Source organism: Adiantum capillus-veneris, chromosome 23 (assembly GCF_014529385.1).
Source record: "Adiantum capillus-veneris isolate H3 chromosome 23, ASM1452938v2, whole genome shotgun sequence".
Classification (NCBI taxonomy): Eukaryota; Viridiplantae; Streptophyta; class Polypodiopsida; order Polypodiales; family Pteridaceae; genus Adiantum; species Adiantum capillus-veneris.
Genome location: NC_140953.1, coordinates 56205968 through 56278056, shown reverse-complemented (window position 1 = coordinate 56278056; position 72089 = coordinate 56205968). Strand labels below are relative to the sequence as shown.

The 72089-nt window shown below is 41.0% G+C and overlaps 1 protein-coding gene and 1 pseudogene across 1 annotated transcript; both read left to right on the top strand.

The window, feature by feature from the left end:
* The first annotated feature begins 32090 nt into the window (after positions 1-32090).
* LOC147427813 (uncharacterized) lies at positions 32091-32492 on the top strand (annotated as a pseudogene).
* An 8276-nt stretch (positions 32493-40768) lies between these two features.
* LOC147427812 (uncharacterized) lies at positions 40769-41928 on the top strand. Its single transcript, XM_086497017.1, has one exon. The coding sequence runs from the start codon at positions 40871-40873 to the stop codon at positions 41423-41425; it is 555 nt and encodes a 184-aa protein (XP_086353143.1). The 5' UTR covers positions 40769-40870; the 3' UTR covers positions 41426-41928.
* Positions 41929-72089: the final 30161 nt, after the last annotated feature.

Sequence of the window (72089 nt, the reverse complement as noted above, 5' to 3'; positions counted from 1 at the left end):
TAGCCAGGTGGCACAAACGAGAGCCTTAGGGTGATAGAAAGGCTTGAGCTCTACTATCTATTTGTATGCTTGGGGATGTGGGCAAGCTATTGAGAGTCAGTATCTTGCTCTACTCTTTTTACCTGTCAGCATCTAAGCCATACACACTCAACCGTAGCTATGAAGACTGTATGTACTCAGCCTCACAACCGGAAGTGGCCAGAGTAGGTTGCTTCTTGCTCAACCATAATATGCATGAGCTGCCAGACCCGTGATTTTTTCTTTGACACAATCATGTGCATCTATCTGCATAAAAAACCGTGTGCTATAGAAATTGATGGCATAGGTCTAGATTTCAAGTTTTTGGTGTCTCTTTTTCTTCTGGATCATTTTTGCTTCCTAGGTTTTTGATTGGAAAGTCAAAAAACTTCTCCTCTCCTCCTTTTATGAGTAATTTGGCTCTCACATGTTCTTTTTCTGGCCCCAAATCATCAAATGTACCTGAATGTTCTTCAAACTCGTATGTGGCATCATAATAGAGGTCTGAAAGGACTTATTGAGCTTTCAGTAAGTCCTTGGGTTCCTTAACTTCATCTTCAATGTGAATGGTCTAAATCATTTGTATGGGAATTATGTCATAGCCATCCTCATTGCAAGATTGAGTAGGCATCGACATATTCACAAACACATCCATTGTTGCCAAAATTTTGAGTCCATTCAAATGGCTGAAACAAATGCTCCGGAAAGGGTTCTTGTATATATGCTCCATTTCTTATTGTTGTTGTTGTTGCTACTACTTTCTCTAGTACCATTGCATCCATTAGAGTAGGATCACAAAGGAGAATGCCCCTTCTTACCACATGTACTACAAGGTTGGTTTGTGTATCAATATTTTGCTACATGTTCCATTCTTCCACAATCATTTTCTTCCATTTGATGATGTCGATGGTGAATATATTCCACTTGAGGATGTCATGACAAAGACCCCTCCTGATGATGTTAACTAGCCTTTTTACTTTATTTCTTCTTCTTGAATTGAGTTGATGACATCTTGGAAAGGTGGAGCTAGCTCTTTTCCTTAAAGAATGGTGACTAAGTGGTCATAAGAAGGTGTAAGTGCACTCAATAGTACGGCCACTTTGTCATCTTTTGTTACTTTGCATTGGATGTAAGTGAGTTGCGTGTCAATGCTCTTAAGCCTATTTACAAGGCTAGCAATGTCCTCCCCTTTAGTCATAGTGATCTTGTAAAGTTGTCTTTTGAGACTTACTTCTTTTGGCCCTAGGTTCGAAATTGCTCTCTAGAACATGCCAGCCTTCATGTGCATGCTTGCATTCTTCTATGAAATGCACATAGTTGTCATGCAAGGAAGTGGTGATCATTCCTAATGCTTGTTCATCCTCGATCAAATTTTGTACACTTGCTATGGGTGTCGTTGCCCTAAGGTGCACTCCATCGATTTTGGTTTGCTGATCTAGGGCTATGCTCATAACAGACCATAAACATTTTTTCATTAGATAACCCCTTAACTTTGTTTGCCAGGTGTGAAACCCCTCCCCGTTGTACTTTTCCATTCCCTTTTCCCCCATTGTGCTAATAGAGGGGTGTTCGCTTATGAGACTCTCCTAGCTAGTGTCTACCTCTTTACACAAGAACAAAAAATTTGAAATTTATTTGAAGTTGTTGTGCTTGGCTGGATTCATTTCATTGCAAGTTGAGAGAGAGAGAGAGAGAGAGAGAGAGAGAGAGAGAGAAATTTCTTCCTTTGTGAATCTCCTCTTCACTAGGGTGAAGCCCCTCTTCACAAAGAGGTAATGCTCCTCTTCTTCACTTTGATGTTTAGCCAAGCCAACGTGGAGTCCAAAGCTTTGGATAGGTTGATGATCGGTTTTTGAATGCTTATTGTGCTCCCTTTTTGAAGCCTTGCTAGCTTTGAAGGTGATCTCTCTTCTTAAAGCTTATTTGAATGTCTTTGAGTGCTTTGGTTTGATAGCTTTAATGTGATTTTCTCTCTTCTTGAATGCTTGAAAAGCTGAATGTTGAATCTTCCTTTGAAAATTTTGAAGTTCATTTTTAGAGGGGAGTGTGAGGCCCTTGGGGCATGCAATAGCATGGGAATTCCCTCTCTGCTTGTCTAAGCTCTACACAGCCATGGCCGTGGGATTAGTTCCTTAGAGGGTCATGCATGGGGGTCTTGGTGGGGTAGCAGCAGGCGGTGGGAATGGGGGCCCTATTGGGGCAACACAGAAAAGGCTCTAAAATGCAATTAAGCGCACTGGGGTCAGTCGGGTGGGGGGGTGACCATTTTGCGAGCATAATCCCACGAGGAAGAGGAGCGATGGAAAAAAAGTAACATAATTAAAAAGAACCCCAAAAACACAAACATTATGCTTGATGTATTTCACTAAGAAACACTCGATAAAAATCAAACATAGCTTGCATCTTATCACAAAGAATCAGTCGCGTTGCAGCGCAAAGAGCTACCGGTTGACGACAATCTGAAGGCAGGGCGGTCGTTCCGACCCAGCGAGCTTCTTCAATCTGGCTTGACGCCTTGATGAAATCCATCAGTGGGCGTCCGAGCGGTGGGGAATGACTTGGGATGGGCCCTCCTTAGAAAACAAAGGTCAATACCCTATAGATAGGGTTCTTTCCCACGGCTTAAGCAAAAACGTTTGAGCATTTAATGCATGAAATTATACACACACACACACACACGTAAACACACTTCTCTACTGCAAAACATAGAGAAATAATAGCCACAAACTCTCGAAAAATATCAAAATTAATTAAGCAATTATCGTCACATGAGATGCCGAATTGGAGTATGGGAGGATGCATCGTGAAACTCATGACACTATCTACGGATGCACATAAGTGAGGAAGTAGCAAGATAGTGTCGTACTTGGGAGTAATGGAACACAGAAAATGGTTCAAAAAGAGAAAACACTTGAGGGAAACACACCTAATAATGAAGCCTAATTCTCATTGCTCATATTAGCTAGTAGAGTAGTCGCCCAAGGGAATCAAACCCAGGAACATGCTCACACTAACTAATTGATGCTAATTAGTTACAAGATATGCAACGGTAAGAGACGAAGAGAAATACCACGGAGTTTAATGATGATTAGGAGATGCCAATCGAACTAACACACAAATGCACACTAAAAACAATTAGCATCTAGCATACCATAAAGCTCTGATACCACTTGATGGGAATGGGATTGTGCTAGCTAGGGTGGATGAAAGAGAAACATAGTGCAAGTGTGTGTAAGTAAGATTATCAGTCAAGTGAACTAGGCTCCAAGATAGACTAGCTTGGACTCATAAATACAATCTTGAGTATTGACTTAGCTTAGCACAGGCTCAACATAGACAAGCATGTCCAGTATTGCCATGGTTTGTACATCATTATATTGCATCCGAAGGGTTATGTTTCCTTCTTCCCCTTCATAATATTCTCTAACTTTGTTCATTGGGACGGATCTAATCTCTTTGTTATCCAATTTGTTTCAATTTTCCCAAATTTTTTGCGATTAAGCCTGTTATCCCCACTTTCTCTATAGTTTTCTATAAGTCATTCCATAAATATGGTTTGATTTTTAATAGTTCTCCCAAGGTAAGAGTACATTGGATGGGTGTAGACATGATTGAATGGATGTTGTCTACCTCTAGGTTCTGTTCCGCTCTCTTTATCTAAGTGTTTCTACACACGATGGATTCGTCTTCGTTGTCTCCTAAGTAAGAGGGTATTGTTCTTAGCGTCATTGGTTTAGACATTACTGATGCTTCAGATCCGCATTCCCCATACAAAGATTGGATATCATTGTTCATATCAGGAGGTAAGCGGTCTAGCCAAACTTCCTCTATAGGAGCCGACTTCAAGGTTATGGTCCCATCATTAATCTCCCTTACTTCTTCCCATAAATGTCCTCGCAGTCTTCCTCCACAGACGGAATTCCACCTAAAGCGTTTTCACTATCAGGGGCTATGAGTCTTGGCTCTTTAGTTTCAAGGTGGGGTTCTACCACCACTTCATATTTCTCTTTACTAGTTTCTACCACCACAGGCTCCCTAGGTTTTTCTAGATTCTCAAGCTTGGGTTTTTGTTTTTCCAGCATTCCTTGAGTAATTCTTACCAAGTTTTGATAAGCTTCAAGCGTAGCTGCTTCCATATTTGGAGAAGGATAGTGTTTCCATTTTTTCTCCATGTTTTGGCCTGCTTTTAGTCCTGCTTGGTAAGCTTCCAAGGCTGCATTAATTGGCCTGCTTTTAGTCCTGCTTGGTAAGCTTCTAAGGCTGCATTAATTGGCACAAAAATTTTGTCTACCAAAATTGATCCTCTAGATTTCATTGTGGTTTCTTTGATTTCACTTCCAGTTTCTTTAGTTTTTTCTTGGAATAGTTTCTTGTCTTTTTCCTCGATTTCAACCCTTTGTTTCTGTTTTCTAATTTCATACCTTTGACTTCTTCTTTTCTTGGTCTTTTGAGAGGAAATTTTAGTGTTCTCTTATTCATCAAAGGAGTTATGTTTCTTTTTCTTAGCCTGGGCTTTAGTGATCACCTTGATTGGAACAATAGGTTCACTCTTTGATGAGCTACTAGGTATCACTTGGACTACATTCACTACTATTTTTCCCTTGTTTAAAGGATTTTTTGGACAGTCTTCAGGGAAGTGTCCCCCTTAACTGCAACATTGTGTACAAAAATCTTCAATTGGCTTAATGTTCTTGTTAGGTTCTGGGAATTCATTTTTCCAATGATCATTTGCACCACAATTATGGTAGCTTCTAGTCCTTGGCTTAATCATGGGTCTTACCATAAGAGGTATAACACCTTGATTAGCTACATAGTACATCGGTGTAAGCTCTAGTGTCGTATACGTCATAGGTTCTTCCATTCGAGGTGGATGTGAATTATACCACTCCCCTTCTACCATTAGTGTAGCTGGACTAGGCTCCATATAAGGTGTAATTTTTGGAATTAGGGTTGCAGAGAAACGACACAGCTTGGAGAAGACGAAGGAAGCTCAAGGCACACAATAGAGAGTGTATTAATTAGTGTGCAATGGAAAGATAGATAGCCCTAGAGTGATGGGTGTATACACAATGCACAGGGGGAAAAACCTCCTAAAGAGGGAAAAAATTCCCTGGTGGTCCAAGTGTGTTCACACACATCACTACCACATGTATATGGTAACAAATCCCCCCTGGAGTGATGCGGTGAACAAGAGCTAGCACATGAGTAAAGGGAAGTGCCATGCCCTAAAGACATGATCACTCCACAAAGGGGAGTAAGCCCAAATCTTTGCAGAAAGCTTCGAGCTTCTCACGAGACAATGCCTTTGTGAAAAGATCTGCAAGGTTGTCCTGTGTTGTCACATAAGCCAAGCTGATCTCAGATTGCTTCAACCCATACAAATACTTCTTACATCTGCACACTTTGTCCTCTTGTCCTTTTATGACAAAACCGTGAGGCTGCATTACATGAACTTCCTCAAATATGTCACCATTTAAGAAAGCAGTAACAATGTCTGATTGATGTACATCCCAACCAAAATGAGCTACCAATGCACATAGAAAATGCACAGTAGTCATACGACAAGTGGGAGCAAAAATCTCTTCATAATCTATGCCTTTTTCCTGTGCATAACCCATTGCAACAAGTCGAGCCTTATGGAAATCGATCTCACCATCCGGTTTGCATTTCAACTTGTAAACCCACTTTGTACCAATGGCCTTTTTTCCAGGATGCAAATCACATAATGTCCATGTGTCATTTTCTATAAGTGCATCATATTCTAATTGCATGGCAGCCATCCAATTTTCTGAATTTTTTACTTCATCAAAAGACAGAGGCTCCTCAACATCATGTAAGCTAGACACAGCCAAAGCATAACAATCTGATGCATAAGATGCATGGCGAGAGCCTGAGCGAGTACGACTAGACAAAGGCGCATCCAATTTACTATCACGCAAAGTGTGCACTAGCCATTTGGCATACCTCTAGCCTGCTCATTTTTAGCCCTTTTCTCATCAAGTACATCATGTACATCTGCATCAGTAATATGGTGATCTGTAACATTTTTAGAAACCCCCACGACTAGACAAAGGTGCATCCAATTTACTATCATGCAAAGTGTGCACTAGCCATTTGGCATACCTGCTCATTTTTAGCCCTTTTCTCATCAAGTACATCATGTACATCTGCATCAGTAATATGGTGATCTATAACATATTTAGAAACCCCCATAGGCTATACATTTTCCTCATTGGAACTTACATTCGTATTTCCACCACTCAAAAGAGGCAACAAAGTGTCATAAATGTCCTGTGAGCTTACATTACTGTCTCTAGTACATGACAGCAAGGGCTGAATAGAATCTTTGACAAACACTACATCCCGTGAAACCAGAATACATTTTGTTTGCGGATGATACAACCTATAACCTCTACTTTCACCACTATAACCGACAAAAATACATTTGATAGCCTTATCATCTAATTTTCTGCGTTGTGTTTGTGGCACCAAAGCACGCATGTGCTCAATAGAAGGCTTTCTATCATGCCATGCTTCATATGGAGTAATAGACTGCAAAGATTTTTTAGGACACCTGTTTAGTACATAAGTGGCACACATGATGGCCTCAAGCCAAAAAGAATGCGGAAAAGCTTGACTATTGACCATACATCGTGCCATTTCCGTAATTGACCTGTTTTTCCTCTTAGCAACACCATTTTACTGAGGTGTATAAGGCACTGTACATTGTTGTTTTATCCCATGACTAGCCAGAAATGCATTAAATTTATGAGAGATATACTCCCCCCCTCGATTGGAATGGAGGGTGGCCATAGTACATTTTGATATCTTTTCAGTCATAGCCAGAAATTGTTTGAAGCACACAAAAACTTCGGACTTCTCTTTAAGCAGAAATACCCATGCATGCCTGGAGTAATCATCAATGAAAGTCACGAAGTACAGGTAATTGCCCAAGGATAAATTTTGCATGGGCCCACAAACATCACTATGCACAAGCTGCAACCTGCATGTGGCCCTAACTGAACCATCCTTTGGAAACTTAGAACGCTCCATTTTACCCAGAATACACCCTTTACAAACATGTTTGACAGGTGCTTCAAGAGGCGGCAAAGAAGCAACCATATCATATTACAGCAAACTGGAAAAATTCAGATGACCAAAACGTGCATGCCAATGTTTTGCATCTAAAATAGCCCTCGAATCTACAACAACATTTGCAGATTTTTATCCACACTTGTCATACAAAGTGAGCTTATACAGCCCATGACACAAAAGGCCAGATGCAACAATTTCATCACCAAAACTGAGATCATGAACTTTACATCTGTCATCTATAAATTTTACTACAATTCTATGTCTAGCAAGTGCGGATACAGACAAGGGATTCTTCTTGATCCCAGGTACATAAAGTGAATCAACAAGTGTGAAAGAACTGCCATTTGCAGCAGTAAGCACAATTTTTCCAACTCCCTGAACCGGATAAGAGGCATTGTTGGCACAAGTGACTGAATTCCCATGAGGGACAGACTCGAGAGAGGTGAACAATTCACAATGTGAGGTAATGTGCTTTGTAGCACCACTGTGGAAATACCACACATGTGAATCTGCATCAACTGACAAGCATGCATTATGGACAACAGGCTTGTAAGTGCACTCTGCGCTAAAAGCCCATTCTGCATCAACATCAGCATTACAGTCTCCTTTTACAGAAGACTCAACAATGCCTGCATTTATAGTGGAACCAGCATTTGAAGTGGAACCACCCTCTTTCTTCTTAGCCTCTTTTGCCTTCAACTTAGGACACTGCTTGATCAAGTGATCATTAGCTTTACAATAATGGAAACGCATCTTCTTTTTGCCCTTATCATCAGAATTACCAGACAAAGTGCTGCCAACAAAAGCATTGGGAAGAGAAGTTTTTCCACTCGCAGTAGAACCATAAGAAGTGGCTGCATTGTTGTTACCACTCTTTCTTTGAGAAGCAATAAAAGCCTGTTCAACTGCATGCTGCCTAGTCCTGTTTTTTCTGGAAAGTGACTCTTGCAACAGCAATGTGCATAATGCATCAAACTTGACAACTTCTGGATTTCCTTGGGTCATAAGTCTCCAAGTACTAGCAAAAGTCTAGTAAGAATCTGGTAAGGCATCAAGAACAATCTGCACAAGGGAACTGTCTGAAATGAATCCACCTGCAGAAATAAGTTGCTCATTGATATTCTTGAGAGTAGCAAGGAAAGTGTCCATATCATCCTCCTCATGCATAATCTTCGACTTCAACTCTTTACGCAGCAAAGAAATTTTAGCCTCATTGCGACTTGCATAAAGACCAGCCAAAATATCCCAAGCCTGTTTTGCAGATTTTGCTGAACTGATGTGAGGAACAATGGTGTGCTTCACAGACAACGCAATCAATGCATGAGCTTGCGCATACTTTACATCCCAACGAGCTTGTTCTGTTGTAGGCAAAACAACTCCAATAGCAGTAATCCTTGCAGCAAGACCTGCAGCATCCTCAACATCGCCTACATCCTCAAAACCAGGACGTATATCAATGCCCTGCACAATATTCTAGACGCCCTTTGACACAAGAACGTGTTGTATCATATAAGCCCACATAGGGTAATTATCCCTATCCAACCTGTCCTCAGCAGCAAACATCTTGAAGACATTTGTGTTGTTGTCAGCCACGGTAAATGCTGCACCTGATGTAAAAACTGCCAGAAAATAGAAGAAATGGAGAGGGAATAACACGTTCTATATAGCACAAACCATAGAAGACTGTAAGGCACGTATTATGTAGAAATCGGAACTGAAATAAATTCTGCACAAAATGACGAATTTGCCTGTGCAGACCTGTCTGTAGTGGTAACGGAGGCTGAAATGAGCCCGAATCCAAAATATTTGTCGACCTGCGAACGCTTGCCAAACCTCACTGTGATCGGAGAAAGTGAGTAGACGTGTGTTGAAGCAGCTAGGGACTAAGCCCGGGAGAACGTAACCTGCTCTGATACCAATTGTTGGAATTAGGGTTGTAGAGAAACTCACACAGCTTGGAGAAGATGACGGAAGCTCAAGGCACACAATAGAGAGTGTATTACTTAGTGTGCAATGGAAAGATAGATATCCCTAGAGTGATGGGCGTTGTGAGCGGGATGGAAACACACAGAACGCCTCTATAATGACCCGACACACACTCTTGGAATGATACACACACACACTATGGGGCACCACTCGGCTTATACAACCCACCTGGCCGAGACAGGGAACACACCTATGGAGTGAGAGGAGAGAGACTACCCTTTTACCCACTCCACAGAGAGAGAGAGAGACACACACACACCCAAAACTCAGCTCAAAAGAGGAGAATTTCTGATTTTTAGATACAAATGATCTTGGGCCACCACCAATGGGGAAAATAGCTCACACAATATGGGTAAAAATAAGACAGATACAATCACAAACTGGAGCAGAAGCTTCACTCACCGGAGAAACTTACACAGAAAAAACAGCAAAAAAAGAGTGAGGAATTTGGAAAAATGGACAGCGCCATCCCGTCCAGAACGGCCCAAAACCCCAATCTACAATGTCAAAGTGCTCAAATCCGACCTCCGATGAGCAGTTTACGGTCAAAACAGGCTCCAAAAACCCCAAAACCACACCTGCGGGTGTTTCTCCTCTTCTCTCCATGTTTTTTCTGGTCTTCTCTCAGTTTTTTCAGTTCCCACACTTAGCTTTATTAGTTGGGCACCCTAATTGGCCTCTTAGATGACCTCAAACGGACCCCGAACAGGCCAAAAACTGACCTCGCAGTGCATAGTTGTCACCTTTTTGCATCATCCGCACACCTGGCACTCATTTCTTTTCAATAATGCGTCTCGCAACCACGTGAAGTGGCCCCAAAAAGTGTTCCTAATGATGACCTTTCTGCATAACTCTCACAAGAAAACACCCACGTTATGTCCGTCCTCATCCGCGTGCAAATATTGACCCCGTTCGCCCTCCTGACGCAACTAGATGCCATCTGACGCACCTGCTTACCTCATGTCGTTGGACCACAGATAGCTTCCTCGAGAATTTTTACGCGCTATAAACTCCTCATTATTTTAGAAAAAACATACTGGTACTGGTGATAGTGAAAATCGATGCACTATGTACATGCTGTCCTACGTGTACACATGTGGACCCCACGTAACCACTTGGGTCTGGAAAATGGGCAATTCTTTATTTGATGCACCATGCATGTGTATGTACATATGCGCAATCCCTTGCTCCAAAAAACTCCTGACATAATTTTCCCCTCCCCTAGCCTGCTAGATCATTCATGATCAGCAGCAGCAAAGAGAGATATGAGACTCGCCGCATCACAGGTCTCCTCATCCCTCACCAACACTGCTTTATCCACAGACAGCTCATCTTGCTCCACCATCATCAATCTAGCATGATACAATTTAAGACGCAATCCATTTACTCTTGACTTATGTAGAACACCATCCAGGTTAGCCAGCTGATATGTGCCATTTGGAAAACATTCCACTACCTTGAAAGGGCCTTCCCACTTAATTTGAAACTTCTTTTGGAAGGTGTTGTCCAGCTTACTGTTGTAGCGCAAAACCAAGTCATGTTTCTTGATACCCTTACTTTTGACCTTTTCATTTATCTTTGCCAAAGCCTTATCCTGCATCTGCCCATAATGCTCCAATGCGCTCATCCTATCCAACTAGACCTCTTGTAACTGCAAGAGCCTCTCTTTGAATGCATCACTAGGCGGCCCAAGCAACTTCTCTAACATCTTGACCGCAGGCAACTCTACCTCCACAGGCATAGTGCTTCCTTTCCATACACCAAATGAAATGGAGTAAACCCTATACCTGTCTTCACCGAAGTACGGTAAGCCCATAATGCACTAGGCAATTCCAAATCCCAATTCTTTCCTTGGTGCTCTGTCACTTTAGAAAGAATTTGTACCAACTCACCATTGAATCTTTCATTTAAGCCATTACACTGCGGGTTAATAAGGAGTGGTATGCTGGTGCCTAATCTTCATCTTTGTGCATAAGAAGTCTAGCAGTTTAGCTCTAAATCCTGGCCCCTTATCTGAAAGTAGCTCTAATGGCACCCCAAACTTGCAACATATTTCATCATACACAAATTTTTCCACATCCTTTGCAGTGATCTGTTTTACTGCTATAGCCTCTTCCCATCTAGAGAGATAGTCCACTGCCGTCAAGATATAGCTTTTGCCCCTGCTTGTGATAGGTAACGGGCCTATTGCATCAATCCCCCACTTTTCAAACACATCAAACGCCATAATGGTTTTTCATAGCTCTGGCTTCAACACTCTCTTCCCAAATGCTTGACACCTATTGCAAGACCTACACCAATGGTGAACATCCTTGTGCAAACTAGGCCATACATACCCCTCTTGCAAAATCTTATGCAAGGTGATCTTTAGAGCAAAATGGCCACCACATGTGCCTTCATGATTCTCTTCCAACACTCTGTAAAGCTCCTCCCGCCAAGGTACACGTCTCAACACAAGATCAACCCCTTTCATGTATAAGACATCACCAATCAATTTGTACCTGTATGCTCTACGCACAAAGCCATACTTCTTAGACTTCTGAATCTCCTTTGGAATGATTCCTGTTAGCAAAAACTCCTCTTCTTGAGCCAAACTTTCCCGGCCATGATAAAGAGGTAAAGTGGTCCTCAACACAAATAGCTCCCCAATCATGCCTTGAGCTGCTTCATGTGCCTCTCCATTTAGAGCACGTTCAATGTGTCTGATGCTCCATGCTTCGAACTTTTTTAACAGGCCTTTAATTCTGAAGCACATTTCCTTCAATGAGGTGTTCTTGCTCTTCCACACACCCAGCACTTGCTTCACCACTAACAAGGCATCACCTTTTATGCTCAACCTTCGAACCCCATGCTTCAAACAAATGTGTAATCCGGCTTCCAGAGTAGCATATTCAGCCTCATTGTTACTATGAGCATCCAATTTGAACCCTCTCTTGCATACTAGCTTCCCCTCTGGATCATAAAGTGCTATACCCCCTAAAGCTCCATCATGGCTCTTTCTGTATGAACCATCAAAGAACAACACATGTGCATTGCTGATCTGTAGCACTTCTTCAACTACCTTTCTCACCACCTCTTCCTTAACAATAAGGGGATTCTCCTTGTAGGTGAACAAATAAGCTAGGGTAGTCCTTGTACTATCTTCCACTAGAAAAGAGAACTCAAACTCTTGCAGCTCAATTACCCATTTCTTCACCACATTTGACATGTTAGTACCATTAATTAATTGTGGCAAAAAGGCATAATTCGTCAAGAAAACAAAAGGACGTGGTAGCAAGTAATGACGAAATCGTCGACAAGCAAATATTACACTGGCCATCACTAGCTCTACTTCCGAGAACTTTCTCTCTGCTACCAAATTCACTCGGTTTGCACAATACACTGGCCTCATATAATGGCTTCCCTTCCCCTTTTGCAATAGCATGGCTCCAATGGCATCATCCCCCACTGAGGGATATACATAAAAAACTTTCTCCCAATCAGGAGCCTGCATGGCTGACAAACCCCCTAGCACCTCTTTCACCTCTTGAAACACTTCTTCACACTTGTCATCCCATTGCAATGGATCATGCTTTGACACTTGTTGTAATGGATAAAGAATCTGAGACGACAATGGAATAAACCTTGCCATGTACTTCACTTTGTGTATAAAGGTTGCCAATTGCTTCGTACTCGTAGGTGATGGAAGAAGAATAATAGACTTAACCTTATCTGGATCAGCCTCAATGCCATTTTCTGACACCATATGGCCCAATAACTTCACCCTTGGCTGTGCTAGATGACATTTCTTTGGATTTAGTTGTCCTCCTCCACATTCATCATATCGAGCCAATACCATCTGCAGCTTCTCATGGTGTTCAGCCCTACTTCTATAAACACAGAAGTCACCCATAAAAGCTTTAACACAACTACCAATGAATGGTTCTAACACCCAATTTGCTCTCTCTTGATAGAAGGAAGGTCCATTTGACAACCCAAATGGCAATATTGTGTAGCAATAGCAGCCCCATGGCGTAATAAAAGTGGTCTTTGTGCGCTCTTTAAGAGCAATCTTCAATGAAAATAGCCTGAAAAACCATCACACACACTGTACCTCTCATAACCTGCCACTGAATCCAAGATCAGATCGATGAATGGAAGAGGATATGGGTTCTTCTTAGTGGCTGCGTTCAAGGGCTTAAAATCTACACAAATCCTCCACTTCCAATCCTTCTTTGGACTGACTACTACTGGACTCACCCATTCTGTGGTCTCCACAGGGACTATGAACCCTGCCTTCAACAACTTGTCCACCTCTTCTCGCAAGCTTCCATTTGCTCTTGACCCATCCTTCTTAGCCTTTGCCGCACTGGCTTAGCACCTTCTTTCAGCTCTATATGCATCTCTTCACCCTTGAACCCTCTGATCTCTTCATATGAAGTAATGAACAAATCAGGAAAACTAGCCAGCATATGCAAATATATATCCTTCTCCATAGCTAAGAGGTCTCCACTGATCATTTGTGTCATCAATTCCTGCTTCTTTGACAACTCAACCTTGGTTTGCATCAGCCCTTCAATCACTTCATAAGGCCCTTCACTTTCATCTTCAACCTCATTCGCAAATGCAACTAAACCAAACTCCTGTATTTCTTTGTCCATCAAAAGAAATGCAACATCAGCATCCTCATCACTGCTGGTAGTGCTATCACTGTCCTCATCTGTGACCATGGAAGAGTCTTCATCACTAGACTCATCCTCATCTTCATAAAGCTCCTCTAATCGTTTCCTTGTGTCCATATTATAAAGCTTCTTGGTACCTATCTTTCCATAGAGGCTAACCGTACGATGTCGCCAATCTTGAACAGCTCCCACTGCACGTAACCATGGTCTGCCTAGTATAATAGGATATGCTCCCAACCCTGCTGGCATCACATGAAAATCAACCACTGCCTTTGCATCATATGCCTCCACTTCTAAGCTCTTTACAACACCCAAGCATTTTACTTTTTCATGGTTTGCCAATCTGATCCGAAAACCTGACACCCCAGCCACTGTGAGACCCATCTTCTCAACGTATGAGTGTGTTATGACGCATATTTGGGCTCCGCCATCCACATAACCTTGTCCCAAATTTTTCCTTTTATGCCACACATCTACTATTGGACAAATGTCTGGTAGCTCATCCATTGCCAACACCTTTACTGAACCTCTCTCTGGCTCTTTCTCCATTGGGTTAACCATCCTCTTCCACTGTCGCTTTAGCTTAGGAACCGTCTCTATAAGCTGCCCAAAAGTAACATCTGCCTTCCTGCTCGTCAAATGCTCCTTCAAGTCATAGCTTAATTGCCCATCCCCTAGTGGAAAATCTGAAACATGAAACTTTTGACGAGCTCTCCTTTTCCTCTTGGCCTTGACATCCTCGCCTTCATGGCTCTTTCCTTTCTTCTTACTAGGACCTGGGGCACTTCTTCCTTCCTTATCCTCTGTGGTCCTCTTCCCAATAGGCATCACTAATGTATCCTCTAGCTTTGATGCCTTCTCCAAGGTGACTACACTTAGCACTTTTGTCTTTCCCTTTTCCTCCTGGGTCAGTCCACTCGTTCCTTCGTCTCCCTTAATTTCGATGCCATAATCATTTGACCTAGTTAGTACCTGTCTTGGCAATGGATACATGTCTCCCCTCATCCTTGGTGGCTTATCACATTGCGGGCTGATGTGACCCAACTCTCCACGATTATAACATGTGGGCGTCTGCCTCCGAAACCTACCATTGCTTTGTCCAACACCATTCCTAGGCCTTTCTTCACCTCCTGGCTGATTTGCAAACCTCCCTTGACCTCGATTATTTCCCACTTGACCTAGCATGTTTAGGCTCAGATTCTTCATCAAATCTACCACTTGCCTCATGTCTTGCCTTAGCCCATCATCTTGCACTGCTATAGTGACCACTGCTGGCATAACTTGAGGAGTAACAGAAACTACTGGTTCATGATGAACCCCTGACATGCGACCTTGTAAAGACTCTATAGGCTGAAATTCAGACCTCATGGACAAAGACTCTACTCCTAGCTGACTCATTTTCCTCAGCTTCCACTCTTTGTTCCTTGCTACCTCCAGTGCATCTTCATATGTCCTAGGCTTCTTTAGCTCCACTCTCCAACGTATATTCTCCCAAAGACCAGCCAAGAACCTGTCCTTCTTCATCATGTCAGGCGGGTGTACCTGTGGTGCTAAGGCCTTGCACATTCGCTCCCATGCCAATGAAAGCTTACGTATGTACGCATCTACTGGCTCACCTTCCTTTTGCACCAAAGCCTGTACTTCTTGCCACACTTTGTCAGGATCTTCTATCTTCACAAACTCCACTTCCAACCCATGTCGTAGATTGTCCCAACTCAACCTTACAGGTGGATCAACCACACACAACTCCTCTTCAAATGCTTTAGACCAAACTCGTGCATCACTCTTCAAACAAATTTGGAGAAGACATAACATCTGCGCAGGTTCATGAATCTAGTTGCTAATGCAGGCAACCTCCATCTTTTCCAAATAATCTTCCATATCTTCATCACTTCTTCCATGAAACTCCGGACAAGAGAAATCCATGGCTACCCAAGTTACAATGCTTTGAGAACCCCTTTGAACACACGTGCAACAACCCAAAACTTTTGACTACCCAATCCCCAGAAACTTCAATGGAGCTCAACTTTAGATAAGGACAAACACATGCACATCAAATGAGTTTTCAGAGTTGATCATCGGAATTACAACAGGCAAAGGACATTCCAAGATCTCTCTCAATCTTCTTGGCCCCAACATAAAGACTATGCGCTGCTGGAAAAAGATCTTCCTGGACACATGAACATTAATCTGGATTTTTTGAGTTAAATGAAATGGAGTGAATTGAGGGCCATTTTGATCATCCATTTAAGCCAACCATGAAGCTCCCAAGAAGGCACACCTGACTTAACCTTTGATTTTGCCAAAATTTCAACAGCATAACAGCATAAATGACTCAAAAGACCAAAAAACCAGCCATCATAACTTGGAAAAATTTTGGCAGAGTTTCCCCAGAAATAGAGCAGTAGGAACCCAAAATATAGACTGTATATGTATGCATAAACTGTCAACAATAGAACCCGAGCATCATGTAGGACTCACTAGTACATAGCCTATGGCGAGGTCACAAAAAGGGTGCTCCAGCTACCTGTATCACCGAAAGGATCTCTACATTTGAGAATCCCCCAGCTCAATAAAAACCTCACGCTATCAACCCTCACACGAAGGCTAATGCAAATCGCGTATAGTCAAGTCTCAAAAATGACTATCTTCCAGACCAAGTCTCAGAAATGGCTGGGACTGCCAAATACAACCAAGTATGGCTCCACAAATGCGTACAATGGTAGTTTCCACAAGTAACGTACAATCCAGCAGATAATGCGCTCAAATAGGCGCCAAGTGATGCATACCCACAACAAATGCAAGTGACATCACTGCTAGTATATCATTGTACTCCAGCTACCTGTACCTATGTGAATCACTTGTACCTGTACTTGTCCCTGTAACCTATAACCTGTAGCCCCGAATCTCGAAGCTTGAAGCTCGAAGCAGAAGGTACTCGAAGAAGATCCTCCGTGGGGGCACCAAAAGAATGTGAGCGGGATGGAAACACACAGCACGCCTCTATAATGACCCGACACACACTCTTGGAATGATACACATACACACTATGGGGCGCCACTCGGCTTATATAACCCACCTGGCCGAGACAGGGAACACACCTATGGAGTGAGAGGAGAGAGACTACCCTTTTACCCACTCCACAGAGAGAGAGAGAGACACACACACACACACACCCAAAACTCAGCTCAAAAGAGGAGAATTTCTGATGTTTAGATACAAATGATCTTGGGCCAACACCAATGGGGCAAATAGCTCACACAATATGGGTAAAAATAAGCCAGATACAATCACAAACTAGAGCAGAAGCTTCACTCACCGGAGAAACTTACACAGCAAAAACAGCAGAAAAAGAGTGAGGAATTTGGAAAAATGGACAACGCCATCGCGTCCGGAACGGCCCAAAACCCCAGTCTGCAATGTCAAAGTGCTCAAATCCGACCTCGGATGAGCAGTTTACGGCCAAAACAGGCTCCAAAAACCCCAAAAACACACCCGCGGCTGTTCTCCTCTTCTCTCCACGTTTTTTCTGGTCTTCTCTCAGTTTTTTCAGTTCCCACACTTAGCTTTATTATTTGGGCACCCTTGGCCTTTTAGATGACCTCAAACGGACCCCGAATAGGCCAAAAACTGACCTCGCAGTGCATAGTTGTCACCTTTTTGCATCATCCGCACACCTAGCACTCATTTCTTTTCAATAATGCGTCTCGCAACCACATGAAGTGGCCCCAAAAAGTGGTCCTAATGATGAACTTTCTGCATAACTCTCACAAGAAAACACCCACATTGTGTCCGTCCTCATCCGCGTGCAAATATTGACCCCGTTCGCCCTCCTGACGCCACTAGATGCCATCTGACGCACCTGCTTACCTCATGTCGTCGGCCCACGGATAGCTTCCTCGAGAATTTTTACGCGCTATAAACTCCTCATTATTGTAGAAAAAACATACTTGTGCTGGTGATAGTGAAAATCGATGCACTATGTACATGCTATCCTACCTGTACACATGTGGGCCCCACGTAACCACCTGGCTCTGGAAAATGGGCAATTCTTTATTTGATGCACCATGCATGTGTATGTACATATGCGCAATCCCTTGCTCCAAAAAACTCCTGACAGCGTATATACAATGCACGGGGGGTGAAAACTCCTGAAGAGGGAAAAAATGCCCCGGCCGTCCTAGTGTATTCACACACATCACTATCACATGTATATGGTAATAGTAACAGGCACTAGTGCTTGTTCATCTATGACTCCTTTTGAATGCATGTACTTTCTATGCACTACATTATGTCCAAGATATAGAGGTTGTTGACCCAACACTGGTTGTGGTCTTTCCATACCCATTGGTGGTCTTTGTACTGGGGCCATATTAGGCTAATATATGTACATGGGTTGTCCTTGTGGCCTTATGGGCACATATTGAACATTTCCATTGTACTTTGGTCGGTAATAGCACTCATTGGTCTCATGGTTGGTCCATTTACCCTCGATTGCACAACATTTTTGTGGCTTAATCGGTTATCCCTCTTGAGGTATCTGTTGCCTTGGTCCTCTCATAAGTGCTTTTTGCATGTTATTCATCATTTTGTTCATCCTTTTGAGCATATCTTCTATGGTAGTTAGTGGTTCTGTAGCAAGCTGTTCCCACTTCTGCTGGTTTTGAGGATGCCGTTTTCTTACTCTGAGTATTCTTAGGGATATCTTCTTCATTGAAAATATCACAATTGTCTCCCAAGTCAATAGCATCTAATACACACTCCTATAGGGTCATATGTTTCTTGCTATACAGTGAAGTTCTTTGTTCAACAATCCTTCTAGAAACAATGACATTAGTCTTTCTTCTGCAAGTATTTCTAGTTTTGGGCATCTTGCAATGTATTCTTTCATCCTAGGTGCACAATCCCTAACAGACTCACCTTGTTTTTGTTTGAAGCTATAGATTTGAGCTATCGTATTATGTTTGATCCTAGTTTTGAAACATGCAGCTACAAATCCTTGATCTAATGTATTTAAGTCCACAATTAACCTTGGTGGAATTTTTTGGAACCCTGTCAATGATTTTCCTGCTAATGTCATTCCAAATCCGTCAAAATGACTGTGGAAATCAAATATGCTTTTCTTCTCTTAGCACTTGGTTAAAGCTAGCTAAGTGGTCATATGGATCCCTAGATCCACTCTATTTTTGACCCATTTTTGAAAATCAGCTGATCTCATACATGTATTTGGTTCGACTCCAACTCTTCTGGCAATTGGTCCTGTCTCGAGTCCTTCAAACCAATCTTTTGGAAAAAGTGACTCGTGTAGCTCTGGACTGGTTTTAGTGTCACCCGGTTTTCTTCGTGATGAGGTAGATTTGGGTGTTTTAACATTGCTCCCAAAATATCTCTCACAGAGTTCCTCTCTTGGAATAGTTTTTGATCCTTGACCCAATATCCAATATCTTATAGAGTACCCTTGGTATTTGGTTTGTTCTACCTCCTTAGGACTCATCATAACAAAGTTATTGTTATAACAATCCCTAAAAAGGTAAGTTGGTTGATATGTTGAACCCTTGTCTTTGATTTTGAAAATATAGATGATTTTCATGGGTGCTAAGTGCCCTGATTTGGCATGAGAGGTCAAAGAAAGATCCTGACGTTCCTATCCTCCCAACAATAGACTCCGGTCCTAAGATTATCTATGCTAAGCCTTTTCAAAGGTTTCAGATCGACTTGATGGTATCCTTCGACTTTTAAACTTGGTGGACCTTCTTTTGTTGCCATATCTAGAATTATGGTATTCACTTCTAACCCCCATTTGTTTATCACATCAAGGTTTTCAACTTTGAAATATTGAGTCCCATTTTTATCCATATACATTTTTACTTGTTTGATTGCCTTTATTTCCTCTTCAAAATCTATGTCATGGTCATCAATGCGAATGGCATACTCTTCATTAGGATCCACGTAAACCTGAGCTCCATGGCCATTAGTCTCATAAAAGCTGAGTATGTGCTTATATCGCACTGTCGTTCTGGTTCTTGCATGAGTTGAATAGGAAGACATTTTAGATGTTGATTCTGAATAAGTGTCTGATACTTTTTCAAAGATAGTGTCTAAGTGATCACCTTGATTCATACTCTCTTTGCTGGATACTCTACTAGCGGTCTCTTCAAATATGCCTTGATTTTCTAGTATACGAACATATCTGAGGTTCATATAAATTTGTTAAGCCCTGGATAGAGTGACTTGTTATCCGTTTTCTCCACTTGACTTGAATGCAACTCCTGTCAAGCTTTCAATTCCTTGCCTGTAACCTGAATTATGTATCAATTTTAATCAAGTTAGCTACTCTTTCACAAGGACTGTACAATTTTGCTAACTAACGTGATTGGTCTATGTATATCACTTCAATTTGAGCTAAGTGAGGCAGCAATTGAGACTTCCAAATTTTATCCTTGCAAAGAGCTAAAGAACTAATCTACAACATGAAAATTGAGTGAACATGTACCAATTTGGACCCGATGGAGTCCAAACTTGACCAGTGGCCTTGTATTATGTTGTTTAACACTCTACAAGCTCAAAAGTCAAAAATCTTGTCTCTGGGTCTCAGTAGTAAATAATCGTGAATATTTACTTTTTTTAGGCTTTTTTTGCCAGGTAATCACCTTGTTGTGGTCTCTGGACAAGTTTGGTTGAGTTTGAACAAGATTTGTCCAAGTTATAGTGTTTAGTGTCCGCAGACTCTGATTCCAAGAATCTGGCTTAAGTCTCAATTTTGTGATCCAAATTTCACCAAATTTGATTTGTGGAGTCTATTTAATATGCTTGACCTTGTGATATACCCAAATGTGCAAAAATATTCAATTCTAAAGAAAATATAAATTATCACAATTATTTACTTATGAAAATTTTTGGCAATTTTTTTCCAAAATGTTGATACCAATTGGTTAAGCAACTCAACTTAAGCTCCCTAGCTAAGTGTCACCAAGTTTGGATAATTACTACTCAATTTGTTAACAGTTTTATGTATGTAGACTGACTTTACAAATTTGGCCACAATTTTCACTTAAGAGATCCAAATCTTACCAAATTTGATATGAGTAGTCAATATAACCTGATAAAACTGGTGGTATTCTTAGTTGGTCAAAAATGTTGAAAAATAGGACAAAAGTAAATAATTATGATTATTTACTTCTAGTAAATTTTTGCATCTTTTTTGTCAATAGAGCATATACACATGTTTAACACTTTAAATTAAGCCTCTGAGTCAAGCTTCACTAAGTTTGAGCAAGATTTACCAAGTCACACTCAAGTTCTTGACAATCAGTACAGATTTCAGTTATTTTCAATCATGCCTTTACAAAAGATATTTGCAATCATGGTGCATAGAGTGTCTGGCATCAGCCTTGGTCAACTTTGAGCCTCTTTTTAGGACTTGTTTTAGGCCTCTGAGTCAAGTCAAAACTTAATTTGGTCAAAAATCTCAAGAAAAAGAAAATAATCTGAGTTTTTGCAAACTCTTGAAAATTTACCTCAAATGCATCCTTAAGCTTACCACTGGTTCATAAAACATTTAGAGCATAATCTCCAGCCGGATTCAATATATGGTTGACAGTCTTTTGGTGTTGTTTCAACTCCTAGACCTGAAATTCTGCAACTTTACAGAAACAACTCACAATTGATTCTTTTGGAGTGAGCAATGCTTTGAGATCCCACCTCGATTCTAACTACCCTACTCCTAGGTTCTGCTGCAATGGGTTTGTGGAGAGTATTCACAAACACTTGTTTTCTTGTTTTTTATGGTTTTATGAGCCTTGATCTTAAGACTTGTCTTGTCCATCACTCATTTGCAAAATCCTAATCTATTCCTACAATCCAACAAGGTACTTAGCAAGTACAACTTACTTCCAAGTTACCTCTACACAGCAAAAGACGACAATCTTAAGCTATGTTGTTTTAAAGAGAAAATTTAGCTCTAGGTGAATCTAGAGGGAGTTAAAGGATAACTACACACGACTCTCATGTTTTTCCCTAGTTTAGGTCTATTCGATCCCCGAAAACGGCACCAAATGTGGGATGGCTGGTTTGTAACCTCACTCCTATCTTATTGCAAACATAGCGAGAGCCCGAACATAATTGTCAATCCATGGGACTAAGCTGACTCGATTGGTGTATAGAGGCTACAAAAGGGTGTCAATCTCTTGGAAAACAATAGACAACTTGCATCTACCACAAGATACACTCAAATGACCAAAGTCATCAAAAGCTAGTCGTTAATCGGCAAAAAAATCATAACTATTACACCATCAAATGACATCCAAATGTTACGAAACTTCTAGGAAATGTCTATAAGACCTAATCACACATGCTTATGGTCTCAAATCTCATTTTAGGTCAAGTGCAAACATCGCAATTATTAAGAGCAGTGAGTTTTTTACATAGTTGTTTTCAACCCAGAATGCATCTAAATGCTTAGAAATGATACCCCGTCTATGCTTACTTTGTGATTTTCTAGCTTAAATTCCTACTTATTATGAAATTAGACTGCGGTTCGGTGACGCTAAAAACTACGGATTACCATGAAATGTTTACGTCTATGCGTATAAGAGCTCTTACCTGCGGTTGCAACGCAACAGACGGCATTGCAATGTGACAATCGAGAAGGGAGTATGAAGCGTGAGAAGGAAAGAAGTGAGCGCTGTTAGCTCACATTGTGTTTCAATTATCCAAAAACTTGAAAAATAACTTATAGAAATTGGCCTTTATACATTAGCCAAGGTTTTTGTGGTCAAAGCTAATAACCTGGGAGCTCTAACTAAAGATAAGTTGATACAATCTAGAAGCTTATAGCCCCAACTAATCGATTACACTATTCATCTGGAAATAAGAGTTACAACATTCCCGATTTATCAAAAGAAAAAGATTTTTTACAATAAAAGCTCTCGCAAAATGCTATCTGAGTTAGCTACCATTGTCCGTTGTATACTTGCAGAGATCCTTCCACAACTCCAATCCACATTCATATGTTGATGTTTCGATAGCAACACCCCTTTCCTTGGATCGAACCCTCTTCAAAAAAATTATTGCCTTTAGTCCACTCATGGACACTGGTTGGGCCACTTTCTGAGCGCTTGCATTGTTCTTCTGTGCAACAATGGAGGTGTTGCTCCCATGACAACCTATTGAATTTAAAAGCCCTTCCACTTTTAAGATAGCATCAAGTGACCTTTCTGCAGGCTTCATTGTAAAGGCATAATCAACATGAAGCTTTAATAAACGATCAAAGATGCGCGTAAAAGCACGAAGTGTGCAAAAATGCACATTTTTGAGAGGGAAGTTAATTATAGAGTCCCATTCACTGTCTTTTGTGGAATGATTGGGCTCCTCTAGCATAGGACATTGTAGAGCCGAACGCTCCCACACACGTGTAATTTGTGAATTGTCATGTTCCTCTATTTTGTCGACCATTATGATCTTGCGTGCATTCCCCTTATAGCCCTTAATGCGTTCTCTTGGGAATCTCAATAGCACTAAGCCACCAAATTTCTTTCTCCGACTACACACTAAAAGATGGTGCACAATCCTCGTTCATAGCTCTATGTTTTTCATAAAATAATACCTCGTTCATGAGAGTAATACTTATCCTTTCTAACCTTTATTTCTTCACAATCTGACACTCATCTAGCTTAAGCACAAACACCAACTTTGAACCTAGCACTACAAAATGTCCAAAATAACATAAGGAAAACCATAATTTGAAAAGAAAAAGAACTGCATTACTATAGCCTCACCATTAGGTGGTACACCATAAAAATGTATCATTGCCATTTGAAGCCTTCATAAATCAACAAAATTATTATTTGACATTCAGTAAAGGAGATCCCTTGTCCACCCTGTCTGTACCTATGCTTGCTTTGGCACGTTTCTTAACTCCTTTGGATCGCTTGGTAAAGTGGATGAAGGCATTATCTCCTCTATGTGCAGATAGCCTCCCTTTCAAAAGTACACGTCTTTGTTTGAGGTGTTCTTAGCAAGATTGACCTCAGTAATTCCTCTTTCCCTTGAAGCATCCTTAAGGAGACCATATAAGGCAATGTATCCCTTAGTACTAACTTCAACTTCATCACAAGCCTTCTGTACATCAACATCACTCACAAGATTTGAAAACTTTCGCATCACCTCCTTTGTGACAGCATTGTTTAAATGTTCTCCATTTGGTGCTCGTAAAAAGGCTAGGACATCCGATTTCTTGAGGCACAAACTTAACAGATGGATGCAATCCTCTTGGTTGTGGCCACCACACAACTCTTGGATAAAATTCCTACAAGAATGAACAAAAACATTACCACAAAATTCCTACAAGAATGGACAAAAACTTTACCACAAAATCACATATTGGAGCGTAGCAAAATGTACCTTGTAGCTGTAACCCTTCTTTTTCTAGCATTGCCTTCGGGGGCTATGGCATTGAAGCTCCTCTTACGTTCCCTTGCACCTAAGGGCGTCTTTTTAAGATGCAGGGTCTTATCTTCAAGCTTCACAATTTTAGCATCCTTCTCTTCCACCTGTAGCTTAAGAGTTTCCACTTCCTCCTCCGCATGAAAGATCCTTTCGTGCAATCCACGAGTGGTATGGGAAAGAAGTTGACACTGATGCAATGAACATTGTGTTCTATCAGCTCCAATAGTCGACAATCGCTTGCAGTATCCAAGAAGACCTTGCTCCCCTCTACCTACGTATTGTAAGAATGAAGCAAGGCTATTGAATGTTGGATACACATTGATAACTAGATCATTAGGGTAGGGGAAACCATGCACCCAAAGGTCCACATTGGTGTGACCTGCACCACGACATTGTTGTGCAGTTTGCAAGTAATGACACTTTGAGGGTGTGAAGTCCTTTGGCAATCGAATATGTAGAGAAACCATTTCCGAACTTGACCATCTTGATGTGGATGGGAGTTTTGTAATGTCACCTAGCTCCATGGCAAGGGGAATAAAGTTGGCCTCAAGAAAGAGTCGAGAGCTCCAATAGGGGTACGAAGTGGAGAGGTGAGATATGGTATGGAGAGCTTCACGAGAGCTATGGAGTGGAGAGATATGGGGGGGCGAGAGCTGCAGCAAAGCTATAAAGTGGACCTGAACAAAGAGAGAGAAGGAGGAAGAGTGTGTGCTGAAAAGTAGGAGACAGAAGAGAGAGGGAGTGATTTTCAAAGGAAGTAAAAAAAGGTGGAAAGTTTGATATTTTGGAGGTCTAGCAGCGAGCTTTTGAGAGATAAAATTGGTTTTTCGGTATACATATGGGTTGGGAAGAAGTTTTAAGTAAAAGTGAGGGTTTTTTAAATTTTTTTGAAAAAATTGTTTTTTTGGGCTGAGGCTATGGATGCCCTTGATGATGTGACAAAAGAAAGAGGGGAAGGGTAGTTATTATCATACGGACCACCACTCTTCTGGGTAGAGAGAGAATGTACCTATCCTCCCTCCCTAGCCTCTTTTTCAACCTACGAAGAGCCTATGACAGCCTAAAAAAACCCTATGAGAATACCCTCATTAGGGATCCTTACAAGGCCCTTTTGGGGTTCATATTTCTAGTAATAATTTCATTAGACGAACACAAGCAACAACTCTAGGTAATATTTCAAGTTTTACGAGAGAATAATCTTTATGTAAATCGAAAGAAAAGTGATTTTTTCTTACAAGAGATTCAGAATTTAGGTCACATTATCTCTCAATATGGCATCTAAATGGATCCATTAAAGTTAGAGGTAATAAAAGGATGACCTAATCCAAGAAATCTGCATGAACTAAGAATCTTTATAGGTATGTGTGCATAATATAGACGCTTCATAGAAAAGTTCTCACAAATTGCCGAACCATTACATGACCTAACAAAGAAAAACGTTAGGTATATATGGTCCACCAAGGAGAACAATGCTTTCAAAAAGCTTAAAGAGAAGCTTATACCTCAACCTATGCTTACACTCTTGAATCTTTCAAAGCCATTTGGGGTCCAATGCGACGCCTGTGGTGATTGCCTTGGAACTATTTTGCTCTAAGAAGGGCACGCCATAGCCTATGAAAGTTGAAGGCTTGACCCTGTTGAGCAAGCTCTAGGTATATATGAGAAGGAACTCTTTAGCAGTTCCACATGCTCTAGACTCATGGAAGCATTGTTTATTGGAAACTCCTTTCATTTTGCGGATGGATCACCAAAGCCTTAAGTACTTCATGACACAGACCAAGCTCTCTGACAAATAGATGAGGTGGGTCAATTTCCTTTCGCAATTCCATTTTCATATTGCTCACATTACTGGAAAGCATAATTAAGTAGCTGATGCACTCTCAAGATGACCAAGAGTCAATGCAATATCCATAGCAACTCACGATGATCTATTTTCTATGATAGATGAGTATGCTATCAATCTCGATATTAGATGTGATTTCAGCCCTTGCACTAGGGAGGAAGAAAGAACCATTTACCTTACAAGATGGTTATCTTCTCTATGGAAACAAGATATGTGTTACTAACTCACTACATGAGAGAGTAATTGTTACCATAGACATGTGGTAGTGATGTGTGTGAACACACTAGGACTGCCGGGGCATTTTTTCCCTCTTTAGGAGGTTTTTCCCCCCGTGCATTGTATATATGCTTATCACTCTAGGGCTATCCATATTTCCATTGCACACTAAGTAATATACTCTCAGTTGTTTGCCTTGAGCTTTCTTCGTCTTCTCCAAGTTGTGTGTGTCTCTCTACAACCCGAATTCCAACAATTGGTATCAGAGTAGGTTGCGTCCTCCCGGGCTCCAGCACACGCCTACACACTTTCTCCGATTTTAGTGAGCTTCGGTGAACGTTCGCAGGTCGACAAACATTTTGTCATTTTGACCTCCGTTTCCACTACAGCCCCAGGTTTGCACAGGTAATTTTGTCATTTTGTGTAGAATTTTTGTCACTGCCAATTACTGCATAACAGGTCCCATAAAGTCTGATGTGGGTTGTGTTATATAGCACGTGCTGGTCTCACTCAGTTTCTCCTCAGTTCATGCAATTTTCACATCAAGTGCAGGCATTTTCCATGGCTAACAACAACACACATGTGTTCAAGATGTTTGCTGCTGAGGAAAGATTGGATGGGGACAATTAACCTATGTGGGCTTACATGATGCAACATGTTCTTCTGTCAAAGGGCGTCTGGAATACTGTGCAGGGCATTGATGTACGTCTTGGTTCTGAGGATCTAGGCGATGTTGAGGATGTTGCAGGTCTTGCTGCAAGGATTGCTGATATTAGAGTTGTTTTGCCTACAATAGAACAAGCTCGTTGGTATGTAAAGGATGTGCAGGGTCATGCGTTGATTGCGTTGCCTATGAAGCCACCATTACTCCTCACATTCGTTCAGTGAAATCTACAAAACAGGCTTGGGATATTCTAGCAGGTCTTTATGCAAGCCGCAATGAGGCTAAAATTGCTTTGTTGTGCTTAAAGAGCTAGAATCGAAGATTATGCATGAGAAAGAAGATATTGACACTTTCCTTACTGGTGTCAAGGATATCAATGAGCAACTTAATTCTGTAGGTGAAGTCATTTTAGACAGCTTCCTTGTGAAAACTGTTCTTGATGCCTTACTAGATTCTTACTAGAATTTTGCTAGTACTTGGAGACTTGTGACCCAAGGAAATCCTAAAGTTGTCAAGTTTGATGCATTAGTCACATTGATGTTGCAAGAGTCACTTTCCAGAAAAACAGGACTAGGCAGCGTGCAGTTGAGTAGGTTTTTATTGCTTCTCAAAGAAAGGGTGGTAAGAGCAATGCAGCCACTTCTTATGGTTCTACTGCGAGTGGAAAAACTTTTGTTCCTAATGCTTCTGTTGGCAGAAATTTATCTGGAAATTCTGGTGATAAGGGCAAAAAGAAGATGCGTTTCCATTCTTGTAAAGCTAATGATCACTTGGTCAAGCAGTGTCCTAAGTTGAAGGCCAAAGAGGCTAAGAAGAAAGAGGGTGGTTCCATTGCAAATGCTGGTTCCACTACAAATGTAGCCATTGTCGAGTCTTCTGTGAAAGGAGACTGTGATACTGATGTTGATGCAAAATGGGCTTTTAGTGTAGAGTGCACTTACAATCCTGTAGTCCATGATGCATGCATGTCAGTTGCTGCACATTCACATGTGTGGTATTTTGATAGTGGTGCTACAAAGAACATTACCTCACATCGTGAATTGTTCACCTCTCTTGAGTGTGTTCCTCATGGGAATTCAATCACTTGTGCCAAAAATGCCTCTTATTCAATTCAAGGGGTTGGAAAGATTGTGCTTTCTGCTACAAATGGCAGTTCTTTCACACTTGTTGATGCACTTTATGTACTTGGGATCAAGAAGAATCTTTTGTTTGTATCTGCACTTGCTAGACTTGGACTTGTAGTAAAATTTGTGGATGACACTAGATGTACAGTTCATGATCTTAGTTTTGGTGATAAAATTGTTGCATCTGGCCTTTTGTGATGTTGGCTGTACAAGCTCACTTTGTATGACAAGTGTGGATTTTGTGAATGCAGTTGTAGATTCAAGGGTTGTTTCAGATGCAAAACTATGGCATGCATATTTTGGGCATTTGAATTTTTCCAGCTTGTTGCGTTTGCAAAAATCTAATATGGTTGCTTCTTTGCCGTCTCTTAAAGCACCTATCAAACATGTTTGTGAAGGTTGTACTTTGGGTAAGATACAACGTTCGAAGTTTCCAAAGGATGGTTCACTTAGGGCCACATGCAGGTTTCCCCTTGTGCATAATGACGTTTGTGGGCCCATGTAAACACCGTGTTTGGGTAATTACCTTTACTTTGTGACTTTCATTGATGATTACTCCAGGCATGCATGGGTATTTCCGATTAAAGCGAAGTCCAAAGTTTCACTGAAAATGTATCAAAAAGTACTATGGGCACCCTCCATTCCGATCGAGGGGGGGAGTATATGTATCACGAATTTAATGCATTTCGGGCTAGTCGTGGGGTAAAACAACAATATATAGTGCCTTATACACCTCAGCAAAATGGTGTTCCTGAGAGGAAAAATAGGTCACTTACGGAAATGGCACGATGTATGGTCAAAAGTCAAGCTTTGCTACATTCCTTTTTTCTTGAGGCCATCATGTGTGTCAGTTATGTACTTAACAGGTGTCCTACAAAAGCTTTGAAATCTATTACTCCATATGAAGCATGGTATGATAGAAAGCCTTCTATTGAGCACATGCGTGTTTTTGGCAGTTTGGCATATGCTTTGGTGCCACAAACATAGCGCAAAAAATTGGATGATAAGGCTGTAAAATGTATTTTTGTTGCTTATAGTGGTGAAAGCAAAGGTTACAGGTTGTATCATACGCAAACAAAGCGTATTTTGGTTTCACATGATGTAGTGTTTGTGGAAGATTCTGTTCAGCCCTTACTGTCATGCCGGATGGTGAGATCAATTGCCATAAGGCTCGACTTGTTGCAGAGGGTTATGCACAACAAAAAGGTATAGATTATAAAGAGACTTTTCCTTCCACTTGTCGTATGACTACTGCACGTTTTCTATGTGCATTAGCAGCTCATTTTGGTTGGGATGTACATCAATCAGACATTGTTACTGCTTTCTTGAATGGTGACATATTGAGGAAGTTTATGGAACGCAGCCTCGTGGTTTTGTCAAGAAAGGACTAGAGGATGAAGTGTGCAGATGTAAGAAGGCTTTGTATGGGTTGAAGCAATCTCCTCGTGCTTGGTATGAGAATGTTGACACTCATTTGATCAAACGAGGCTTTCATAACACTCCAACAGAAAGCACATTGTATATAAAGCGTGAGGGTGATGTACTTCTCTTTGTGGTTCTTTATGTGGATGATTTGCTGATCACTAGACCAAATGAGAGACATATTACTAAATTTAAAACTTATTTCAATGCTACTTTCAAGATGAAAGATTTGGGGTTGTTGCATCATTACTTGGGCATACAATTTAAGGAGGAAATCCATACTTCGAGCGAAACTTTTCGAGCTTATGCAAACCCGAGCAACTTTGTGCAATTAAGTGCCTCAATACTTTAACTTAAGCAATAGATATTGGAAGCTTAGTTGAATGTACAATCATTGACTACAAGAATCTTTAGAATCTGTACTTATGGAGGATTTTCAAATAAAGCACAAAATATTGAAGTTAAGTGGTACATGGTGGTAGCCAAGTTGAAAACATAATTTTAGCTTACAACGATCTTTGGAATATATGTATGTTGAGGGGTTATAGATTTATACTTGGTGAATAAAGATGATGATCAACAATTTAAAATTTATACTCTCTTTGATGTAGCAATGGAAACAATTATTTTGTAGCAACTACCAATATCTTTATACCCATAAAAAATTATGATGTTAATCCACATTTAAAGTACAACGCCACAAGAAACAAAACCCATGTTTTTAGAATCCCAACACGTGTTTTCTTAAGGTTACATAACTCACCATAACTATATATGTTTCCAAAGCACCAACTACTCTCACTTAAACAACTAGAACGTAACAAAATAATTTGTCCCCATTTCCATTAATATGTCCAAAGCATTTTTTTAATAGTCCATATCATTTGTATGCCAACTTCATATTTATGTTTTAAGGTATAGTTGCATATTCATCCTAATTGCTACTTCTTCTTGTACCCTTTTCCATTAGTTAGAGCACCATGATATAGAAACTCATAAGCATGACAATCCAATGCAAGATTTTAGGAGCAAGTAGTACAAATCTTTATAAGGTATATTGATAAGCCTATTAATGTACTTCCGATTTGAAGTCAAAGTTATGTGGCCTTGCAGATTAAAAAATAAAAATAAAAATCCCTTCCCATAGTAGGAGCAAAAAGTAACTCCTTCAAGAGAGGCCTATCTATTTAGTAATTTTCATCCATGGGTCCAAAATTGCAAGTTACCAGATTGTTGTCCAGATTAGCGTACCTCACCTTTACCCTCGCTACCGGGCATGCGAAACTGCCCTTATACATGAGAAAGCGTGGATTATTGGGTTGCAGGTCATGAAAAGTTCAACACAAGGCAACACTCCTTCATTGATGATTGAGGCATCTTTTTTACACCGTGTCAGCTGTCATGAGCTTTGACAACTTGTAACTTGCTAGTATTATTGAGTTTGGTAATAGTATGTGCCCTCGATTGTGAAAAATGTCGAAATAGTGGGAATCTTGAGGGGATACTCACTTTTTTCTAAAGAGAAAAGGCAAAAGGTGAGGGTCAGTTGTCGGCTGAGCGTGCAAGGGAGGCAGGCGGATGGAGAAGGCTAGTGGTGCCTGAGGCTCTCAGCGTGTAGGGGAGGCAGCAGTGTTTGTCAATAGCAGGACGCTATACGCATTGCACTAGTCAGACCCAAGTGGAGGAGGCGATGAACAAGCTTTCCTTTTTAATATATGCAATGTAGGTTTTGCTATCAGCATCCACGAGTACCCGAGTGGGTAGCCTAATCAGAAACGAAACGATCGGTTATGTACTCGAGTTCGATCCCTATGCATGTCAAACTTTTGAAAACCAATCGAAATTTGATAGCCTTTCAATATGCGAAAGAAGGATCTCTGCACATTCTCCGTCTGTTAAATAACGAACCTACCAGGATGTGCCCTCGATTGTGAAAAATGTCGAAACAGCGGGAATCTTGAGGGGATACTCAATTTTGTTTAAAGAGGAAAGGCAAAAGGTGAGGATCAGTTGGCGGCTGAGCGTTCAAGGGAGGCAGGCGGATAGAGATGTCAAGGGGCAAGTGGTGCTTGAGGCTATGAGCGTGTAGGGAAGGGAGGAGTGTTCATCGATAGCAGGACAGCTATGCGCATTGCGCCAGGTAGACCAAGTGGAGGAGATGATGACCAAGCTTTCCTTTTTTATATATGCAATGCAGGTTTTGCTATCAACGTCCATGATTTCCCGAGTGGGTAGCCTAATCGGACTAGAAACGATGGGTTATGCATTCGAGTTCAATCCCTATGCATGTCAAACTTTTGAAAACCAATCAAAATGTGGAAGTCTTTCAATTTGCGAAAGAAGGATCCATTCTCTGTCTGTTTAATAACAAACCTACCAGTATTATTGAGTTTGCTAACATAAGTCTCCCTCCCTCTCAACTGCATGTAGCCACCCGCGCCGGCACGGATGCCTAGAGGCAGGTACCATGAGGTAGCTTGGCATAGAATTGTGGGTTTCTTCATAATTAGTCTGCATGTACCCATCAGCGCCGACTACAGACAGGTGTCATTAGGTAGCTCGGCAACATCTTTTTCTACACCGTGTCAGCTTTCCATGAGCTTTGACAACTTGGTATGTATTGGGCAAGAGTTACGCAACTGAGCGAGCAGCTTGGATGCAAGTGGCAAGGAATTGCGGCTTTCTGCTTTAGTCTACCTCCCCCTCAACTGCATGTAGCCATCCGCGCCGGCGCGGATGCCTACAGGCAGGTGTCCTGAGGTATAAGTTCTAGCTTAGAAATATGGTGTTCCAAAACGATTTGCTGATCTGCAAGTGATCAAGTATAAGGCTTTGCTGATCTGCGCCTCTATTTGATCGTTGTCCAAGGAGCAGCTAGAGTTTGCATCACGAGCTGCTGCTCGTGCAAGCTGGATCTGCCACGTCTGGGAACCTGGAGATCGTACGAGCTGTTGCCTGCTCTTGCACGGTACATAGAATGCATGCCAGCATTGGATGTCATTAACGAAGGTGCATGATGCTGTGGCTTGCGGGGGCCAGGGCTACTAATTATATGTTTACGCTTGTCATATATCATGGTGCCTCGCGACGTGGCTCTTCAACATGAACCTTCGGGCTGATAATGCTTGTTTGATGTTTTTGTTGGGGGATTTGGAGCTGCTCTGTGAACACGAAACTAATGAGCATGCGCGCGCGCGCGCGCGAGAGAGAGAGAGAGAGTTTCTGTGACTTGCAGACAGAGAGAGACGATGCAGCTGAAGTAACCATAAACGCTTCAAGGAGTTGGTGTTATATATAAGTCTGGTTGTTGAGGTAGTGAAAGGCAATGCGGGTGGGATCCTTGCATTTCTCTCTTCTGCAAGGCTAGACTCTTCGGCAATAGAATTGCCTGAGTGCGTGCACCACAGAGGGGGTCCATCTGCTGAAGTGGGGCAGGGAGCCTGGCTTCGTTCTTGAGGGTGCAACGCGCACCCTCATCTTGGACGTTTACAAAGCAAGGATGTGTCGGACGAGCTCCAGCCATAACGGCATATTGCTGGGGTACAACGCCATCCATATTGAGTGAGGTGCCGTCATGATTGGCCGGGAGCAGTGCATCATCTTGAAGCAGCTAGTATAGATCCAGGTCGCAATGAGCTTATAGATATCGAGGGGAGCTCAGAGGACCATGACAAACAACATGCTACCAGCCGTGTCAAATTATATATGTAGCAGGGCAGGCTGAGGGGTGAGGGTATTAGAGTTGTCGAGCTGGCAGGTAATGTATAAGCATGTCAGCTCCTCGTGTTGGACATTGGTATGTGTCATGAGTAATGTGTAAGAGGGGCATCCTCGTTGAAGGTAGGTAGCGTACATGCAGCTGTCATGAGGTAGCGCAGGTTTAGTGCTTTAGTCCCCCTCAACACACAGGCATGTAGTGATCCGCGCTTGCAGTTAGATGTCATAAGGTAGCTCGGTCAACATCTTTTTATGAATTTGATTATATAAAAAAATGAGTAAAAACAAAATTCTATTGGAGTCTTGAACACGTTGCACTTTCATTCAGTTGTTTGGTGTTATGAGAGAGAGAGAGAGAGAGAGAGAGAGAGAGAGAGAGAGCGCTTGCGTTTTTCCCCAATTTGCACTACTTAATCATCCATGCCGGTACAGATTTCTACCCGTATGTATAGTCAACTTAATTTAAATTTCCTCTCATCATTATATAGTGAGGAAGCTTTAAGCTCTTTTCGCAAGATGTATTAGGTACTCTACACACTTCCATATAGGGTTCCACCATCGCGAATGCACCAAGCATTCTGTCGATTTGGCTACTCATGGCATCCTCTGAATTCGTCCTCAAAAAAAAGGGATTCCATAGCTTTGAGAGTTAAAACACTTGAATATGGGACCTTCCTCCTATCAACCAAACAAACTATCCAATAGGTTACCAGCAAGTCACTGCAATGGGGCCCTATTTTGTTATACTTGAATTCTAACAGACACGTAAGGCACTTTACCTAAGAAAAATGATGGGATTGGCAGGCACCAAGGTATGTAAACACCCTAAGTTTATGAAACCTACACTATACTTTTCTATTTAGAAATGTTAGCATCGCTGATTTTTTAATAAATTTTATGTTTTGTTTTATGTCTTTAAAAGTCAAACTTGCTTCCTTTCACACACTAAATACACAAACTGATTCCCAATCAGCTCATTGCAATATGAAAGAAGAAGTGTAATGATTTGAATGACTACTACACTTTCAAAAGAGAGGCACTCAAAAGTAGCATCTACACTTCCCTATGGAAGGGCGTACTTTCACGGCATGGGGAGCAAAACTCATAAAACATAAGTTGTGCTTGCAATATTGATAGGATACGACATGAAAAGAAGGTAGACATATTTTGTAATTTCTAGTTGTCTTCAAAGAGAGATACTACTCTAGAGAATATAGGTGAGAGCTAGCTCCAATCACGAGCCTCCAACTTGATATAGGACTTCCCGAGTTTGTGAAAGATGTTGTGTTATCCCTTGAGTTTATTCTATCCTTCAACTTTGAGGAGATGAAATATCTAGAACATGTCATTTCCAAATAGAGGACTTTGAGGAGATGAAATATGAGGCTAGAACATGTCATTTCCAAATAGAGGACTTCATCAGAAGTAATAACCAAAGGTGATAATAAGCATGGTGCTCAAGACTACTCATTCAACCTACCTAGGTATGGCACTCAAAGGTGGGTATATATTTGTATAACATTATTTTTATGCTTATCTTAAAAAAGAAATTGATTGGCTTCTAGTTTGAACTCAATTCTTGTTGGTTTCAAGAGATAATGTGCATCATGTTTTCAAAACTTAGACATCTATTTAGTATCTTGGTTCAATGAATAGTATAATAGTAAAAAACAAAATTGGCAAATCATTGGGTACCCATAGTATTGCTACCAATCCCTTTGCTTCTTATAACCCATCGAATTCAATCCCTTTGCTTCTTATAGTGTTGCTACCAATAACAAGTCTCAATGCTTATGGCAAAGTCGCTCGGTTTTTTCTTTGCTCGAGAATGTTCGCTCGTCGTTTGGTAACACTCTAATTTAAGCAGTGTGATGGTGGTATTGCCTTGTGTCAAAAAAGTTACATAGAGACATTGCTATGTAAGTTTGGACTTGAGGATTGCACACCTATTACCACTCCCATGGAAACAGGTTTAAAATTGAGTCTTCACGATGTTGGTGATCCTACAAATGTCACTCTTCACCAAGCTGCTGTTGGATGCCTCATTTATGTATGCAACATGAGGCCGGATATTTAGTTTGCAGTCTCATAGGTCAACAGATTTATGCATAGACCAGGGTCAATGCATTGGCAAGCTATCGAGAGGATTTTCCGCTACCTTACTGGCACTTTACATCTTGGCTTGTTTTATCCCAAGGGGAGATCATTGCCGCCAGTTTACATGATTTTTCAAACTCAGATTGGGCTGGTTGTTTTGACATGAAAATGTCCAGAAGTGGTTTTTGTATCATGCTTGGTAGTTATGTATATCATGGTTGATCAAGAAGCAACCTACTATGGCCACTTCTAGTTGTGAGGTTGAGTATAGGACAGTCTTCACAGCTACGGATGAGTGTGATATATGGCCTAGATGCCTTATGACTGATTTGGGTGTAGGACATGACACTGCCAACACTATCTACACTAACAGTCAGAGCGCATTGGCAAGTTGCGAGGAACCCAATTTATCATGCTCGCACAAAGCACATTGAGGTGCATTACCACTATTTCAATGAGAGGCTCTCAGTAGGAGAGATCAGCTTGGTGTATGTGCCAACACAGGACAACCTTGCAGATCTTTTCACAAAGGCATTGTCTCGTGAGAAGCTCAAAGCTTTCTACAAAGCTTTGGGCTTACTCCCCTTTGTGGACTGATCATGTCCTCAAGGCATGGGACTTCCCTTTACTCATGTGCCAGCTCTCGTTCACCTGCATTACTCCAGGGGGGGGATTTGTTACCATATACATGTGGTAGTGATGTGTGTGAACACACTAGGACCGCCAGGGCATTTTTTCCCTCTTTAGGAGGTTTTTCCCCCTCGCATTGTATATACGCCCATCACTCTAGGGCTATCCACCTTTCCATCTTAGACTAAGTACTATACTCTCAGTTGTGTGCCTTGAGCTTCCTTCATATTCTCTAAGCTGTGTGCGTTTCTCTGCAACCCTAATTCCAACAATAATGTATGAATCGCATGTTCCTTCTTATGCGGGGCATAGAGGGATTCAATCTACCCTAAGAGGGATACAAACATACTTCTATTGGCTTGTCATGAAAGCAAACGTACAAAAGTATGTTTCAAAATGTATGATATGCCAAAAGAAAAAAATTGATAGAGGGAAGCAACCTGGATTGCTTCAACCTTTGTCTGTCGCTAATTCACCATGCAAGAGAATACCCATGGATTTTATCTTTGGATTGCCCAAGTCTATCATGGGAATACAAGAATATGGACTATTGTAGACAGGTTTAGCAAAGAAGTGCATTTTATACCTTTCAAAAAGACTATCAAGGCCCATCAAATGGAAACCCTCTTTATATCACAAATCTTCAAGTACCACAGCTTGCCAACATCCATAGTGTCGGGTAGAGATCCTAGAATGACCAGTAATTTCTGGAAGCGTCTCTTTGAGAATTTAGGTACAAGGCTAAACTTCTCTTCTGCCTATCACACGCAAATGGATGGCCAAAGTGAAATAGCTAAACTAAAAATTCTTGATCTACTAAAAGCTTATGTCACAAAAGTAGATCAAAAGTCCCAATAGAGAAGTACTTACCTTTACTGAAGTATGCTTGCAATAACAATGTACATACTTCCACGTGAAAATCACCTCTTGAGATGATTGATGGAAGATAAAAAAGTCCCCTACTACTCAAAGTACATGGGAAGATCGTCGCGGCAGATGAATATAGCCGAACCTGCAAGAATCTTTTCAAAAGATTAAGGATATTATATCCATCTCTCAGCAAAGGCAAAAGACTACTGCTGATAAGCACATAAGAGCTCTAGCCTTTAAACAAAATGATTGGGTCTTGCTTACGTTTCCCAAGGCACAGGACGGGCAAGAATTCTACGGGACACCAAAAGTACTATGCTAAGTTAGCAAAAAGGTACTATGGTCCCTTTTAGATTCTTAGGCCAATCAATGAGATGGCCTATCAGCTCAAGTTTCCCAACCATTGGCTCCTACACAATGCTTTCCACGTGAGCCTATTAAAGCCTTCCAAAGGAAAGCCACCTCAAGAAGAAACCATTGAAGACCCATCGGAGATCGAGGACCAAGAAGAGATGCTGCAGCTCGAGTCCATTCTTCGACATGAAGACAAGATATTGAGAGGCGGTAAGAGTATCTTATGATATCTTATCAAATTTACAAATTATCCTTTTGAAGATGCTAGATCGATGCAAGGCATACAATTAAAGGATAACGTAAACCTGTTCAATGATTACAATGATTCCCTAGAATAAGAAAATATAAATATGTATAAATGAGAAAAAATTTGTCTTATAAGACTCTCTTTTTCTTTATTGTGCACAAATGTTAATAAGTATGCATGCATAAGATCATGTTTATGGAGACGACGTCTCCTGAACAGCAAGTAGAGCTTGTCGCTCTACTATGGAAGATTGATATGAACTAATGTACAGACATGCTTGCGAGCGAAGGCTCTCAAGCACCAAATGGACTAGTCATCCATTCTGGAATGGTGTTGTAGGGTAAAATAGGGATCCTCTACCCGCTAGCAAACGCACTAATGACAAGGCTTTATCTTCTCTATCTCATAGTTGAGGACGACTATGATTTCAAGAGAGAGGTCATGTCCCAAATATCTAATTCTCCCAAATGATTTTCTCATATTAAACTGATCATTTAATATGGGGAGATACCAGGGGAGTAAAAGCTACAATATTGGTAAGGCTGCCATACTGGTCTCAACAAGGATTCATAAGAGGGAAAATAGGGATCCAAAGGGGGACAAGCTGAAAAAGAGGAATGTGCATCAATTGAGCTGAAAAGACCTAAGGTCTAGCTCCATTAATAATTCACTAGGCTAAGGTTCCAAAATTTAATTAAAAAGTCCAATGGCCAAAAGTGGGGAAAATTGGATGGTTATGGGAAGACTAAAAAGTCTTCGCACATCCCTAGGAAGGAGGGGACAAGCCCTAAAGGTAGGGGACGAGAGAGAAACACACACACACACACACACTCCCAAGCTCTCCCTTTACACAAGGAAATAATGGACACATGGCAGGCTCCTAGCCCAGTTGCCCCCAATCTTCCCTCAAATTTTCTATTGGATGGCCATAGAGGTGGACCAATGAGAATTAGGCTATAGTAAAATTAGTCTAATCAATTTAAAAATGCTTGATAAAATAATTAATAGAAATTAAGCTCCCTAGAAGACTATTGGACAATCTACCAAGGGTCCAATGAGCATCAAGTAGCCCAATGGCTTGCTTGATTCCTATTGGCCAAAAGACTAAAAGGTCCAATGAGAGTTTAAATAAACTATTTTAATTATCTAAAGCTCTCACAAAAGGAGAAAGGGAAACACTTGTCACAAGACTGTCAACTATGCTTCTTAATTGCTATTGGCTATGCTCTGCAGGAGCCAATGGGAAGCCAACAAGAGCAAATGGGAAGAGGGGTCGACCAAGAAGAGAGAGAGTTGGCATTATTAGTCTAACTCATTGGCTACATACACACACAACTGATGAATTAAGCAAGAACTACATCTCCTTCTGCAAGCACTTCACGTAGAGGCCTACACCAACAACTCTTGGCTATGGAATGCAAATCCAACCATGAGCCAAGCTTCAATGGCATGATCATCGCCTCTACCATGCTAATTACTAAGCTAAGCTATGCTATAAGAGTGATTATGTGAAGATAATACTTCTTTCTCGTAAGATACATCTTCTTTCTCTTCATCTTTCCTCATTCCCTACTAGCTCTCACCATCTTTGAAGGTGTGTGAGGTCTTGGGACTGAGTCTAGGTCCACTATGTGTGTTTTTCAAGCATAATTTGGTGCATGAAGCTTCCATCTTCATTGCATCAAGGAGTTTTTTCAAGGAACACAAAGATTGTATTGTACAAAAATCTCCCTTGATGGGAGAAACTATAATACAAAGCCTTTTTGGAGGGGGGGAACCGGCTCCATGTAAATCCGGTCCTCAACCAACCTCTTTCTTCTTAGCCGCTTTGGCCTTCAACTTAGGACACTGCTTGATCAAGTTGATCAATAGCTTTACAATAATGGCAACGCATCTTCTTTTTACCCTTATCACCAAAATTACCAGATGAATTGCTGCCAGAAGAAGCATTAGAAATAGGAACCATGAGAAGTTGCTACATTGTCATTACCACGTTTTTTTAGCAGCAATAAAGGCAGTTCAATTGCACAGTATTTAGTCCTGTTTTTGTTGGAAAGTGATTCTTGCAATAGCAATGTGCATAATGCATCAAACTTGACAACTTTAGGATTTCCTTGGGTCATAGGTCTCCAAGTACTAGCAAAAGTCTGGTAAGAATCTAGCAAAGCATTCTGGCAGTCTACATAAGGGAACTGCCAGAAATGACTTTACGTGCATAAATAAGTCGTTCATTGATATCCTCGATTTTGCTACCAACAAGATAGATAGCACTTCAATACCAGATTTAATAGTATGTACATCCTCATTAGCATTCTAAACAAGCTAACCATTTTAAGGAAACACTAGCCCACATACTTGACATACTAGTTATCATCTATAAAAAATAGATAGCATATTGTTGTATATGGTAATTAGCATACAATAATTTGTATATGCTTGATATGTTTTTTAGCATAGTATGTATCTTAGTTAGCATATTTCTTACTTTAGAATGGAGACCAAAATACATCCTAAAAGGAATTTTGGAGCCCTAAAAAATAGGCCTTTTAAGGATAGTGATGTACCTAAAAAAATCACTACTCCCGCCTTCAAAAATCTCGGAGCATGGGAGCAATGAAATGAAAAAACCCTTAATAAAGATGATTCTTTTGCTACTCTTGCTTGCCACTTACAATCTTAGCTACAACAACCTCTCATACAATGTCAAAGATAGAGGAGAGCATGAGCTCTTGCAAGAGCACATGCACACATCAAGAGAGCGTGTACACAGAGATGGAGACTAAAATGCTCTTCTTCTTCTTCTTCTCACCACTCAAAATAATTAGAGAAGTTTCCAAACATAAGAATGAAAAACAACATAAGATAGTGGTTATGCACAATGAGAACGTGGGACCACCAGTGAGTGAGTTGGCATATAAGTTTCCCATAACTTTGAGGCTAGGAGATGCTAAGTATGCAGACCATGTTGAAACATTAATTGCGTTGTTCACAGTGCTCAATCAAAACAAGAATCAGAGACGTTTTTATTGGTCAACATGTTTTCACAATGGAAGGGCGGTAGATGCAACACTAGAACTGAGAAATGAATAGTGTAGTGAGAATTAGAGTTATCAAAATCGGGTGGGACGTGATATAATCACGGTGTATTGCTGCCTCATGCAAGTGCATGGTCAAAAGTATGTGTGAGGTGTGGGAACAGACCCGTATGCGAATGAGATACAAGCCGTGGACGACGTCAAAGTCGCATCCTCCACGTGGAGGATGGCTGCTGGAGGCGAGCTCGGTCGCAGCCTCGGCGGGGTCTTCCATATAACCCCATCATCTGTGAAGCGCAGAACATCTTCCGAAGCTTAATATCGCTCTGCTTAGAGTCTGCTACATACACCCACGCACTCAGCTCTCTCTCTCTCTCTCTCTCTCTCTCTCTCTCTCTCTCTCGTCTTTCATTTCTCTTCACCTCTGTCGGCTGATCGTACAAGGATGGTAGCTTCCGGACTTGGTAGTTTGCAGGGTATCCGCCTAGCGTTCGCAATTTCGTTGTTCGCATGTTCTATGGGAGGGCCGGGAGCCATGGTTGCAGCACGCGCGCCCTCATGGAGCATCATGCCCTCGCCCCTGGAGTATTACGTGCAGGTGGGGCTGGGTTTGCCGGACATGGGCATCCTCATCCCTCCTATTGCACATTCCTCAACAACCGCCACGGTTTCCACCTTCGGCCAGACTCAGCTCTTCGCCTTCAACGCCACGCAAGGTGCAGACGCTGCATCCAGGCTCCTCGGATCCATGCGTGGCTACACCGTGCAGGCTAGCTCTACCGCCGACTTCCACGGCGTCGAGGTGGAGGTCCTCGCATATGACGACGGCTCTCTCGCGGGCACCATCAGCCTCCAGGGCCTGATCAACGCCGGCACTAACGAGATCGCCATCGTGGGCGGCACCGGGGACTTCCGAGGCGCCCGTGGTTATGGCATTGTCACCTTCCTCAACTCCACCTCCACCTTGGCCCTCTACCACCACCAACTCTACTTCCTCTAGCTCTAACGATCTACAACACCACGCATATACATAAAAGTTTGACTGGACAAGTGTCCCCCACCATTTACCTCAAATACCCCACCAGCGCACATTGCCTCCTCTTGCCAACACTGACCCTTTTCACTTGCTTCCATAAAATACGCTCATGAAAGCGAGTGCATGCAAAAATCTACAACATCCTGTGTAAAAACATGTCCCAATATAATCTTGATTCTATCCATCTATAGTTCACACATGTTGCCGCACAAATGACCCCTGATAAAGACAAAGCTGGACAAGCAATGAAAAATGTACGCTCAAAATACCTATACCATCCTCTTACAAATGGTCTTCATACGAAGGAAGCTAGAAATGCTTCTTGAACCCTTGCCAGATTCATAATTGGACCCTTAAATTATGTCGTGGGACACTTTAATGTCCTCTTATGCAAGCAATTTCAAGGTTTACACTCTTACTCTTTTGATGGTTCCAGGGATCACTTAAAATACTTTTAGCCTACTTTTCAGATGGAAATTGGCCTTACCTCTTGCATAGAGACTTAATTCCATATTTGATGTGCGGGTGTGTTGCTTACCTTGGAGACTTCCTTTGGTACCAATATTGGCTCAAAATACTTGGGATAGCTAGGGTATGAGGGAAAAATTGCGATTTTCCCCTGCTCTGTGTGAAAGAATATCAATTTTCTATTTCAAATCAATAAAGTTGATTCTCACCTTAAGATAAGCTCCTGGCATCAATCTTAACCAAAAATTACAAATCTAGCAGAAATTGAGAAAAAAAAATCATGATTTTTTCTTGATATCTTGCTTTTGACCACTTTTTCAAACTGAGGTCAATTCTAGAGTGTTCTAACCTCCTACAAGAATGAATGTGCCAATCTTCACCCCAATTGAGCAAGTGAGATGACCACAAATACAATTCCCATCATTTTTCCTGGTCTAAAGGTCAAATGATGGTTCTATACTCACTTTTGATGTCCAAATTCACTTTGGACTTGATGGATGGTCTTCTTAAGTCAAGGTGATTGCTTGACCTCAGCCTTGCATACAGCTTCTAAGCTCTTGATCTGGGAAAAAATCACAATTTTTTCTAGGAGTTATCCTAGATTGCACTTTCAACCTTCCTTCCAAATGTAAGGTCTTTATAACCCTCTCTTGGACTATACTACGAGCCTCTACCTTGTTTTGGCAATGTAGATTGGGGTCAACAAATGGTTAGTCTTCCTAAAACCTCCTTAACTGGATCTTTCTTGACTTCTGTTGGTCAACTTACATCCAAACTAGTTCACTGTTGTACTTAGACACACTAATGAAGTATCATGCACAAATTTGTCTCCAAGCTTTACTTGGAGGAAAAAAATTAAGATTTTCTATTACAAATGCTAACTAATGGCTTTTTGAGAACTTTGGCTATGGCTATGCATTCACACACTCTTGTTCATGCAATGCATGCCTTGAATCACCTACTTTCCTGGATACACTATACTTCTTTGAGCTTTCACTACTTTTGGCCAATCATCCTTCTAGTGATAAGCAAATCCAGAATGATGATAAGAGATCTTGTCATGCTTGCCTACTTATACTACTCCTAAAACAAAAGCAATAAATTGAAAATAGGTTCAAGATGCTCAACAAACAATTTCCAAACTAAACTTAATTTTTTTTTCATTTTCTTGTATTTTTTCTCTAGTGCAAGCTTTTACCACTCTATCAATCAATGAAGTCTTGCACCAAGCTCCAAATCTATTAAAAACACTTATCCTAACTGTCTAACACTTTGCACAACAAGAAACTCACCACAATCACACAAATCAAAGACCACAGATTCCTTGATCTTCTTTTCTAACCTATCTAATCTAGTGGTCTACTTAAGGCAAATCTATCGGACTGGATTGTGTTCACGACAGTCTAGGTACTTGTTCCTCGGCAACGACGCTAATGTCTAGGGGTCCACAAGCGTCAACACCTATCACATCTTTCAAAGAGATGGAACTAAGACGAAATGTCAATCTTGGGAAGAAAGTGACTCGACTAGAGCATGGAGGTACGCCAAGAGGTTTTCAATCTCTTCTCTAAACACATCACACTCCACTTTGACACTCAATGTGTGTTCTAACTACCAAAATCTCAGATTATATCAAGTAATCCTCTCACACAACCACATGCAAATCTTAAAGAAAATCAACTCTGATTGACTCCAAACTCAATAGGCTACCTCATAGGACTATAAAGAATTGAACTGGACCATTAGGATTGCAATTGGACCTAGGGGGAAAAATGCAATTTTTTATGTCAGACCTAATGTAGGTGAGCTTTTGAGATTTTGGACTTGCCTTTCTTGTTCTCTAAGTGATGGGAAACTCATGCAATTGATGGAATCGCAATACGACACTTGGATAGTGAGAAATGTCACTTGGAAGGTCGTAAAAGTCGTTACTAAGTTCTCGCAAAAAGCATGCAATGTAGGTATCCACTTGTAGAGCTCGATAAGACAAACACAACGGTGCCCTTGAAATTTCTATGCAACAACCATGCGTTGCAGTGCAAAGAATTGAAAATCATAGTAAGGAGTAGAAGACACACAACGTACAGAGAAGCCTTATTTTCTCATTCATTCATAATATTGATTGAACTCAAAAACTTTACAAGGTTGCCTTTTATACCCTTGCTAGCGGTTTTATGGTACAAAAGATAAATTTTGCCGCAATAGCATCAAGAATTACATCTTAGGCTTTATAATTACATATTGACAGTAGATACTAGTTTTGGAAGAAATATTAGAATAAACTAAATTGAAATCCTTGTTGGAATCTTCCAGCACCCCGTCATCTCTGAAGTGCAGGAGATCATCTGAAGCTTAATCTCATTTTTCTTAGAGTATTCTACATACATACATACACCCATGCACTCATCTCTCTCTCTCTCTCTCTCTCTCTCTCTCTCTCTCTCTCTCTCTCTCTCTCTCTCTCTTTCTCTCTCTCTCTCTCTCTCTCTCTCTCTCTCTCTCTCTCTCTCTCTCTCTCTCTCTCTCTGTGCCAATAGCAAGGGACTCATGGCAAGGGATCTTTGCCAAAACAAGCATGAAAGCTTCAACTAAACATGGCTGCAAATTGATTGCTCACATAGTATAGTCCATGCAAGAGCTAGCTGTTCATGGTGGAATGGGCCCCTTGGATTTCCCCTTGGACATCTTTGGGTGCCCTAATTGATAATTAAAAAAATCTAAAACATTGCCTTGGTGTAGAGCAGTGGTGGCGAAGGAAACAACGAGGGGAAAAATGTGCTCCTAACAAGAGCAAAATTTCTCTATCTAGTCGGGGTGAATCTACGAAGCCCAACCTCAATCACACCATGCACGTCGTCTCACTACCCCTTGTGTGTGTGAAAGCAGATCTCCCATGTATCCAGAGTCAAGAAGCAACCTTCTTCTTTGACTTCAACTTGGCCAAGAGTATATGCATGCATCATGAAACTTCCAGGCCCTCATTCCCACCTCCTCAGTTTGTTGTTCTCTCCTATCTCTTCCTTCTTCCTCAAAGCCAGGGTTAGAGAACCCCTGAGCGTTGATATCAATGTAAGAACATGGAATTTTAAAATTATTTTTAGAATTAGGGTTGCAAGAAAACACAAATAGCTTAGAGAGACGAAGGAAGATCAAGGCACACAACCAAGAGTATATTACTTATTATGCGATGGAATGATAAGATAGACCTAGTGTGATGGGTGTATATACAATGGACGAGGGAAACGACCTCCTAGCGAGGGAAAAAATTCCTCGGCGATCCTAAGTGTATTCACACACATCACTACCACAATATGTATATGGTGCTAATCTCCCCTAGGAGTGATGTGGTGAACAACAGCTAGCACATAGAGTATAGGAAAGTGACATGCCATGAGGATATGATCAGTCCACAAAGGGTCAAAGCTTTGCGAAAAGCTTCAAACTTATGATGAGACAATGCCTTTGTGAAAATATATGCAAGGTTGTCATGTGTTGGCACATAAGCGAAGCTAATATCTCTTGCTGAGAGCCTCTCCCTGACATAGTGTTCATACACCTCAATGTGCTTTGTGTGACCATCAAAAATTGTGTTCCTGACAACTGCCAATGCGCTCTGAGTGTCAGTGTAGATAGTGTTGGAAGTGTCATGTCCAACACCCCAAATAAGCCCATAAGACGTTGATAGAAGTTTTTTGGTTTGAAGTTTGCCGGCTCATGTATATGTGGTGTGCTCGATTTTTCCATTTTTGAGTGTGCTACAGTTGATTGGTACAGTGCTGGGCAATGCCAATTTTTAATATGTGCTCTTGGCTATGGTTCTATCCTAGCATCTTGTGAGTATTTGTGATCAAACGAACTAGCTTCATGTAAGTTTCTTCCTGTGTGCACAACTTGCAAGGATAGCCAATTTTAATGGCATCTCTTCTAGTACACCGTATGATTTTGGACATCTTTGGTTTCGGTATGTCGCATCAGCGAGTTCCACCCATGATGGTGAGCCTGCAAATTGCTATTGTGATTCCATGAGATTGCAGTTATGGCTAAGGTCGGATGCTCTGTAGTGGTGAGGAGGGAAAGGCCTTGAAGCTCCAAACCTCGAAAGGGGGAGGGCAGTGAGAACCCACCCTTGACTGGAATGTAATGTACCTAAAAAATCACCGAAATAGAAGATCATTACTGACGCCTCCAAAAATCTCGGAGCATAGGATAAATGAAATGAAAAAACCCTTAATGAAAGATGGTTCTTTTGCTACTCTTGCTTGCCACTTACAATCTTAGCTACATAAGGCTCTCATACCATGTAAAAGATAGAGGAGAGCATAAGCTCTTGCAAGAGCACATGCACACATCAAGAGAGCGTGTACACAGAGATGGACACTCCAATGTTCTTCTTCTTCTTCTTCTTCTTCTTCTCACTACTCAAAATAATTAGAGAAGTTTCCCAACATAAGAAGGAAAAACAACATAAGATAGTGGTTATGCACAATAAGAACGTGGGACCACCAGTGAGTGAGTTGGCATATAAGTTTCCCATAACTTTGAGGCTAGGAGATGCTAAGTATGCAAACCATGTTGAAGCATTAATTGAGTTGTTCACAGTGCTCAATCAAAACAAGAATCAGAGACGTTTTTATTGGTCAACATGTTTTCACAATGGAAGGGCGGTAGATGCAACACTAGAACTCAGAAATGAATAGTGTAGTGAGAATTAGAGTTATCAAAATCGGCGGGGGGGAAGGGGGGGGGGGGCGTGATATAATTGCTGCCTCATGCAAGTGCATGGTCAAAAGTATGTGTGAGGTGTGGGAATAGACTTGTATGCGAATGAGATACAAGCCGTGGACAACGTCAAAGTCGCATCCTCCACGTGGAGGATGGCTGCTGGAGGGGTCTTCCATATAACCCCATCATCTGTGAAGTGCAGAAGATCATCCGAAGCTCAATATTGCTCTGCTTAGATTTTTCTACATACACCCACGCACTCAGCTCTCTCTTGCTCTCTCTCTCTCTCTCTCTCTCTCTCTCTCTCTCTCTCTCTTTCTCTCTCTCTCTTTGTCTCTCTCTCTCTCCAAACAATGTCCATAGCCCACTAGTGCACATTGCCTCATATTTCGACATTCTTATGGAATTGACACATTGCCTCCTCTTGCCAACACTAACCCTTTTGACTTGGTCCCATACAATACGCTCATGAAAGATAGTGCACACAAAAATCTACAACATCTTGTGTAAAAACATGTCCCATAAGATTCTATCCATCTATAGTTCACACATGTTGTAGCACACATGACCCCTTATAAAGAGAAAGCTGGACAAGAAATGACAAATGCACACTCAAAATACAAATGATCTTCATACGAAGGAAGCTGGAAATTCTTCTCGAACCCTCGCTAGACTCGACCCTTTTATGTCATGGGACTCTTCTCCAAGAAAGTTTCTATAATTACTCAAAGGGATGCACTTTGAGTTATTGCGCATGCTACCCAATAAGCTAGCATTTTGTGCTCTTAGGAGAGGGTTCGTGATTCAATAACTTGCTAATGAAGGGTTTGATCTGACCCATCATCGCTAGAACATACGCTCTCCATGAGTAGTATGGGCGAGGCATATCCTCACTTCCACATCACCTCTTTGAACCTCTTTGACAAAAGCCACAACTCTCCACTTTTGAATTTTAAGACCATAAGCTTGAGGTACTGCCTAATGAGAATAGGTTAAAACATCACTGCCTTGCTTGCCCACAAAGGTTCCCTTGGGTTCTTGCCTTTTCCACCGTTGATTCTTTGTGGGAGGCACCAAAACTTGATCTAATATTAAGAAGAAAGCATTCTTACCTATACTAAATTGCCTCTTTATAGATCTACACTCATATAGTCTAGATTAATTTCCCACACTCAACTCTCTTAATGTAGAATTATCATTAGATAATTTGCAGAATTGTACCTAACTCTTAGGTATACATCTCAAGGTTACAGAAAGAAGGAAGCCATGAAGGCCTCTGTTCAATGTGTATTAGCTCTATGTGTGTATTTTAAAGCACCCTTCCTATTTCTCATAAACATTTTCCCCTCTATCTCTCCTCCCACTCCATCCAATAGCACTATTGTTGTAAACTACTCTTCAAGTTTGTCACCCTCATTCAAATATCTTTGGACTTCTATAGCACAAAGTTCAGCATGCATTTTGAAAATAGCATCTATTGTTTTGTCCATATCATCGACCCAATGAAACCAATCATATGCAACACCAAGAGATTGCACTTCACTATGCACCCCCTGTGAATAAGCATCATCAATTTCATAATCATTTTGCCAAAGTGTGAGTATGTGTCACAAATTCTAGATAAAGAAGGAGTCACCCCCTCTAAATCATCACTTTTCAAATCAGCAAGCACATACTCTTCCACGTCTAAGCCCTCAAAATCTAGTGTATCCAAACCCTGTAAATTTGGTATACCGAAGTCCATGGTCCTACGGCTCTCAACAGCAGCCTTGCTTTGACCTATAACATTTGCATCATTAGTCAACTGTAGGGTAGAATGGGTACCACAAAGATTTTGCTCTTTTTTCTGAGTCAGTAGCAAAAGCATTAGTTGTAAACAAATTGTCATGCATGTCTACTTGATTATGGTTGCACTCATACACCTACACAATTTCATCATGAGCTTCAACCATTTCATCCTTCTGATCCCTTGAAACCTTTTCCTCATGTATTGCATGTATAGACTCTTTGCAAAGCTCACCTTGTGTATCTTGAGGCTGCATAGCCTCATCCTCAAAGATTTTTACTTCAAAAAATGCATTTACAAAACCCCACTTTTCATACACAACTTTAATTATATCTTCATTGTTATCCTGTAAGAAAGTGGAATCATGTAGACGACACTCATAAATCACAGCTTCTAATTTTGATCGTACTTGTTCTCAAATATCTTGCATCATGCTCATCACTTACTTGTACAATATCTTCTTTGAAAAATTCCCAGTTGTCGTCTCGCAAGCTTTGGTAAGCTCTTAAATTTTCTCCTTGAAATCTAAACTCACTAAGTACTCAAAGGCTCTAACCATTAACTCATTTGGTATCCCTCTTGACTTGGTTTCCAACCATAGCATTCTAGGTAGCTCTTTGGATCATAACCTTCAAAGACACGCTTCTGGTTGTATAGTGCATCTAATGATGCATACAAAGATTCACTCATTTGCTTCTTTGGCTTCATGGCCTCCACTTAAAGCGAAGATCCTTGGACCAATTGAAGCATCTTCAAAAAATCTGGAACTACTGCAATCAATTTCATCATCTGTTCTAGATTCTCCATTGGCACCTTTCACCCCTGCTTGTTTCACATCAAGTTCACCAAGAATTTCGGGGGATGTGTGTTTGAAACGTGAGCCAAGAAGGCATTTGTGAGAGGTTTGAGTGAGAGAGAATAGTAGACACAAAAAGTTCTGGCAATCATCGTAATCATCAGTAAACTAAGTAAAGATTTAGGTACAGCTTAATTGATAGCCAAGATTGGCTATTAATAGCAATGTCACTTGGATTAAATGAGAACTAGGAGTTTAAGCCCCCTTTACAAGATTACGCAAGCCATTAATGGATCCATGACTTATCAACATGATTAACATTATTCAAGCTAATGACAGTGATGGATCTTCCCTCCATGTTGTTGTCCTTGCTTCAATTTCCTCAAGAAATGTGCAGCCTGATGTCTTTGTATCTTCCAAAATTGAGCAAGAGTCACCGCTCCTCATACCATAAAAGAACATCTCCTCCCTTGGTGTCTTTACTTTTGATCCCTATGTACTCATCGGTCTTCTTCCCTTTCCAATTCTCCATTCACTCTTTTGATGGAGAGAGAGAACATGAGCTTAGTTGAGAGAGATCGAGAGAGGTTCCATGGCTTTACCTCCTCTCGTTGAACTTGCTCATCAAACCTTCTTGCTTATCCTCCTTCTTGTCTCATGATTGGCAAGCCTCAGATTTTACACTCTTGCTTTCTTAGTCGAGATGAAGAGAGAGCATGGTCGAGAGAGAGAGAGAGAGAGAGAGAGAGAGAGAGAGAGAGAGAGAGAGAGAGAGAGAGAGAGAGAGAGAGAGAGAGAGAGAGAGAGAGATCAAAGGAGATTCCCCCTTCACCTCTTTCCCCTTTTTCTTTTTCATGGTTTCCCATAGTCAAGCGCTAAGGAGCTTGAGAGGGTGAGCCGCTTCTCCTTAGCTTGCATAGAGAGAGAGAGAGAGAGAGAGAGAGAGAGAGAGAGAGAGAGAGAGAGAGAGAGAGAGAGAGAGAGAGAGAGAGAGAGAGAGAGAGAGAGAGAGAGAGAGAGAGAGAGATTGAGTGATTAGAGTCAATCCCCTACTCACACAGGTCCTCGATGCCTCTCCTTCATGTTTTTCTTCCCCTTATTGCATCGCCAAAAGCCCTTTTCTTAAAATACCCTCCACCCCCCTGCTCTCCCTCCTAAGCAACGATGGTGCCATCGTTGCAAGGCCATGGGAAGTGGGGTGATGATGTGGAAAGCCAAGGGTTTACTGCACCAAGTTTGCCAAGAGTAGTACCAAACAGCGGTGCCTCGTGATGCTGATCACTTTTCACTTCATGTTCAAGATCAATCGAGCACTTCCTAGCGCACCCTCAACTCTTTCATTCCCCTCTCTCAGCATTGCTCGTTGCGTGCGCCATCACCAACCTTTATTTTTCCTCCTCTTGACACACATTATTCATTAACCCCTTTGGTGGGTGGCGATTAACTTTGGCCTTGGACGGCCATGCTCCTTTCTTCTCATATGGGTGACTACCACACCTCCCAACGGGAATCACCTTGGACATATATATCGACCAAGGCATTGCCTCACATAATTTTCATCTTCAAAAACCATTGACTGACAATATTGTCGTGAATTATTTTCCCCATCTCATTGCCGTGTTAAGCTTGTACTCAATGAATGCATTCCAAGTGATGACTTCCCAAAAAGAGAGCCCCTCAAGAACTTTATGTGCTTTCGTAAAAGAAATATATGTCGGTTAAAGCATTGACAAGCATCCACCACATTGGCTCAAATGTCAACCATCTATGTGTCAAACACAACATCTTTCTTTGATAGACGTCTTTTTGCACTAAAGGCTCATCAATAACTTTATGTGCTTTAGTTAGAGTGTCACATTTAACATACATAATAACCAGCTTTGTCAACCACATCTTTTTTCACATACCAATCGAGTCATACTAACGCACAATTTTTGGCTTGCATATCCACTAAACCAATGTCGAGCTTAGGTTTAAGTGCATGCACTCTAACTTCCCCTGATCATAGATGTCCAAAACTGTAAGGAAAACTATTTTGGCCCTAAATCGAGCATTAAAAACCGGATTTCATCCCTGTAAAGCACATGTTGTAGCCCATGCCAAGCAATAGCAATTGGACCCTGTTAAACTCATTCATCTTCCCTGATACAAATCCCAGGATAGGACCAAGCAATAGCAGAATCGACCCCCTGAAAATCTTGTACTGCCAATATCTTTCTCATCTAGACTCTAATTGATAAGTTGTAAAGATAGGCATGCTGAGCTCTTTGAGCAATGTAGTTCTAAGACCATAAACTTCCCACTTGCACAACTTCAAACATCTCACTTTTAGCATTAAGACATAGTTTCTGGTCCTTTTAATCCGCATGTGGCATACATTTAGCATTAAACTTGCTTTTTACCAAGTCCTTATCACTGCTCAATAAACACATATGCTTCAATGAATCTTAACCTGCATTCCTTTTCTCTTTTTCTTATCATGGATGCGGAGCATAACCTTAGCGGATTCCAAAAACATAACTATAACCAAATTCTCAAACCGTAAGCATAACCTTAGCGGATTCCAAAAACATAACTATAACCAAATTCTCATGCCATAACCATCACCTTGAGCGGATTCCAAAACCATAACCATAACTGAGTTGTCAAACCATGACCATAACCTTGAGTGGATCCCAAAACCATAATCATAACCTTAAGCAAACTCCAAAATTATAACCATAACCAAATTCTCAAATGGTAATCATAACCTTAAGAGGATTCCAAAATCATAACCATAAGCAAATTCTCAAACCATAACCATTACATGATTTCAAAGCCATAACCATAACCAAATTCAAAACCTTAACAAAAACCATAACATGATTAAAACCACAACAATGCTCATAATCATAATCAAAACCAAAACTGAACATATATGAATATATCTACAATCATGGTTGGCGTCTAAGTATACATATACCAAAAGCATAAACATAAATAGCTATACATCAACGATACTAGATGAAAACATATTCATAAAGCATACTCATCAAGGTAATGCTCCCAATTGAACGCCTCTCCCTGATCTTGAAGATGACAGAGAAGAGTTGAAAGTCCATGCTTGAATCCATATTCCCCTTCTCTATCTGTAGGAGGACGCTTCATGGAAAGTTCTTGTAAACACGTAATTATAAGATAAATGTATGTACATATTGTATTTAATTAGTGTACAACACTTACAAACTCATGTCAAAGTGTCTTGTAGCCTCCACTCCTGAATTGAGAAGTTTATATAGACTCCAAACATGCTCTGGTTGCATCTCACTGGTGTTGTTGGTGGACGCTCATGCACCTCTCGCACGATCCTTGCCCACTCCTCTACGTCCAACCACGTTGGATTTGGCTCATTATTCTTGTATTTGTCTCGTACCTTAGATCAACAATGTGACATCATCGCAATAGCCACGCCCAAGATTCAATCATTAAAGACTAGATCATATCCATCTGCTAGCATGTACTTTCTATGAATGGCATCAATGATGTAATTCTTTCTCTCATGATTCGGAGCATCCCAATGCTCCATCATAAAGTGCCCAAACTCCATCATACAAAGCTGGCAAACCCTCTGTCACATGGCTTTTCTGGCCCTAACCATAACTAGTGCCCGATCCGTGGTCTCTTACACCCTGCTAGTATAAAACTCATGTGATCCCCAAGTTTTATGTGGTGTACTCACAATAATGTACTATCTACTAAAGAGAGAGGTGCACTCTCTCTCAATGATGTGGATGCATTGGTAGCACCACTACCACTATCACAACACCCACCACCACCACCTAACCGATGAGACCTGCATTGTCTCAAAAAAGAATGAGAGAGTGCAGTCTCTGATGTAGCTTGAAATTTTGGTGTAACTACGATGCTCGTCAAAGGTGTGGTGTAATAGAAATGGCCTATGAGCTTTAAAAATAGAGAAATTAAGAGAATTAGAGTGAGAATTTTTGTGAGGCTACTTTAAGAACATAGAGGGTGAACTTAATTAACAATAGCACGATAACCATTATACTTAATTAACATGGCATGAACAATAATTTTGCAAGAGAGAGAGTTAGAGAACTTGACAACAACTGAGGACCGGATTTATATGGAGCCGGTCCCCCCTCCAATAGGCTTTTGTATTATAGATTCTCCTGTGCATCAAGAAAGACTTGGTACAATACAATCATTGTGTTCCTTGTGACCTAGGTGATGCAATGAAAATGGGAAATGTAATGCATCACAAGCATATCATAACCCTTTGTAAAAGAATTAACCATACCCAGCCTCAGTCCCAAGGCCTCAAATACGTTCAAAGGTGGAGAGAGATAGCAGAGAATGAGGGTAGGGAAGAGGAACAAGAAGCATTCATAGGAGAAAGAAATAGTTTCTCACTTATCATCACTCTTCTTGCTTAGCATACATAATAGCATAGTAATGAAGATAGAGAAGATGGAAATATTAAGCATTGGAGAATGGATCTTGGTTGGATTTGCATTCCATAGCCAAGAGTGTTGGTGTAGGCTCTCAACTTCTCAACAAGCTTGGAGAAGGAGATGGAGCTCTTACACTTTGCACTTCACACAATGAGGGTGTGTTTATGTGTATGTGTGGGATAGTCTACCCCCCAAGCTATCCCCCTCCTTACTTTGGTTAACCCCCTCTTCTAGCTCATGGTGGAAGCTCATTGGACCCCTTCAAGCCCTGGACAATCACATGTAGAGTGCATATCAAGCAAGCATTCTAGCCTTGGAGCAAGTGTCCCACTTTCCCCTTTGAGAGAGAGGACTTGATAAATGCATATACAATTAATTAAATTAGCTAAAATATCATTAGAATCCTTGAGAAAGGAAAATAAATAGGCTTTAGGCACATCATGAGGGTGACCCAGCTAGGGGCTTGACATGTGTCCCATTTGCCTCTTTGAGTAAGGGGTGTCCCTTAGGTTTAGGAGGATTTAGTCAACACAACCCCCCTACACTTGGGGCTCTCCCCCTACTTTGTAGGCTCAAGCTTGACATTTTGGAACACTTTAATCCCCTCTAGCACCTTAGTCATGAAGCACTTCAAGCACCTTAGTCAGCAAGCACGACAAGCACCTCAAGTACCTTAGCCAGCAAGCACGGGAAGCACCTCATGCTTGGGATGGGTTTCCACCTCAAGCACAGCCCTAGCTTGCCTATGGTCTAAGTACTTTTCACACTAACCTTTGGAAGTCTTTAATGAAGATAACCCTAAGGTCTTTAAGCTCCGTTGGGTAGCATTTCTCTTTGACAAACCATCTTTCATTTGGACCCCTTTAACCTTTTCCCCATATTGAGATAGATCCATAAGCACATGTTTATATTCTAACCCTTGTTCCCATTTATTCTCCCACATTAAATGATCAAATTAATATGAGAAAATCATTTGGGTTGGTTAGATATTAGATTGTATGACATTACCTCTCTCTCTTGAAATCATAATCGTCCTCGACTATGAGATAGAAGAGATAAAGCCTTAGTCATTAGTCAATGTTTCTTAGCGGATAGAGGATTTATTTTTACACTACAACATCATTCCAAGATGGATGACTAATCCATTTGGTGCTTGGGAGATGTAGCTGCCGCAAGCATGTCTGCTCTTTAGTCCATTTCATTCTCCCAAAGTAGAGTGACAAATTCTACTTGGTGTTTGAGAGACGTTATCATCACCATGGAATGGAAAACATACCTTGACCCCACATTAGATCAATAACGAGATGTTCATGCAGCAGGTTGTTAGAGCCTGGCGCAACTCCCTGCCTTCTTCATACTCATGGAGTAATGATGCTAAGCATGCATAGTATTGAAATTTGTGCACAATAAAAAGAGAATTAGTCTTATATAGCAAAAACATTGATCATTTAAAAGAAACATGTACATTTTCTTACTAGCATTGTAAGCATTGACAAGGTTCATACTATTCTTAAGCTGTATTCCTTGCATTCATCTAGTATCTTCAAAAGGATAATTTTTTACCTTAATAAAATATACTCAAATAATCTTACCATGTTGTAGTACCTTGTCTCCATGCCGAAGGATAGCTTCGAGTTGTAGCACCTCTTCTTGGTCTTCGATTTCTGGAGGGTCTTCAATAATTGGTTCACTTGGTGTCTCTCCTTTGTAGGTCTTAAGTAGGCTTACATGAAAAGCATTGTGTATGAGCCAATGGTTGGACAGCTTGAGTTGATAATCCATTTCATTGATTGGCTTCAAGATCTAAAAAGGACCATAGTATCTTTTTTCTAGTTTACCATAATATTTTTGATGGCATGTAGGATTTTTGCATGTCATTTGCCTCAATCGAGCCTTGAGAGACTTAAGTAGGACCCAATCATTTTCTTTGAATACTAAGGCACTTCTATGCTTGTCAGCAACAACTTTTTACCTTTTTTGAGAGATGGATATAGCCTCCTTAATCTTTTGAAATGATTCTGTAGGTCATAGCTATACTCATCGACAGTGAATATCTTCCCATGTACTTTAAGTAGCAAGGGACTTTTATGTCTTCCCTCTATGATTTCAAAAGGTGATTTTCTTGTAGAAGTATGGAAAATATTATTGTATGCATAATCTACAAGGGGTAAGTACTTCTCCCATTGTGAGCGTTGATCTACTTTTGTAACATAAGTCTTTAGTAGATCGAGTATCATAATATTGGCTATCTCACTTTGGCCATCTGTTAGGCCGAAGAGAAATTCAATCTTGTACCTAGAGTTTCAAAGAGACCTTTCCAAAAATTAATAGTCATTTTAGGATCTCTATTTGATACAATGTATGTTGGCAATCCATGGTGTTTGGAAATCTCAGATATGAAGAGAGTTTCCATTTGGTGTGCCTTAATAGTCTTTTTGACAGGAATAAAGTGTGATTGCTTGCTAAACGTGTCGAGTATTGTCCATATTCCTATATTCCCATGGATAGACTTTAGTAATCCAAAGATAGAATCCATGGATATACTCTCCCATGGTGAATTAGGGATTGGCAATGGCTGGAGTAATCTAGGTTGCTTCCCCTATTCATACTTAGTCTTTTGGCGTACCACGCATTTTGAAACATACTCTTGTATGTACACTTTCATGGTAGTCATATAGAAGTACTTCTCTACTCCTCAAAGAGTAGGTTGAACGTCTCTATGCCCCGCATAGGGAGGAGCATGGGATTCATACACGACATTCTCACGAAGGGAGTGGGTAGCACATAGCCTATTGCCATGGAGAAGATAACCATCCTGCAAGGTGAATGATTCTTCTTTCTTCCCCGATGCAAGGATTGAAATTATGTCTTTAAATTAAGGGTCAGTAGCATCCTCATATATCATAGAAGATAGGTCATTGTGAGTTTCTATAGACACCGCATTAGCTCTAGGTTGTCGTGAAAGTGCACTAGCCACTTGATTGTGCTTACAAGAAATGTGAGCAATATGAAAATAAAATTGCGAAATAAAATTTTCCCACCTCATTTCTTCGTCGGAAATCTTGGTTTGCGTCATGAAGTACTTGAGACTTTGGTGGTCTGTTTGCAAAATAAATGGAGTCCCTAGTAGATAGTGCTTCCATGTGTCTAGGGCATGTAGAATAGCTAAAAGATATTTTTTGTATATGCCCAAGACTTGTTCATCGGCATTGAGCCTTTGACTCTCATATGCTATGGCATGCTCTTCTTGAAGAAAAACTACTCCAAGGAAATCACCACAAGCATCACATTGGACCACAAATGGCTTTGAGAGATCTAGAAGCATAAGGATTAGTTGAGAGGTAAGCTTCTCTTTGAGCTTGTCAAAAGAATTTTTCTCCTTAGCAGTCCATGTGGGTAGTTAACGTTCTTCTTTGTTAAGTCATGCAATGATCCCGCTATTTGAGAGAATTTGGCTATGAAGAATCTATAGTAAGAACACATACCAATAAATATTCTTAGCTCATGTAGATTCCTTGGATTATGCCATTCTTTTACACCTCCGACTTTGATGGATCCATACAGATACCATCTTGAGAGATAATATGACCTAAGTATTGGATCTCTTGAAAGAAAAGTTCTCTATTCTTTTGATTGATAAAAAGCATATTCTCCCTCAAAGCTTGAAAAATCACCTGGAGATGTTGCTTATGTTCCTCCAAGGATTTGGAGTAGATGATAATGGCATCAAAGAACACTCCATTGAATTTGCGGTAGGGTCTAAATATTTTCTCCATTAAATGATTGAACGTGGCAGTTGCATTAGTCAAGCCAGAAGGCATGACTAGATATTCCTGAAGACCAAACTTTGTAAGGAACGTGGTCTTTAGGATATCTTCATTCACTATCCTTATTTGATGGTAGGCACTTTTAAGGTCAATCCTACTGAAGTAGGTAGAGCCTTGTAGCTTATCAAATAGATCTTCTACTCGCGGAGAGGAAATTGATAGTGATATGGTTTAGTGCTCGATAGTCCACACACATGCGGAATGTACCATCTTTCTTTTACACTAAAAAGACTAGAGAACAAAAGGGAGAGGAGCTAGGCCTCACCATACCTTTGTCTACCAGTTCGTGTACTTGCCTCATGATGTCCTCTTGTTGAGCTTGGGAAACTCAATAAGGAGGCTTGTTAGGCGGTGAGCTTCTTGATAGGAGCTCAGTTCAATGACAATCATCCCCTCCTTTTGGATATAATTCCATAGGGATATCATCGATGAACACATCTTGGAATCCATTTAGAAAATTAGACAAGTTTAACTCTTCTTGATTCCTACTATTTACATTTGATGAAACATTAGGATCTTTTAGGGACTCTTTGACAAAAACGATGTACGCAAAAACTGATCTTTTCATTGATTTATCAAAAGCAAGAAAATTTACAAATGGTATAGTACAACCGACTCACTAACATCTATATACATGCTCTTTTCCCTGTAGGTGAAGTAGATTCTCCTTTCAAGGAACTTCATGTTGGCAGCCATGCGGTTGAACCATGATGCCCCTAGGATAACATCCTCATGTTGGAGAGGAGAGATGAAAAAGTCTTCTTTGTCGATGTAGCATTGGACATGAAGCCTCAACTTCCCAATCAAGGGAGTAACAGAGGCTTGTTGTCCCTTGAAAGCTCCATCAGCACAGTTACAGTATTTCCCATCTCGAAAGCTTGAATGCCCAACTTAGTGTCCAACTCCGGATATGAAGTTGTGAGTAGATCCAGAGTCAAACAAGATGAAGGAATCATGCTCCCTTACCTTTCCCCAAGCATAGGAGAGAGGTGATCTTTTGCAATGAGCATCCTCTTTTGGAGTTTTGATCATGGAAGCTCTAGGAGTCTCATTGCGGGCATTTCTCTTGGGGTAAGAACGATAGACATGTCCTTGCTCCCCACACTTCAAACATTTGTGGTCCTTACAAAAAGCATCAAGCTCTTTGGGGATCTTTCCTCCCTCTTTGAACTTCTTGAGCTTTTGGGAACTTGGCCATAGAGGGTAAGATTTGGGATGTCCTCTCCTCTTATATTCTCTTGGAGAATAGCTATTGCTTTCGTCGGAAGAGGAGGAAGGTGAAAAAGAAGGAGAAGAGGGTGGCCTCATTCTTGCATTTTTCTTCCTTTGTTTCTTCTCTTCCCTTTTGGAGTGACTACGAGAAGGACTATGGGTTGTTGACCGTTTCCTCTTGAGAGGAGTTGGAGACCGTCTAGACCGTCATCTTTGTGGAGCCTCATCTTTCGAGGAACTGCGGGATTCACTTCTTTCCCGTTCTTTGGATCCCTCCTCTCTTAAGGGAGAGAGTATTATTTTGGGAGTCTCACTGAAGAGGCCTCCTAAGATCTCTCTCCTCTTGGACAGGAAGCGAAATCCCATAAGCGCGAAGTCATTGAGTAACTTTGGCTTGAAAATCATGGTAGCCCATAGCTTGCTGCAACCTAGTAACAAGATAATTAACAAACATGGGGGCATCTTCCTTAGCACTTTCATGTGCAAAATCAAATTTATTAATGTTCATTCTACTCTCTTGGTTATTGTCAGCCATGCTAATTAAACTTATGTACAGAATCACTTTGTGCTTTGGTACCCTCAAAAACCTTACTAACTACTCTTCTTTACCTTTGAAAATTAGTTCTCAAGCAACCACACCCATGGTTTAGACATTGTTGATTGCAAAGACTAGTGCAGAGGGTCCAACATTGCTCAGTTGATTATGGTTCTTGTTGAGCTTGCTCATAGCTCAATAATGGTTAAGTATAAGGCTAGCCCCAAGAGACTCCATTATTAAGACTATAATTTGTAAAAAATGAGGATTCAAGAGAGCTACACAAGACAAGCACAAAGCACACAGAGATGGAAAGCTTCTTCTTCTTTGCACTGAAAAGAGAGTACAAAATGGCTAAGTGCTAAACCTGAAAAGTAGCACATATGTACATGCGGTCACTAAGTGTGAACTCGCTAGAAGTGTACTAGGCTGGCACTATAAGTGTAGTCCAGCTGTTGAATCACTGGCAGAGATCCTCCGTGTCGGTCACCTAATGCGCCAGTGAATAAATGTCATAAGCAGCCAAGACCCGTAGTGGATGCCAGCTCAAGATGTAGAGCTCGACATCTCAACACCCCCCCTGGAGCTATGCATGTCACAGAGTCCAAGCATAGTCCGAAAACGTCGAAGATTCTTAGCTCCGAGGGCCTTGGTAAAGATATCCGCTATCTTCTCCTCTGTGCTAACGTAGACCAACTCGATGTCGCCCGTCAACACTCGCTCTCGAACGTAGTGGTAATGGACCTCTATGTGCTTGGTCCTGGCATGGAACACTGGGTTCCTAGCCAACTGCATGCTGTTGAGGTTGTCACAATGGATGACAATCTGCTGGTCCACCTGCACTCCCAAGTCCTCAAGTAATGTGCGTAGCCAAGCTACCTCGCACGCCGCAACTACTGCACCTCTGCAATCGGCCTTTGTGCTCGATAAAGCAACCGTAGGCTGCTTTTTGCTGCTCCAAGTAACAACAGCACTGCCAAAAGAGAACATGAAGCCACTCGTAGATCTCCTATCAACAATGCTACCTGACCAATCTGCATCTGTATACCCATACAATGCTAATGGCACATGTGATGCATAGAACAATGTGTAGTCAAGAGTCCCTTGCACATACCGAAGTGTGCGTCGTACTCCATCCAAATGTGGCTTCCTCGGAAGATGCATGAACTGACTCTCCAAGCCTACTGTGTAGCTCAAGTCTGGCCTCGTGATAGTCAAGTAGATTAGACTACCCACAATCTTCGTGTACATCTTGACATTCTCAACAACATCACCCTTCTCTGCACTCAGCTTTGCATTCACATCCAAGGGAATAGAAATTGGCTTACAATCAGCCATACCATACTTTGACAACATGTCCAAAGCATAATGTTGAAAGGTCATCCTTTCAACAACGCTTCCACAAAGATTCCATAAAGATTCCTCAAATATTCTCTAAAGATTTCAAATAAAGATGTTGATGAAGTGATGAAGACGAAGATGGATGTTGTAATGTGAAGATACAAGCTCATGAACATCATCGAATATCCCGTTATTATTATTTTGAGCCATTACGGCCACTTTTGTAATGTTTACGGGAACTTCATATTTTAAGTTAGCAATTGTATTTTGGCCACAGATGCTTGTTGGATGAGCAAAGCCAGCTCACAGTGTTGTAATTAAGCTCTGTAGAAGCCTAGGGAAAAATCAGGTCATTTTGGTCGGACATTAGGTTTTCTAATGCTTAGTATATAAGCCAAAACCTAAAGCTTTGTAAAGAGACTTCTAATAAATCTGATCTTTTTTGTCGTTGGGAGACTGCGAGAGAGTGAGAGTGTGTGTGTGTGTGCTACATGAGCTATGGTGGTCGGAATCACAAACGGAGAGCTACTTTTGGAGTTTCGGTGAGTAATTGTTGTCCGTTTTTGCATTTCAGCATATCCACGCGATCAGAGCGAGTAGAGCTACACATTAGGCACTTTAGTTTTCGGAAACGTCGACCTGCAAAAACCGGCCAGACATCCTACGCGTTTTCTGCATGGAGGGTATTGAGTAGGTTCTTTTGGTCACGAACCTTAGGGAGAGTGGCCTATTGGTGTTGATAGGATATCCCTCAAGTTTCGTAACGTTTTGAGAATGTCTAATGGGCTTTTGGCTTGCGGTAGCATCATAGGAGACTCTCACATTCACAGAACCCATGGCATGTAGAGTTGATATCTCTGTAGGAAGTAGTCATTAGTCGGTCGAGTAGAGGTTGACACCCTTTTCTTGCTTCCATGCACTTGCGAGTCGAGCTTCATCCTCAGTTGACATTATATGTTAGGTGAGTTCTCGCTATGCTGACATCCGTCACGGCGTATCCTTCCAACATTGGTGCCGTTGCCGGGGACGAGAGCCCTAAGTAGGTGACCGAGACTAGTCCTTGAGGATAGAGGTCCCGCTAGCTTGCCAGAGTACTATTTTACATTTAGATAGGATCAGAGGGTGGTGGACTCTCTAGGTCTTAGGAGGAGTCTAGGAAGCGTGTGTCTGGCTTGGATCTTCCGTCTTAGGTAGTATTAGGTAGTAGTAGGTTGTGGTGTAGAGAGTAGGAGTTGGAGTGGTAGATGTGGTGGTAGGTTGACTTGAGAGTCCGTGTGAGGCCAAGAAGCAACCAAGACATCAAAATCACCATCTCACATTGATGAGTAGGAGTAGGGTAAGTAGGATATCTTGATTGTTGATCTAGAGTACTTTATGCATGTCTTATTTGCTGTTAGGCTCATCAGAGAAGTGGGAAACACTAAGTAGGAAAGACGGTAAATTGTGTTTGGAATCTGATTCGAAGTCCAAAAGTTTATGTGATTATTGCTGAGAGCTCTAGAGAGCATAGGGAGTACTACTGCAAGAAAAAATTTGCATTTTAAGAGAGTAGACATCCTACGCGTAGGATGTCTCCATGGCACTTTTGGCAAGAAATTTGGGGAAATTGAGGTTACCAGTGGGTTCAGAGGGTAAGTTTTACTCTAGTAACATATTGACTTGAGTGTTTTTCCCTATTCTTTGTTGACCAAAAGCCAAAAGCCGGAGTTAGAAAACGTAAAATTGCAGAAAAGGCTTAAATTGAGTGATCTTTGCATGTTTTTGCAATTGTAAAGCATACTTGCACTTGCTGAGAGCATAAGGAAGCATTAGGGACACTTCAGTCTCAGAAAATCAGCAGTAGACATTGTACGCGTAGGATGTCTACAAGGTGATCTGGTGGAAATTTTGAAATTCTGAGTTGACCAGTGTGTTCAGAAGGTAGGTTTTACCCTATTTTCACATGTAAAGTGGAAATTTGACCATATCTTGACAGGATAAGGCCAGATAGACTGAAATTGCCAGACATCCTACCCAAATTGTGCCCAAGGAATAATTTTTGAGACCAAACCATAGGGTGACTTCATGTGCATGTTATACATGATGTTTTGAGTGCATGTGAGAGTTTTCAGCTCATTTGGGTGAGAAAATTGGGTTTTAAGCTGACTTTAGCATTTTTGACTGAAAAAGGCAAGAATAGCTAGTTTTGGGCTCTTTTGACCTCCAAACTCAAATCTAAGCATACCAGGGGGTTGCTGAAGACTAGGGGAATCTTTGGTCCAAGTTTGGGTTCATTCTGAGCAAAAAGACATCCTACGCGTTGTCGAGAAATTTGCGGTCTTGCCAGGAAAGCACCGGGCTTATGGCTGTGAGAGTTTGTGAGAGAACTCAACAAAAACTATATGAAGGAGTTAAACCATAGATGCCATGAAGACTAGGGTTTGGAAAGAAGTTCAACCAAAGAAGACTCACTCTTTCTCTCTTGCATTCACACACACAAAGGAAGAACGCAAAAGAGAATGTCAAAACAATACGAAGATGAAAACATCAAGGCTATGGTCATAGCATATCATGGGTAATATGAAAGGGTTAATGGATGAGTTAATGGCATTCAATCTTGGCTGACCAAATAGGCTACGAATTGTTCTTTGGAATTGTAGTTTTGTGCTTACCATAATATATATATTTTGTCTAGTGATTGGGATTAATTGTGTGTACAAATCCTCTTGGTTCATAGCAAGATAACTACGCTTATGTCAAAAGAAAAGTTATAGTCTATGAGAGGTAGTATGATGGGATCCGGTGATAGAAGTATTTCATTGAGCCTTTCTGGGCCAAAGAGAAACACTATACGTTGTTGAAAGTGTATTTTACGGCTAATCCATACGTTAATTCTAATAGATCGTACAGAGTGAAAGCGATAGAAATTATCATCATGTGGGTTATTCATCTAGGATAGTATGTGAGAAATGTAGATATGAGAGAAGTGAAGAGATGAGAAGTTTCCCTCCCAAGCCCTATTCTTGCCCGTAAGCAATAAGGATACTGCGGGGAGAGATGTACCTGTAGCAAAGAGAACCTAGAGAGGATGAATTACTAAGAATGAGAGAGATAGGTTTGGTTAAGGAGATGAGATTAGATACATATATATATGTTGGATTAGAGATTAAAATGAAAACAACAAGAAATCAAGAAAACATCAATGTAGAACACATCTTACTTGAAACCCTTCGGCACCATTATTGATGGGAGAGAGAAGAAGAGTGGATAATTCCACTTTGATTGATACACCAAGTGCAAGACCTTCTTTGATTAGATTTGATCTTCCAAGGTTAGCTTGTTGCAAGAATGGCTAGTCTCCCTCTAGGAGAAAGTGTAGGCTTGGGCTTATGTTAATGGCTAAGTACAATTAGGCATTACTACTCACTCCCTCGAGAATTCCTCTCATCAATGGCTTGAATGCTTGAGTTCCTTCCAAGGAAGAAGAGGTCCCCTTTTATAGGTGAAGGGAACCCACAAGGGTTTACACAAGAAGAGAGGAGCCAGTGTGAACAGGAATTGGAAAAGTTGGAAATGAGCTGTCCCTGCATGATGTGGGCAGACTTGGGTCCAGTATTTTGATCATATCTCCTCAACCGTAGCTTCAAATAAAAAAATAAAAATATGGGCAGAAACTACAGCTCATTAGCTACGATTTTCATTTTAAAATCATTCTCCAATTCGAATTGGAACCTTGTGTAAAAAATTCATCAAAATAGGGTCCATTTATGGCAGCAAAAGTCTTCATGTGGTCTCCTTAGCCTTGACTTTCATTTAATTCCCAAGGACACCTCATGCCATATGAAAGCATGACATTTCTCCTTGACAAAGTTTTGTAACCATGCTTGCAATAATGCATTAAAATAAGTGTATCTTTGAAATCATGCCACCTAGTGTCCCACTAGGATTTGATTCTCTCCTAGTAGCTATTTAAAAAGAAATATAAGAAAAGTATAAAAAATACATAGAATATATATATATTGGAGTTTACCCTAGATATAGGATCTAGCTAGGGTGTGAGATGATAATGAAATAGTAGAAATAAAGAATCAATGCTTTTTGCCCCAAGTTAAAGAGACGGAGCCATTGATGCTTTTCCCATAGTATTTTCTGATGGTAAAGTAAGGATATGTTACCCTTGAGAAAAATAATAGGATGAGATAGAAGGCTCATTATTATACTTAAATATGCATATGTACATTATAGGAAAGATAATTATGTATCTAAAAAATTACAAGATAACTCTTGTAGCATGCGTTCCCACTATGTACGTGTCACAACACGACAGCGTAGGATGTCTACTGCATGATTCGGAGACCAAAATTCTCCTGTGACCATACCATGCTATCATATAGCCTTAGACAAGCCTCCTAGTCAAATTTGGAGTTGATTTGACTTAGGAATTCATTAAAACAGACATCGGGCTTTTGGAACAGATTCTTGATCATTTGACCAACCTATAGGTGTCAGAATCAAAAAGTAAAAATAGTTGTAAGCTTAGCACATCAAGGGAAAGCTAGAGTGCAAGTTTGAGCTGAAACAGAGCATATAGACATCCTACGCGTAGGATGTCTCCAGGGTCATAAAGTGGTCAAAATTCTACTTTGGCCATATAGGGAGTTTCCCAGTGTCTCAAGGATTCCAGAACTTTTTTCAAAAGTGAATTTGGACCTTGTTTGGCCTATCTCCCAAGCAAAGACAAGAATTGTCAGACATTGGAGTGCACTAGAAGCTTATGCAGCCCAAATCTTGACCTATTGGCATCCAAATTCAAATTCTAAGAATACCATTGGGTTGCCGAGCACTAGGAGAATCTTGGGATCAAGTTTGGACAAAATCTGAGCAATTAGACATCCTACGCATAGCATGTCTCGATCTTGATTTAGGACTCCAAACCAACCTATGAGCACACCACTGTGATCAACACATCAAGGAGAAGCTGGGGTGAAAATTTCAAGTCATTCTAGGCAAAAAGACATCCTACGCGTAGGATGTCTCAAGGCCATTCTTAGGTCCAAATGAAATTCTGAGCATACCATTGTGTTGCTGGACTTAAGGGGAGTCTCTGAACCAAATTTTGTGAAATTCTGAGCATATAGACATCCTACGCGTAGGATGTCTCTAGGCCAGTTTTAGGATCCAACTGTACTTTTGACCATGCAAGGGTGTTCACATTGTCACAGAGATCCCAAATCTTCTTTCAAAACTGAATTATGACTCATTTTGACCATTCTAAACTGCAATTCACTGTTTTGGCCATAACTTTCACAAACGGTATCGGATCGGAAAAGTTTTTATATCAAAACGTAGCCTGAGAGTGACTTTACAGATCTTAGAGCAAAACTTGAACTAAATTTATGCCGACGGTGACCATTAAAGTTCAACTTTGAAAAAAACGTCGTTTAAGGCCTCAAAATGCATCCGGAAGTCAGGGGTGTCTAAAACAGACAGTTCGAAAGAATTGTGAGAAAACGGTCACGATTTTTGAAGACTGCTAAGTTAGAAGATTGAAATTATCTTTTGGGAAAACCATTGGTCACCCGCTGGAAGGTGCTCAAGGAACAAGTGTGGCCGTCAAAGGTACATCAAGGATTTTTGCATTCATTGTGAAAAAGTTTTCCAGCTAAATAGAATTTTGCAGATTGTGTGCTAAAGAGAACACATGTTAGCTCGACTCAAGAATCGCTACAAAGGGAGCAGTCGTTGGAGTATAGTGGTAAGTTGCATAACTTATCACAGTGCTTCCACTAGATCGAGGCCTGCTAAAAAGCTCTAGGCAAAGCAAGCAGCCAGACAAGTCAGTATTAGCCTTGGCAAGCAAGGGAGCTAAGAAGTTCAAGAAAAGCCCAATTCAGAAAACTTAGAGATTAAGGCATCCACAAAATCTGAAGGACCTCAAGCGAAAAAGACTGACACAAGGGTGCTAATACTTTTTATTAGCATTAAGGCAAGCAATTAGAGCTATCACTGAACATGTACAACAAGGGAGCCAAGACGAAAGCAATGGCGTCTCAAAGGAATCAGACCAGTCAGGAAGAAGCTTCAAGTACATCCACAGAAATTACAAGAGAGAAAATTCGGATCTATCTGATTGGATACTACAAAGGACTGCCATGCTATGAGGATGTCAATCGGAATTTGTACATCAAGACAAAGAAAGATACAGAGGAAACTCGGACATCTCAATATGTGGAAGTTGAAACAATGAAGAATGTACTACACCCACATCCAGATTTCATGGAAGATTGTCTGGGATCAATTTACATGAGGCATGGAAAATACATCGACAATGAGATAGAAATGTTGTACAAGGATCAACTTACACAACTCTACGCATATCCTCCAAGTATTTTTCTATACAAAGCACAAGATGGAAAACAGAAATTTGGTACCCTCTATGGAGATGAAGACGGTCGATACTACAGGGCTGTCACAAGTCATGAAGTTCCTATAGAAAACAATCATTACTTTACAGCAGAAGCGTTTGGCTCAAGAGGAGAAGACTACATGTCTAAAGGTGGTAATGTATACCATCTCGTCATGGGTTTACCTCTAACTACGCACCTGGAAGAATTGACACCTACGACTGTCACTACACAAATGAGTGACACACCACATGACACACAACAAGGCACAACACAAGACACCACATGGAAAGACACGACACAAGTCTCGTGCACCGCACCAGCACAAGACAAAGCTCAAACACACCAAATTGCACAAACAGGGAATACGCCAGAAGTATCACCTATGAAGATAGCACAACTTCAAAAAGAACTAGCTCGGTCTCAAGAGCTACTTAACAAAGCACAAGAAGTCATATCATCAGGCATTAAACAGATGCCAACATCAGATATGAAACCCTCTCGGATGGTGGGAGTTCAAACTCAACAAAGAGACCCTATATCTTCAAGAGTGGGATTAAGACGTTCCGTTTTACAAGAAGCAGTGTCCTTTTTAGGAGTCCAAGTGGAATTTCAAGAAGCGTTGGAAGATGCCGAGCCGGAGGAGAGACCACTGGAAATTCACAATGCCCAATATAAAAGGTCAGGTCAAGATGTCATTGTGGTCGACAAATATGATAGGCACTATGAAATAGCCAATGTGCAAAATATGGATGAGTTTAGCAATTGTGGGCAACCTGTAAGTCACATACTTGGACCCCGTCCAAAAGCACCATCAAGGGAAACAGAAAACAAAGATTCGGTTCAATCTTCACCTCGGTACAGAACTCGCCAAAATCAACTCGAAAACAGAAGCCCCATGTCAAAGACCATATACTGATGGAAGAACTAGCATCACAATTGCTAGAAAGCATGGATAGTGATTTGATCTTGTATGAGAGCAATAATGGAAGCTATTTTCAGCTTCTCAAGTACAAGACGATGAAGGATAAAGAGACAAAGCCAGTGGATACACCTAAGTAAGTCGTAATCTACAGGTTCACGCATGCAAAGAAGAGGCCATATCTGTATCTAGATACCACAGGAAACCATTATCAGCAGTATTATGGAAAGCTCCCTCGTCCAAAGGGTACACATGTTGAGATAACAACATATTGCGACCAATGTGCCATTGGTAATTTAGTGAAGGAATGCCAAGTAAAGCTCTACATGGAAAAGAAGAAGCAACAAGCCAAAAGCAAAGTTCAGACAGTGACAACAAGGGAACAGAAGAAAGAATCCGCAACAAGCTCTCCGGAAAAGAAGTAGATCTTGTCGCAGAGCACAAAAGATAGGCTCAAGACACAGTTGCTTGAAGTCAAGGGTGTCAACGACATTATCATAGAGAATCAGGGTTTCAAAAAAGATCAATTGAATCAGCTGATTCAAGATCGTTTAAGGAACCTCAGTGAGGATAAGTCAGAGCATCCACAAGGTGATGAAGCTGAAGCTCGTAGTTCAAGGTTCGAGAGCAAAAGAAGCCAATATTCTGACTATAGTGAGCCAACGCAAGAAGAGGTGGCAGAGGTAACAAAAAATCTTAGTGCCACATCACAAGTGGAAGACATGCAAATAGAGTCAATGGATGAAGCTGAAAGTCTACCAAATAAATTTTCTATTGTGGACTCTTCATTGGTGATTGAACAAATCAAAGAGTATGAGAAGCTAAAAGAAGATGTAAGTGAAGACATACAATACACAAAAGAACAGGAAATGACTGAGTCCAAGATTGACTACCAAGGACAAGCAATACACGATATGAATGAATATTTTCAAGAAGAGACTCTACAAAAACCCATGGAACAATGGAAACCAAAGGCCACGGCGACCATTGCATCAGAAGAAGAGAGTAAACCTTTCATCCTGCTACACAAACTTCAAAAGATTTCCAAGAAAAGTCACCATTGAATGACCTGCAAGTGCTAGAAGAAGTAAATAGTGATAGAGAGCTTCTGAAATCAAGAATCAAGGCGTCACAGTCAGAAACTAGCAATAAACACCAACAAGCAGCTACACCAGAAGATAGTAAGCACTTGGGACATGCTACAACCAGTCAAATGACAAATAAGTTCAACATACAAGAGGATGACAAAGCCTTCAAGGCACAAAAGTCCAAGAAAAGTACCAAAAGCAAAGAGGACATCACTTACTTGGCAGCCAACAATAAAATTAAATTCTCGTTGGATGTGCATGAGAAACTGAAATTCAACTTTATAGCAGAGATAGATTGCACTGCCACGACTAATGTCATGTCTTATGGGCTATGGTTACTTCTAGGTAAGCCAGAACTGTATGAAATTCAGGTACAGGTTCCTATATCACATGGAATAGCCGTCACAAGTTTAGGGATTGCGAAAGCTACCCTTAAACTACGGTCAAAGGTAATCAAAGACGAATTCCTAGTGGTGGATTCCTCCAAAATGAATACACATTTGATTTTGTCCAAGCACCGGGCAAAAACATTGGCAGAAGAACCTGGATTTTCAACAATGGTCATCACGACTGGCTCTAAAGAAATCCAGCATACTACTGCTTCAAGATTATCAGCTTCCGACAAAGGCAAAGCCAAAATGAGCCCACAAATGTCCTACCAACAGAAGCAGACCCTTAAATCACAGTCTTCAATCCAGCCCAGAAAAGTTCAAGACAGAGCTTCGACATCAACTGACCACATGCTTCCACATGAAAGACAGATTCCAAAGAAAATCTTTCAGCCAAAATACCCTACACTGCGAGATCATCATCGACAAAAATCTTCAAAGGTCTACATCAAAGCTGAAGAAATCAAGGTCAAGGACCCAATATGGGTAAATGAGCCTAGTCGATTGACGAAAGGTAAACACATGGGATGGATAGCCTCCCACTACAGCTTAGCAGAGCAAGGTTATTATGAGGGTCAAAAGAAACTTTGGTTACCAAAACCACAGACCTCGGCTTATGTGGTGGATAAAGGTTTCAAAAAGCGTCCCCAAAATCAACAAAGCTCATATTTATATCGCCAAAGGAAACCAACCAACAAGGCTCGCCAAAGGGATGCAGGAAATTTCAAATCCAACTGGCCTTCATACCAACATAAAACTTCATCGATAAATAATCCCAAAAATGGCACTCTTGTACATCTCAATACGACATCAAAAACATCATGGGAAGTTCCATCTACAATTCTTCAAGCACAAGGTTACTATCAAGGAAATCGGAGAATCTGGCTACCAAAGATGCCAGGTAAACATTCTTCAAGCAAACGACTTCAGCTTGAAAATAATCGCAATTTCACGGAAGACAAAATCAAGGACATTGTCACAGTCAAGGCAAAGGATATCTGCAAAGACACGCTAATCACACGATGCAGATACAAATGGGTACCAAAAGAACAACAAATAATGAAGAAGATTGAAGTCATCTCTAGCTCTCAAGAAATGTCAAGACATGATAGACAAAGTGTTACGGGGAATGGAGCGAGCCAATCTTCTCAACCAAGGGACCAACAACAACAAAAAGAAATTTTGACAACCAAGGTCACCCAAGTATGGCAAAAGAAACCAATATTGCCAGTATGGTCCTTTACAAATCCTCTCTTTGAGGATGGGAGTTTTGAATTTCAAAACCTACAAAAGCTCCCGAGAGTAAGTCGAGTCGCCATAAAAATAATGGCATAAGAGTCAAGAGTCGGGCAGCTGAGCCACTAAATGCGTAAGCATTAGACCCAAGCTTCATGTCTTAATATTCTTTGCTGTCTATGAGTCTAGATATTTAGATTAAAGCTCAAGCTGGAGAGTTGATCATACATAAAGTCATGTCACTCATGTTGGAAGAGGTGAGCACAAGAGTCAAAGTCTACTATTTTAAATGGTGGAGTGGCGGAGTAGTCGAGAAAACACTCACGCACATGAACACAGTGAGGAGAGTGGACCAAACCTTGTCGACAAAACCCTTCTTGTGAGTAACGGCAGCTCTTGAAGTCAAATATATTTTTGCTTCTCTAGCTACGTTCACTCTTGGAAGCACCCATTCAAACTCCTCTCGCACCGCATATTGTTTCCCATGCATCTATCTGTGCAAGCATATATAATGTCCCATCATTGGACATTTTCATTTGACACGATTTGTGTTCCACCCATGCACTTACACAACAAAATGACGATGACGAAGTGGTAACAGGTTTCATAAGCATTTGCTCAACAACAATGACTGTGACTTCAAGCTACTAACACTTATCCACTGTATATCCAGTAATAGTAGCCATACGGCCATAAGTACTTTAACTCAACAAAACTCGGTTACATCAAACATAAGTACATATAGCCTCACATTTAATGGTGACTAAAGGCATTTTTTTCCCACTGGGTTTTTCCCTCTAGTCCTATCCACGTATCCAAGACCTTCATTTTGTAATATACGCCACATTTTATTTTTACTATTTTATTTTTATTATAAAAACAAAAAAAAGCAGACCAATGATATCCCTAAACAACTACATGCTCATCATCTATAGGATCCAAGGGGAGCGGCCCAGAAACAATTCAAAAAGGCTTCAAGATTACAGGTACACATGCAGGATGACACCCAAAGAACAAACAATACAGAGCTGCCAAGATAAAGACTTGCTTCAACAACAAACCTCACTCAACCTATTCACCCTACAACAACCAATCGGAGGGGGAGAGCTATGGCTTCAACTACACTACATGTACAAGAAAAAGGTAACTCTACAACATACAAAGCATCTGGTAGAAGAAACTGCACCAACAAAAGATTCAACCAACACCAAAACATGAACCACTCGCCAAGGCCACTGCAGACAAAGGGTCTTGTCGGGGACGACAAGACTTCGGAGGGGGAGAGTGTTGAAAGGTCAACCTTTCAACAACGCTTCCACAAAGATTCCATGAAGATTCCTCAAAGATTCTCTAAAGATTTCAAATAAAGATGTTGATGAAGTGATGAAGACGAAGATGGATGCTGTAGTGTGAAGATACAAGCTCATGAACATCATCAAATATCCCGTTATTATTACTTTGAGCCATTA

What these genes read in the sequence shown, in the direction of transcription:
- LOC147427812 (XM_086497017.1), top strand. Translation starts at nt 40,871, where the DNA reads ATGGTAGCTTCCGGACTTGGTAGTTTGCAGGGTATCCGCCTAGCGTTC.